The sequence below is a fragment of the Elgaria multicarinata genome, chromosome 1 (assembly GCF_023053635.1).
Source record: "Elgaria multicarinata webbii isolate HBS135686 ecotype San Diego chromosome 1, rElgMul1.1.pri, whole genome shotgun sequence".
NCBI classification, from domain to species: domain Eukaryota; kingdom Metazoa; phylum Chordata; class Lepidosauria; order Squamata; family Anguidae; genus Elgaria; species Elgaria multicarinata.
This window is the reverse complement of record NC_086171.1, coordinates 219,541,453-219,595,971: the sequence shown is the minus strand read 5'-3', so window position 1 is coordinate 219,595,971 and position 54,519 is coordinate 219,541,453. Positions and strand designations below refer to the sequence as shown.

Sequence of the window (54,519 nt, the reverse complement as noted above, 5' to 3'; positions counted from 1 at the left end):
ACACGAGTGCAACAGCACCTTCCCACCCATGTTCCCCAGTCTCTCGGATACTGGAGGTGGCACATGGCCATCAGAACCAGTAGCCACTGATATGGCCTTCTGAGGGATTTGTCCAATCCCCTCTTAAAGCCATCCAGATCTCGCAGAAGTGAATTCCATCATTTAATGCGATCCTCCTTCCTGATATCTGTCCTGAATCTCCCATCAATCAGCTTCGTGGAATGATCCCATTAGGTTTTATTAGGAGACAGGAAAGAAAACCAAAATGGGAAAAGTTGCAATGTCTGGGCGCGTCTGGTGGGAGACATGACAGAGGGGCATAAAACGATGCCTGGTGGAGAAAGAGCACGGAGGGGCTTTCCTCTTCCCCTCCCATCAAACTAGAGCGCAGCGGGGTCACCCCAGTGGACCAGGCCGCCCGGGGGGGGGGCATCGCCGGGGAAGCGCAGGCAGGCCCGAGGACCCCTCCGCTGGCCCCGAGGCGCAGTGAGGGACGCAGTTGCCCGGGGAGGGCGGGGGCGGCGGTTGGGACTCGGGAGGGAGGGGGCGGCTCTGCTGCTGCTGCTGCTGCTGCTGCCGCCCCCGCCGCGGCGCTCCGGGCAGTTCGCCGCTCTCTCCGCCAGAGGGCCCTCGCGCAAGCCCTCCAGCAGGAGGCGCCGCCGAGGCCCGCCAGCTGGATCGGGGCTTCGGCTCCACGGGGCTCCTTCGCCCTCCCGCCGCCGGCGGAGTGATCGTGAGGACTCGCGGCCGGGAAGGATTCGAACCTGCAGCCGAGGCGCCCTTTGCTGCTCGCTGTAGCGCAGTTGGCCTTCGCAGAATCGGGGTCCAGGACCCCCTCCCCCCCGCAACGCGTTTACCGACGGAGGGCCGGTGTTGCGGGGCCCTTCAGCTCCTTGTTCTATCTGCCCCCTCCTTCCCCCGCCACACGCACACACACACGCACATGCTGCAGACGACACCGCGGACCTTCCGGAGGCCAGACGCGGATCTGTGCCCACAAACAGCCCCCGCTCTTGCGTAGTCACGCGACTAGGGGGACACACACACACACACACACACACAAGAGCCAGCAGAGTGGCAAGGAAGGGGGCGGGGTGGAGCAGAGCTGAGTGTGCTAGAACCACGCCTTGGGCCGGCTGCGTGTGGGGGGGGGGGGGCTTGTGTGTCTGACGGGTGAGAGAGGGGGGGGCGCTGCTAGGCACTTACACGTTTCGAACCCAAGACCTGAGTCCATAAAAATTCTGTATGCTTATCAATTATAACAAGGATTTATTTAATTTTAACAAAAGGCAAAAGCCAGCCAATGAATTTCTCATCCAAATCATAAGAACATCAGAATGCTGGATCAGACCGAGGGTCCATCTAGTCCAGCATTCTGTCCACCCAGTGGCCAACCAGCTGTCAACCAGGGACCAACAAAGCAGGACATGGTGCAACAGCACCCTCCCACCCATGTTCCCCAGCAACTGGTGCACAGTCTTACTGCCTCAGATGCTGGAGGTAGCACATAACCATCAAGGCTAGCCGTTGACCGTCTTTGCCTCCAGGAATGTATCCAACCCCCCTTTAAAGCCATCCAAATTGTACCTGTCCTGAATCTCCCACCAATCAGCTTCATGGGATGACCCCACTGGGTTCTGGTATTTTGAGAGCGGGACAATAACATCTCCCTCTCCACATTCTCCACCCCGTGCATAATTGTGTCCACCTCTATCATGTCTCATTTATCCCTATTAAATTTCATTCTGTTGTTTTCAGCCCAGCACTCCAGCCTATCAAGATCACTTTGAAGTTTGTTTCTGTCTTCCAGGGTATTAGCTATCCCACCCAATGTTGTGTCATCTGCAAATTTGATAAGCGCTCCCTGCACCTCCTCGTCCAAATCATTAATAAAAATGTTGAAGAGCACTGGGCCCAGGACTGAGCCCTGCAGCACCCCACTCGTTGCCTCTCCCCAGTTTGAGAAGGTTCCATTGATAAGTACTCTTTGAGTCCGATTCTGTAGCCAGTTGTGAATCCACCTAATAGTTGTTCCATCTAGCCCACTTTTAGCTAGTTTGTTAATCAGAATATCATGGGGCACTTTGTCAAAAGCTTTGCTGAAGTCAAGATATATGACGTCCACAGCATTCCCACAGTCCACAATGGAGGTTACCCGATCAAAAAATGAGACCAAATTAGTCTGACAGGATTTGTTCCTGACAAATCCTTGTTGGCTTCTAGTAATCACTGCATTGATTTCAAGGCGTTTACAGATTGACTTCTTTATAATCTGCTCCAGAATTTTCCCAGGGATGGATGTCAGACTGACTGGTCTGTAGTTCCCAGGTTCCTCCTTTTTGCCCTTTTTGAAGATAGGGACAACGTTAGCCCTCCTCCAGTCATCTGGCACCTCACCCGTCTTCCATGATTCTGCAATGATAATAGACAAAGGTTCTGAGAGTTCTTCCGCTAGCTCCTTCATTGCTCTAGGATGCAGTTCATCAGGCCTAGGTACTCACCTAGAAAAGATGCAGAGCCTCTTATGCAGTCAGAATGCAGATATCACTCTGTTAAGGAAATTTCTGGTAGAGTGTAGGGATCTCATGGTTACTCTAACAGCTTTTGCACTAGGTAATCTGCATGATGGCACCCCCCAGAATAAGAAGGAATCCAAAGTTGAGTCAAATGATCAAAACTTTAAGGAGGCAGTTGGACCAAATTTGGACCTTCCCTTGCACTCTGAGCTGATTAATGGAACGCACCCTGAGGTAATTATATCTGGGGAAGCCCTCGACTATCTGTGGAAAGATAACAGGCATTAACAAGGATGCAGAAACATTCAAGCCCACCTCCATCCCCATCCTAAAGCTGCTGTTGCGGACAACAACAAAGCCGGTCTAAGCATAAGCCTAACCACATCTAAACCCAAGCTTAGATCAAGAAAGCTCCAAAGGTGTTCTACAAAAAAATTAAAAAAGCTAAAAGCTCCTACTAAACCTAAAACTGCTGGCAAAATGAACTTCAAACGGCTATTTAACAAACTGGAGGAAAAAGATAACATGATGAACCCTCTGGCCACAACTCCAGAGGCCAGCAGGATCCTCCCTTGCAAGGCAGTTGGCCAGACTCAAAAACCAAACATGACTTGTGCTGCATCTGATGGCGCTTCTCAGGATCCTTGGTCATTCCCACTAAAGCCCTCTGTTAGCCCACTTACCCAAGCTGATTCTGCACAATCTGTAGCTATCCTAATCAGCAGTACAGCAATGAATTTCTGGCAACTTCAACTCCAAACAAAGACTATAGTCTTATCCAATTACCCGAAACCAAGGGGCATTATGCCACAACCAGAACGTGTTAAACATCTAATAGAGATTATATTGACCCTTCCTCTGCTGCAGATTGAACAAACCTCAGTTGAAAGAGTGGAATATGTATTCTTTAACCATGCTACAGCTCGAGCTATTGTCACTTTCACATCTTCTAACACAGCCTCTTACATCTATAGAGCTTAAGCGGCATTTAGAAACATCGGCATGCCAATAAACAGGTTTTTTAAGGATTTGTCACCAGCCCACCCCCTAGTGACCAAGTCAGTACCTAGACCCTGCACTCCTCCCCCACGCACTGGGGAACTGATTGATCTGAATTCATATGAGAAACAAAATGCCTGCCTGAAACCCTGCACTGTCATCTCTGATCGTCCTGATATTTCTACTAATCTTGGCAGTCCCTCAATGAACATTTCAAACGCTCACCTAGCTTCCTTGCTGGATTTCTCTCCGGAGGAAATTAGTCTAATTGGCAACTTTGACATTCTTCCCGATCAGGAACAACAAAGGATTCTGCTGAGACTCAATTCGCTGAGAGAACTTCTACTGATCAGAATCCAACGGAACAGCAGTTCTTTAGCCGCCCCCTGTATACAGGCCTCTGCCATGCCTAACGGAAGGTGTCTCCCCTTAGACAAGACTAACAATCTTATCCAACTGGCTGTGAATGTACCTGTAGACTTGCACCAGCTTAGCCTTAAAAGGGATATAGCCCTCACTCCTAAAATTGTGGTTGCCAACCTTGAAAAAATCTCAAGCCAGCGGACCCTTCCATTCCAATTATTACGGACCAGATGCTGGATAACTCCAGAATTTCCTGGTCTGAATACAACCGCCGCTGCCCCGCCCCCCCATTGATCACTTTGCAAAACCCAATGAATCTGAACTGTTCTGACCAACCTATCATTCCCAAGACTACCCTAACCGAAGTCATACACAGAGACGCACCACGGATCTTCCCATTTTGCAAACAAAAGCACACAATGGATGTGTTCTGACAAATCCAGGGACATGCTTCGAGGCAATTACCGAGATGGACTGACTTAGACTGGACAAAGATAAAACAACTTTCCTAAAACTATTATCCTGGAACATGGCTGGATGGAGCTCTAAGAGCGGGAACAAGTGCTTTCTCGACTACTTGGCCACCTTTGATATTGTTCTACTGCAGGAAACCTGGTCTTGTAGCGATGTATGCATGAATGGTTTCAGTGCCTTCTCTCTTCCCGCGACATCCAACAATAAAAAGGGCAGACCCTCAAAAGGGCTATGCTGCCTTATTTCTACCTCGCTGGACACCAAAGTGAAGGATATTTACAACAGTGACAACACCATTCTTGCCCTGGCACTAGAGCTGAGGACCACTAAGCTGATTATCCTACTGATTAACGCCTATCTCCCCCCTACTACCAGCATGGAGGAAAGCATGGTCTCCTGGCTTAAGATTGAGTGCTTCTACTCACAGCTCATGGCTAAATATCCATACTCCTGTCCAGTTATCGCAGGTGATCTGAATGCAAGAACGGGAGCCTTTCTGGCAGATCCAACTATCTGTGGGTCCAGTTTAATAGCATGTAAGGAAAGCCTTAGACCCTGTAGATGAAGGTTGGAGTCAATCCAACCTTCCTGCAAGGTAGGCCCCGGACCAAACATCCTGTCTTCCCCGGCCACCCTTCGCCCTAGCCCTCTTCCCAACTAGGACGAGCCAGAGATTCCTGGAATAAAAACACACACACTCAGCTAAGGGCCAAAACAAGTTTAATACCATTCAGTTAAAACTAACACGTAAGGTTTTGACCAGAGGTAGCAGCAAATGGGGGAGGGGGAAAGAAGAGGAAGGGAAGGGAAGGGAATCAAAGGAAGGATGACAAAGGGATAATGTACAAGGAGCCATGGCTCCATCTAAAACCTTCAAACACAAAACCCACCCCCAGCCATAAAAGTGGCTAGCCTTGTCTCAGGAAATCCAGGCACTTAAAATAAACAAAAGACCCTAGCTTACTCCGAGCAGCCATTCCATGCTGACTTGGGTGTTCTTCCACCAAACCAGAACAGAAGATGATCATCCCAAACAGGATACCCTTTTTATCCCCTTTTGGAATTTAGGGCCCCATGACCTCCCTGAACCAACCCCAGCTCTGCCTGGCTCCTAACAACCCTCCCCTTCTAGGGAGGGCTTCACCCTCTTTCTCACAACTGAATTATCCTAACGACCAGGGAGATAACCTGCAGGTGAGAGCAAATAATCTCAGCTCATTTATTTATTTATTTATTTATTTATTACATTTTTATACCGCCCAATAGCCGAAGCTCTCTGGGCGGTTCACAAAAATTAAAACCACAAAAAACATCCAACAGGTTAAAAACACAATTACAAAATACAGTATAAAAAGCGCAACCAGGATAAAACCACACAGCAAAGTTGATTATAAGATTAAAATACAGAGTTAAAACAGTACAATTTAAATTTAAGTTAAAATTAAGTGTTAAAATACTGAGTGAATAAAAAGGTCTTCAGCTGGCGACGAAAGCAGTACAGTGTAGGCGCCAGGCGGACCTCTCTGGGGAGCTCGTTCCACAACCGGGGTGCCACAGCGGAGAAAGCCCTCCTCCTAGTAGCCACCTGCCTCACTTCCTTTGGCAGGGGCTCATGGAGAAGGGCCCCTGTAGATGATCTTAAGGTCCGGGTAGGTACATATGGGAGGAGGCGTTCCTTCAGATAACCTGGCTCCAAACCGTTTAGGGCTTTAAATGTCAATACCAGCACTTTGAATTGGGCCCGGACCTGGACTGGCAGCCAATGAAGCTGGAAAAGGACTGGCGTAATGTGATCTCGTTGGCCAGTCCCTGTTAGTAAACGGGCTGCCCTATTTTGTACCAGCTGAAGCTTCCAGACCGTTTTCAAAGGCAGCCCCACGTATAACGCATTGCAGTAATCCAAAAGAGAGGTTATCAGAGCATGGATAACTGTAGCTAGGCTATCTCTGTCCAGATAAGGGCGTAGTTGGTATATCAACCTAAGCTGATAAAAGGTGCTCTTTGCCACTAAGTTCACCTGTGCCTCAAGTGACAGTTCTGGATCCAAGAGCACCCCCAAACTACGGACCCGATCCTTTAGGGAGAGTGCAACCCCGTCCAGGACAGGGCAAACATCACCTCGCAGGACAGATGAACCACCCGCTAACAGTACCTCCGTCTTGTCTGGATTGAGTCTCAGTTTGTTAGCCCTCATCCAGTCCATTACCGTGCTCAGGCACTGGTTCAGAACAGTCACTGCCTCACCTGGGTTTGATGAAAAGGAAAGGTAGAGCTGGGTATCATCCGCATATTGATGACACCTCAGTCCACATCTCCGGATAACCTCCCCCAGCGGCTTCATGTATATGTTAAACAGCATAGGGGATAAGATAGAGCCCTGTGGAACCCCATGGCTTAGGAGCCACGGCACAGAGCAATAATCCCCCAGCACCACCTTCTGGAATCGGCCATCCAAGTAGGAGCGGAACCACTGCAACGCAGTACCTCCAACTCCCAGCTCAGACAACCTATCCAGAAGGATACCATGGTCGATGGTATCGAAGGCCGCTGAGAGGTCCAGGAGAATCAACAGGGTCGCACTCCCCCTGTCTCTCTCCCGACAGAGGTCATCCCACAGGGCGACCAAGGCAGTTTCCGTTCCAAAACCAGGCCTGAAACCCGATTGAAATGGATCATTCACAGCTTTAGCCTTCCTGATGCCATTTCGGCACTTCTGCGCCACTTGTCTGTACTCTTCTTTTGTAGCCTGGCCTTCCTTCCACTTCCTATATGAATCCCTTTTTGTTTTCAGGTCATCTCTAAGCTTTTTGTGGAGCCACATTGGTTTCCTCTGTTGTCTTCTATCTTTTCTCCTTGTTGGAATTGTTTGTAACTGTGCCTTTAAAATTTCTTTTTTTAAATACTCCCACCCATCCTGCACTCCTTTTCTCATTAGTCTCATTTGCCATGGGACCTTACTTATCATAGTTCTGAGTTTATTAAAATCAGCTTTCCTAAAATCCAGAGTACGTGTGTGGCTACACTCAACTTTTGTCTCCTTCATCAAGTATTCAGGTATGACATGGTCACTTTCCCCCAGAGTTCCTGTAACTGCCACTTTATTGACTAAGTCATTCCTATTGGTCAATATCAAGTCAAGGATTGCCGATCTTCTAGTTCCTTCCTCCACTTTCTGTAGGAGAAAGTTATCACCCACACATGTCAGGAATTTCTTGGAAGGGCTGCTTTTGGCAGCATTGGTCTCCCAATAATCAGGGTTATTGAAGTCCCCCATCACTACTACATCACACTTCCTTGAAACACTGGCAATTTGTTTCTCAAAAGTTTCATCCTCGTCTTCTCCTTGATTGGGTGGTCAGTAGTAGACTCCGATTATCATGTTCTTTTTATTCCTTGCCCCATTTATTTTAATGCAGATGCTCTCGATGGGGCTCCCAGTCTCATCCGCCTGTATTTCTGTGCAGGGATAGGTATTTTTAACATATAGTGCAACTCCACCTCCCTTTTTATTTCTTCTGTTCTTTTTGAACAAGTTATATCCTTCAATTGCTATATTCCAGTCATGGGAGTCATCCCACCAAGTTTCAGTTATACCTATCAAGTCATATTTGCCTTCATGTAATAAGAGTTCAAGTTCGTTCTGTTTGTTTCCCATGCTCTGGGCATTAGCATATAGACATCGAAGACCATGTGTTTTACAGTCTGGCTTTGTTCCTACATTGTTGCAGACACTATTTTGGGACACTATTGGAACTGTTCTCTGTACTGTGGTGCCTTGGCCTTCATCCATTGTTGCCTGGAGGTTTATATCTCCCGCCCCCGTAAGATTCAGTTTAAAGCCCTCCTGATGAAGTTCTTCATGCTGTGGCTGAACACATTCTTTCCAGCCCTTGTGAGGTGCAACCCATCCCTTGCCAGCAGTCCATGTTCCAAGTAGCGTAGCCCGTGGTCCCAGAATCCAAAACTTTCACGACGGCACCACCTCCGTAGCCAGTCGTTCAACCGGAGTATTTTTCTTTCCCTTTCTAATCCTCTTCCAAGAACCAGGAGGATGGATGAGAAAACTACCTGGGCCCAAAGTTCTTCAGTTTCCTTCCCAGAGCTTCATAGTCTGAAATGATTTCTTCGTAGCTCTGCTTGGCGACATCATTTGTTCCCACATGGATAAGAAGAAAGGGGTATGTGTCCGTGGACTTTATGAGTTTCGGTAATCCTTCAGTCACATCTCTAATCTGTGCTCCAGGGAGACAGCACACCTGGCGAGTCCATGGGTCTTCACGACATACTTGGGTTTCAATCCCACGCAGCAGGGAGTCTCCCGCAACGACTACTCTTCTCTACTTCTTGGTTGACCTACCTTCTGCCTCTTGTTCATTGTTGCACGGTGTCTCCTGTACTTCTTCCTCTGCAAACTGTCCTTCAGACTCATCCTCCAGAAGCTGAAAGCAGTTGCTTAACTCCAATGGCTCCACCGGTGCAAAATGCCTTCTAGTTCTTCTGCTCCTAACTGTCACTCTTTTCCAGGGAGTTTCCTCTTCATTGGCTTTCCTCCCCTCAGCATACTCCACTTCTGCTTCAGCTGGCTGTTGCTCTTCAATCTCGTGTGTTTCTTGTTGCTGTTGCAGTTCCACCGTTCGGTCTAAGAACTCCTCGACTTCTCTTATTCCTTGGAGGGTGGACACTCGCCGCTCAAGTTCTCTCACTTTTTCTTCCAAAAGTGCCACCAGCTTGCACTTGTTGCAGGTGTACGCCATATCGATCTCAGGCAGGAACATGAACATTGCACACCCTTCGCAGGTCACCACCTCAAGGGGCTCCTTTCCATCCATATTGTCTATTTCTGCTTTGTTTTTTCCTTTCTGATTATAGTGGAATTGCCTTTGCTTTGTCCTGTCGTCTCTGAAGGTACACAGCTATATGAGTATGTCTTAAGGGGAAATAAGGTTTTTTTGGGTTTTTTTTGGGGGGGGGTTTGTGGGTGGGTGGGTTTCTCTTTATGTTTTTCTTTGCTTCCCCCCCTCTTTTTTATTCTTAGAGGCCTCCCCCTTGGCCTCCCCTGACGAACTCCCCCTGTCAAACTCCTGTTTGCTCTTCCTGTTCGCTCGCTCTCTGGGAACTGGCTAACTTTTATAGCTTCTACTTGAGCTGGGCCAGCTGCTCTTCCCTGCTTCTGCTCAGCTCCAAGTCAGGAAACAGACTGAGGTCACTGGGAGGCCAACAACAATCAACAGCAATCAGGCCACTGATTGCTGAGTACAAAGTACAATCAGCAATCAGGCCACACCCCCTTCAGGCCCTGCAGCAACTCTCCACACCAACCCTCTTCACTCAGCACTCAGGAACACATGGCAAGCACACAGCCTCTTTGTTCCACCTTAGACCATTGCCTAGTGCTGTTACATCTGGTCCACAAATACATGACACCAAGGGGAGGCAAACTCTTTACTGCATTTATTGATCTAAGATCTGCCTTCGACTCAATCTCTCATGATCTTCTTTAGAACAAACTGAGGTCATTCGAGATTGAGCTGAGACTCCTTTTCCTGATCCAATCACTCTATTCTAGAACAGCCCAGATCCACTATAGCAATCTTGGCCATTTTACTAAAGAGATTGGCTCCTTGCATGGGGTCAGACAGGGATGCGTACTAGCTCCCACTCTTTTTAATTTATATTTAGCCGATCTTCCATCTATTCTTGTACCGATACAATCTCATCCACCAAAGATAGGCTTAACAAAGGTTTCAATTCTACTCTATGCAGACGATGCGGTACTTATATTGCAAACCCACCTGGGTCTAAAGCGTCTAATGAACAGCTTTGCGGCCTTTTGCCAAAACAACAGCCTTTCAATTAATTATCAGAAGTCGAATGTTCTGGTTTTTTCTAGGAGGAGGGTTACCTTTCCCTGGTCAATAGGGTGTGTGCGTGTAAAAATCAACCAGGCCCACTCGTACAAATATCTAGGCCTATGGTTTAATGAAACACTAAAATGGAACACTCATAATAAATATGCTAAAGCTAGGGCAGAGAACTTAATCGGGGCACTTTCTCATTTTTTTTTCTCCAGGGGCAGGCAATACATTCCAGCCGCCACTCAGGTCTATAAAGCAAAGGTGGTGTCCCAATTTCTATTTGGTGCCCCGATATGGCTTCCTCTTTATAAGAACTCACTGGAAGGTGTTCAGTCTTCCTTTCTAAGGCTCATATTTGGAGTTCCAAGATGTGTTGCTAGTGCAGTCTTAAATCTGGAAGTTGGGTGGAGTACCCTAAAATGTATAGGGTGGACACATACACTGTATTTCTGGCTCCGTTGCAATTTAAGTCCTATCCCTAATTCACTCACCTCAATGGTCTGGACGGACTCATATAAATCTCCATGGGTGAAAGCAGTTCAGCTAAAACTTACCACCATAGGGCTCTCCCATGACCATCTGTTATCCCTGGACCTGGGTAGCGCCAAAAGGATCATTAAGCAAAGACTCCTGGACATTGATACTCAGGAACTACAGCAAGCTTCACGGGGCCCATGTTCCCCGTATGCCTTGGGGCTATGGGATCACGACCAAAATAGTGTACCTCTGTATTTAAGCTGGTTATCTATACCCAAATATAGGAGGGCATTTTCCCTAGCAAGGCTTAATGCTATGCCTTCTAGGGTAATGGAGGGCAGATTTGGGAAAGTTCCACTATCAGATAGATACTGCCCCTGTAACAACGAGGAAGTGGAATCTATCTCCCACATATTATTCAACTGCAGCTTCTAGCTTAGCTACAGTTATCCATGCTCTGATAACCTCTCGTTTGGATTACTGCAATGCGTTATACGTGGGGCTGCATTTGAAAACGGTCCGGAAAATTCAACTGGTGCAAAACAGGGCAGCACGGTTACTAACAGGGACTGGCCGACGAGACCACATTACGCCAGTCCTTTTCCAGCTTCATTGGCTGCCAGTCCAGGTCCGGGCCCGATTCAAAGTGCTGGTATTAACATTTAAAGCCCTAAACGGCTTGGGGCCAGGTTATCTGAAGGAACGCCTCCTCCCATATGTACCTGCCCGGACCCTAAGGTCATCTTCAGGGGTCCTTCTCCATGAGCCCCTGCCAAAGGAAGTGAGGCAGGTGGCTACCAGGAGCAGGGCCTTCTCTGCTGTGGCACCCCGGCTGTGGAATGAGCTCCCTAAGGAGGTTCGCTTGGCACCTACATTATATGCTTTTAGACGCCAGGTGAAGACCTTTTTATTCTCCCAACATTTTAACAATCTATAAATTTTAAATAACATGGTTTTAAATTTGTAATTTTGCATTGCTGCTGTTTTTATCTGGTTGAGCTTTTATATTGTATTTTATATTATGGTTTTATACTGTTGTTTTATACTTTGAATGGTTTTAATTTTTGTGAACCGCCCAGAGAGCTCCGGCTATTGGGCGGTATAGAAATGTAATAAATAAATAAATAAATAAATAAATAAATAAATATCAGGAGGCAAGAAAAGCCCTTATCCATCCTTTCACACAACGATTACCTGGACGATCGTCCGTGACCCTTATGTCGGTCCTTTTACAGGCTCAAGATAAGCACACCACCGAACAAGTTGCTAAATTTCTTAATCAGGCAATTCTTACCTGATCAGTTACGGTGGCAGGACTTTCTTTTGCTTCTAGCACAGAACTTTAAGGAGGCTCATGCAATCATACTCTGTTTTAATTCCATGTATTTTAAATATTTATTATGTGCTTTCATATGTTTTATTGGTCTGTTGACTGTAATAAAAGCAATTGAATTGAGGGTGAGCCCTGCAGATACTTTGTGGCCCTTCCCACATCACCACTTTGGCTCTCCTGAGCTCTCCGGCATTCCTCAGGGTGGCAGGATGAAGGCCCAGTGTCTTCCTGCTCCTGGGCCTTTTCACCCCCCACCTGCAGGGCGGGGCCTCATCATCATCCCCCCCCCCCCAACACACTTGTCAGCGACGTCCCCATTCACTCCTGTGACTCACCTCTCAACACTTCCTGCGAGCCGCTTGGGCAGGGCCCTTCTTCTCACCGCAGACAGAAACCAGGACTGGCGAGAAGGAGACTCTTCAGCAGGAACTGTTGACAGCCGAAACGGCCTCCCTGCCAAAACGGCCTCCCAGCCCGAAAGCTGACCTCCTGGTGGCAGGCAAGCGGGAAGGCAGGCAGGCAGGCAGGCAGGCAAGCCCCAAGGGGGCGCCTGGTCCTGGGCAGAGAGGCTGAGGCCATGTTCACTGCCAAGTCCACAGGGCAACGAAGCACGGAAGGTGCAGTTGTCAAAGCACACTTGAAGTTCCACCTGCAAGTAATGCAACAGTCGTGATGTGAGCTGATGTAAAAAAGGGACAGATAATGCGAAAAGTGAAGTGAGTGGTCCGGGCGTTTACACATTTGGGCCTCTGCTTTTTTTTATTATTATTATTATGGTATTTAATATTAATTAATACTATTAATTAATATTATTAATTAATAATTAATATTATTAATTAATAATTAACAATATTAATAATATTAATTAATACTATTAATAATTATTAATTAATATAATTAATAATTTAATTATTATTATTCTGGTATATATCTGTGGCTCTCCCACCCTGGAGGCCTTCAAGAGGCAGCTGGACAAGCATCTGCCAGGGATGCTTTAGGGTGGATTCCTGCATTGAGCAGGGGGTTGGACTCGATGGCCTTGTAGGCCCCTTCCAACTCTGCTATTCTATGATTCTATTATTTAGGGAGCCTTTGGCTGCCAGTGTACCCATAGGTCATCAATACACTGCAAACATAGCGTACCCCACAAATTGTTCCGGGTGAATTCAGTTTTGGATTCTTCTTCCGCCAAGCTCTCCAACCCGGGTGGCTCTTTCGCCGGCAGCAGGAGGCCAGTGGGAGTTGGGCGACGGTGGCAAGGACTCATCAGCAAAGCCGCCGAGCCCTGGGAACGTTTCGCTGCCGCCGCCGCCGCCGCCGCCTCCGCCTCTTCTGGACAGGTATCTACACTAGGAGTTTCAGGGTGCCCTGAAACGCCTTCAGGGCGCCCTGACGACTCTGTGGAGATCCCCTCCAAATGCACAGTTACAAGATGGGGGATACTTGGCTCAGCAATACTACAAATGAGAAAGATCTTGGAATTGTTGTAGATCACAAGCTGAAAATGAGCCAACAGTGTGATGTGGATATAAAAAAGCAAATGCTAGTTTGGATGCATTAATAGTAGTATAGCCTCCAAATTGCATGAGGTACTGGTTCCCATCTATATGGCACTGGTTAGGCCTCACCTTGAGTATTGTGTCCAGTTCTGGGCACCACATTTCAAGAAGGATGCAGACAAGCTGGTGGGGGTTCAGAGGAGAGCAACAAGGCATGTTTAGCCCAGAGAAGAGAAGATTTAGAGGAGACATGATAGCACACTACAAATACTTGAAAGGTTGTCACACAGAGGAGGGCCAGGATCTCTTCTTGATCCTCCCAGAGTGCAGGACACGGAATAATGGGCTCAAGTTACAGGAAGCCAGATTCCAGCTGGGTATCAGGAAAAACTTCCTGACTGTTAGAGCAGTATGACAATGGAACCAGTTACCTAGGGAGGTTGTGGGCGCTCCCACCCTAGAGGCCTTCAAGAGGCAGCTGGACAACCATCTGTCAGGGATGCTTTAAGGTGGATTCCTGCATTGAGCAGGGGTTGGACTCGATGGCCTTAGAGGCCCCTTCCAACCCTACTATTCTAGGATTCTGTGACCTATATATCAAGCTTATTGATGTTTACATCTTACACTTTTTTTGCACATTAGTTGCTAAGGAAAAACTGTAACTCCACTTTTGACCTGGAATAATACAGTTCACTACTCAAATAACCCTGTAGCCAAGTGATAGGGCTTTAACTCAGCATTTTCTCTTTGGGTGCCATCCAGGTAATCTTGACCATACCCAGAATTCATTGTGAACCTAAGAACATAAGAAGGTCCATCTAGTCCAGCACTGTGTTCACACAGTGGCCAACCACCAGATGTGGTGAGCAGAACTGTGCACTGTATTCCAAGTGCGGTCATACCATAGGTTTGTATAAGGGCAGTATGATACTGGCAGTTTTATTCTCAATTCCTTTCCTCATAATGCCCAACGTAGGGGCTGCCTTCTTTCAACCTGCTTGTGCGTTTGCGTATTTTCACTTTAATACAATTCTGACTTTTTACTTATTTACATTTTCAAATTCTTAATGATTTTTCATTAACCATGTGGTATTTGCATTTTATAATAAGACAGATTATAGTGTTTTAAGAGAGGTGAGTTAGCATTTTCTCAGTGGTTTTCCCAGCAAGTCCAATAAAGCAAAATCAGCTATTCTCTAAAATCCAGGACAAAACTCCTCTATTTTATTCTTAGACCGAACGGTAGAACTGCAACAGCAACAAGAAACACACGAGATTGAAGAGCAACAGCCAGCTGTAGCAGAAGTGGAGTATGCTGAGGGGAGGAAAGCCAATGAAGAGGAAACTCCCTGGAAAAGAGTGACAGTTAGGAGCAGAAGAACTAGAAGGCATTTTGCACCGGTGGAGCCATTGGAGTTAAGCAACCGCTTTCAGCTTCTGGAGGATGAGTCTGAAGGACAGTTTGCAGAGGAAGAAGTACAGGAGACACCATGCAGCAGTGACCAAGAGGCAGAAGGTAGGTCAACCAAGAAGTAGAGAAGAGTAGTCGTTGCGGGAGACTCCCTGCTGCGTGGGATTGAAACCCAAGTATGTCGTGAAGACCCATGGACTCACCAGGTGTGCTGTCTCCCTGGAGCACAGATTAGAGATGTGACTGAAGGATTACCGAAACTCATAAAGTCCACGGACACATACCCCTTTCTTCTTATCCATTTGGGAACAAATGATGTCGCCAAGCAGAGCTACAAAGAAATCATTTCAGACTATGAAGCTCTGGGAAGGAAACTGAAGAACTTTGGGGCCCACGTAGTTTTCTCATCCATCCTCCGGGTTCTTGGAAAAGGATTAGAAAGGGAAAGAAAAACACTCCGGATGAACGACTGGCTTCGAAGGTGGTGCCGTCGTGAGAGTTTTGGATTCTGGGACCACGGGCTACGCTACTTGGAACATGGACTGCTGGCAAGGGATGGGTTGCACCTCACAAGGGCTGGAAAGAATGAGTTCGGCCACAGCATGAAGAACTTCATCAGGAGGGCTTTAAACTGAATCTTACGGGGGTGGGAGACGTAAATTTTGAGGCAACAATGGATGAAGGCCAATGCACCACAGTACAGAGAACAGCTCCAATAGTGTCCCAAAATAGTGTCTGCAACAATGTAGGAACAAAGCCAGACTATAAAACACATGGTCTTCGATGTCTATATACTAATGCCCAGAGCATGGGAAACAAACAGAACGAACTTGAACTCTTATTACATGAAGGCAAATACGACTTGATAGGTATAACTGAAACTTGGTGGGATGACTCCCATGACTGGAATATAGCAATTGAAGGATATAACTTGTTCAAAAAGAACAGAAAAAATAGAAAAGGAGGTGGAGTTGCACTATATGTTAAAAATACCTATCCCTGCACAGAAATACAGGCGGATGAGACTGGGAGCCCCGTCGAGAGCGTCTGGATTAAAATAAATGGGGCAAGAAATAAAAGGAATATGATAATCAGAGTCTACTACCGACCACCCAATCAAGGAGAAGACGAGGATGAAACTTTTGAGAAACAAATTGCCAGTGTTTCAAGGAAGTGTGATGTAGTAGTGATGGGGGACTTCAATTACCCTGATATCTGTTGGGAGACCATTACTGCCAAAAGCGGCCCTTCCAAGAAATTCCTGACATGTATGGGTGATAACTTTCTCCTACAGAAAGTGAAGGAAGGAACTAGAGGATCGGCAATCCTTGACTTGTTATTGACCAATAGGGATGACTTAGTGGATAAAGTGGCAGTTACGGGAACTCTGGGGGAAAGTGACCACGTCATACTTGAATTCCATAAAATGTTGCACCATGGGTGCTTCAACAAAGTTGTTCTAAAGCTAATTGCCAATTAAGCCATTGTTTTTCACTGATAAGGAGGACTGTTACAGACATAATTGCTCCCAGCTGCCATTCACATTTTTCCAGGGTTCAAACAGACCGGCTGGTGAGATAATGTGTGAGTTTGACTTCTCTCAAACATAATATTATGACTTTTTCTCAAAATGGCTATATGTATGGTTTTTCACAGTTTTTCATTTTGGAGGTGTCCACCCCATAATAATCTTTGGAGATGTCTATCACACAATAATTTATGGTTTTCAGCCGATTCGTCGTGGGTGAGTGATTACAAACTTGGTCGGAACTATGTGCTCATAAGTTAAGTTGATAGATTTCTATGTGGTGACAGTGTATCTTTTCCAACAAAATATGTTATCTTATCCTTTCAGCGTTTGTTCTGACGAAACTCTCGCGAAAGCAGGAGAAATAAACCGCGGAGACCTGTCAATAAAGTCTATAACGCTGCTAAGAAATAAAGTCTATAACGTTGATAAAAACAAGAAAATAATAAATATAAATTTCTATTATAAATATTACAAATATATATTAAAAAGGTGCCATTACCAGCGTTGTATTGTGTAAAAAAACTGTGACTGTGGTTTATGTATATCATACATTGGAAATTATTATTGTAAGTTGATGATTATATCAGGAGTACTTATTATTGTAAAATGATGATTATATCAGGAGTACTTTTCATGCACAGTTTTGTTAGGAACCAGTAGTGGGCTTATCTACTCTCTATCACTATATGTATATTGTGTAGTTGTGTGCCTTGGGTGCTTTGTATATATTAGATCATTTACACTACTGCCTTCCTTTTTTTGAATGTAATGACAGGTTAGACCACCATAAGTCCGCACTCATCCATGACCTAATCATGGATTTGAAGTCTGATCTGGTGTGTATTACTGAAGCTTGGATGGGTGGGATTGATCTGATATAGCTCTGCCCACCAAGGTTCTCGGCACAGCAACAACATAGGCTGAAGGGCTGGTGGGGGAGGGGAGATGTCACCGTGGTTTACAGAACTTCCATCTCCTCACCAGGTTGGGCCTTGAGGGATCGCACTGATGTTGGGCCATAGGGAAGCTGTACTTCCCATCCTGCTGCCTAACATTCTTCCTGACCAAGCTGGCAGAGGTGGTCTCAAGTGTGGTGTTAGAAAACCCAGGAGGATCCCATAACGGTGGATCTGGGTGACTTCAGCTTTCAGGCTGCGGCCATCTCTGGAGCTCCATGAGGCTGTCTCAGTTTGTCATCAGCCCAATCCATGACAACAGAGCACTCTCTTGATTTGGTTTGTACTCCAAGCTGTGAAATCAGTAAACTGAAAATTGGGGTGGTGGGAGAGGGTCCAAGTAACCCCATTGTCCTGGTAAGATCTGAATTAATGGCATTACTTTCCTCCTGCGGGGTGGGGGATGTTGGATCCTGGATTGGATTCAGTTTTACTTTTTCCACTGTTTTTCAAGTACCTGTAGACCTGAAGAAAAGAAGAAGTCAGCAGAAAATGTATTCTCTGAATGTTAAGGTCTCAGCTGGACAATTACTGAATTATTAGCTGGAGATGTTTTTCAATTAATCAATTAGTAGGGGTGTGCACGGACCCCCCACTCCGCCCTGCGGGCCGATCTGAAAATTTCGGATCGGCCCACTCCGCTCCACGCTGCTCCGCTCCTCTTTGCCGCGGAGCTCCGGCTCCAAATCGGAGCTCCACAGTGGAGGGGAGTGGCGCCAGGTAAGGCCGGGAGAGGAGGGAGGGAGGGTTACCGGGCCCTGCCACCATCGCCGCCCATGCAGCGACAGCAGCAGAGCCTGGTAAGGGACCAAGGGGGAGGGGGGCCTTACCTGCCTCCGTCCGCGGTCCCTCGGCTTCTTCAATTGAGCCCGTGGTGCGGCCCAGACTTCCTGGTTGAACCGCAGGCTCAATTGAAGAAGCCGAGGGACCACGGACGGACGCAGGTAATGGAGAGGAGGGGGGGTTTACCGGGCCCTGCTGCTATCGCCGCATGGGCAACAGCGACAGCAGCAGGGCCCGGTAAACCCCACTTACCTTTCTGGCGGAGCTCCGGATCGAGGCAAAAGATCCGCCTTCACCTCAATCCTCTTTGCCACGCTCCGCCGGCCCCCCAATCCTGTTCGCCTCCACCTTAAGGGCAGGTGAAGCCCCCCACTCCGCTCCTGCTTCTCCGGTTCGAGGAGAAGTGGAGCACATCCCTATCAATTAGTGGTTCCCTGACTGTACAGTTTTGCCTCCATATAAGTGCCTGTGTTTCTCACTCTGTATATCATCTCATTTTCTGTGTATGCTGCTGTATAACGATCGTCTGTGAGTATATATGTGTGTGCTGCTGTAACTAAATTATCCAACTGCCAGTGAAAGGATTTGTTTTTAACCAACAAAGAATCCTTTGCCTCTTTGAGTCTTTGCTGTGTCCTATACTGAGAGCCGCTGCTAATTCTGCTTAGATATAGAACAGAGTGTGATTTTCCAACAGGGGACCCATTTGGATTGTCCACCCCAGGAGATTGATGGAATCCAATGGAATTTTGAAAGCTCTTGGGGATTTTCCAGTGGAGAAAGCTGGTGATCCAGCAGAGGCCCTAGTCAGCCCAGGACCGGGCAAAGCTGGTAGTAGGCCTGGGCCAGATGGGAAATATAGGCCCCATTTCAAACTGCTCATTAAGTATTTTTAATCAGTTCTAATACATATGAACTAGAATGATTTATTAAAAAGGCAATGGCAAGCACTTTTATTCAAGATGTATATAAGACATCACATTCAGAAATGCTTTACGTGTTTTTCTTTGGGCAAATTCATCATCAACAACAGAAAAATCAAGCAACTTTGCCCAGGGGGACTTGGAGTAGGCCCCCTCAAAATCATAGGGCCATGCCAATTGCCCCCCCCCCCCCAGCCCTGAGTCAGCCAACCCATTTGACTGCACCTGAGCGCCCTCTCTGGAGCTATGCAGCCTGCTCTGCTTCCTGTTATACTAGAGAGCTACAGTCCATGAAATGGGCTGGACGTTGGCTAGAGTGCAAATGATGCTAGACCCGAAGTGAAGATGATTGAGCAACTCTCAGAGCACATAATAGTGCCTATTTCGTGGCAGTGCTGGTAGGGTTACTTTGCTGCCTCCATTGCATTCCCAAGTAGCTGTCCAGCAGAACTCTTTCAGATGATCTGGAGTCTGTTAACACTAAGAACATAAGAACGTAAGAAGAGCCCTGATGCTGGATCAGACCAAGGGGCCATCTAGTCCAGCACTGTGTTCACACAGTGGCCAACCAGCCATCGGCCAGGGACCCACAAGCAGGACATGGTGCAACAGCACCCTCCCACCCATGTTCCCCAGCAACTGGTGCACACAGGCTTACTGCCTCGAACACTTGAGATAGCACCCAACCATCAGGGCTAGTAGCCCTTGATAGCCTTCACCTCCAGGAATTTATCCAACCCCTCTTTAAAGCCATCCAAATTGGTGGCCATCACTACATCCTGTGGTAGTGAGTTCCATAATTTAGTTATGCGCTGTGTGACGAAGTACTTCCTTTTATTTGTCCTGAATCTCCCACCAATCAGCTTCATGGAATGTCCCCTGGTTCTGGTATTTTGAGAGAGGGAGAAAAATGTCTCCCTATCCACATTCTCCATGCCATGCATAATTTTGTACTCCTCTATTCTCCCCAATGAATGGTCCCCTCAATGACCCGCAGTGACCTTTTTGCATTGTAGTTTGAGGACAAAATTACTTGCGTCTGCAGAGAAGTTGATGCTGTTGTTAGTATATCCTGGACTGACTCCGTGGGACGAGCAGCAGAGGTCCTGTGTTACAATGAATTTATTCCTACCTATGGGGCAGATTTCAGGGATCAACACTGGGGAACCATTCCTCGGCCCTGTCAATTGAGCTTTGGGGTTCTACAGGGTCCCATCCTGTCCCCAATGCTGTGTAACGTCTATATGAAGCCCCTTGAGGTGGTCATTAGGGGATTTGGCACCAAGTGCCATCAGCATGCTGGTGACACACAGCTCTATCTCCCTGTGACATCTGAATCTGGAGAGGCTGTGCAGGTCCTGGTCCAGTGCCTAGACTCAGTCATGGACTGGATGAGGGCCAATAAACTGAACCTGAATCCTTGCAAGACGGAAGCCCTGTAGGTGAGTGGTTCTGGAAGAGAGGCCCAGTGCCTGTTCTGGATGGGGTCGCATTCCCTCTGAAAGATCAGGTTTGTCCTAGAATCATAGAATAGCAGAGTTGGAAGGGGCCTACAAGGCCATCGAGTCCAACCCTAGGGGTACTCCTAGATCCATCACTGTGACTGGAGGCCCAAGTGGCCATGACGGCTTGGAGTGCCTTTTGCCAGGATTGGCCAGTTTGCCAACTACGGCCTCTCCTGGACAGGGATAACTTGACCACAGTGCTACAGGCACTAGTAACCTCAAGGCTGGAACACAGCAGCTCAGCTGTTACCAGGAGCTGCCCCCTTTCAGCATAAAAGTGCTTTGCTGAGGGAACTGCACTGGCTCCCTAATCACCACCAGGCCAGGTTTCAGGTTTTGGTACTAGTGCACAAAGCCCTAAATAATTTGGGACCAGGATACTGAGAAAGTGGTTTCCCCCTTATTTATTTATTTATTACATTTTTATACTGCCCAATAGCCGAAGCTCTCTGGGCGGTTCACAAAAATTAAAACCGTAATAAAACAAACAACATGTTAAAAGCACAAATACAAAATACAGGATAAAAAGCACCAGGATAAAACCATGCAGAAAAATCGATATAAGATTAAAATACAGAGTTAGAACAGTAAAATTTAAATTTAAGTTAAAATTAAGTGTTAAAATACTGACAGAATAAAAAGGTCTTCAGCTGGCGACGAAAGGAGTACAGTGTAGGCGCCAGGCGGACCCTTACCAACCTGCCTGATCACTGAGGGCTTCCGAGGGCATGCTCCTAGTGGTTCCACATGGACCTATGGCTAGGGTGACCCTATGGAAAGGAGGACAGGGCTCCTGTATATTTAACAGTTATATTGAAAAGGAAATTTCAGCACGTGTCATTTGTATATATGGGGAACCTGGTGAAATTTCCTCTTCATCACAAAAGTTAAAGCTGCAGGTGCCCTGCCCTCTTTTAAATCTGGTCACTCTAGTATAGCTCCTGCACCTTTAACTGTTGTGATGAAGATGGAATTTCACCAGGTTCTCCATATATACAATTGACACCTGCTGAAATTCCCTTTTCTATGCAACTGTTAAAGACACAGGAGTCCTGTCCTCCTTTTCATATGGTCACCCTACCTATGGCCCAACTGAAATCCACTTGGAGAAGAGCCTTCAGTGTGGTGGCCCCCTTTCTATGGAACTGCCTGCCTCTGATGGTCAGGCAGGCACCATTACTTCATATTTTCGGCTTGGTTAACCAACAGTGTCAAGGAAGCTATTAGAAAGGAGGGCTTCATTCAGGAAATGGAAATCTTGCCCAAATGAGGAAAACAAGAGGGAGCACAAGCTTGGACAAAAGAGATACAAGCAGACACTAAGAGATGGAGGGAGAAAAAACATTTTGAGGAGCGTATCGCTAACACTGCCAAAGAATTCTTTAATTATATCAGAAGCAGGAAACCAGCTAGGGGGGCAGTTGGACTATTGGAAGACAACAGATATTAAAGGAGTACTACAGGAGAAGAAGGAGATGGTGGAGAAGATGAATGAATTCTTCTCATCTGCCTTCACTAAAGATGTAGGAGATGTTACCTGTGCCAAAACTGATGCTTTCAGGAAGGGAGCCTGAGGAACTGAGGCAAAGCTGTCTGTGCCCTATAACCTGGCCTGAAACCATATTGAAATGGATCCAGCATTTCCCAGGTGTTCCCCAGCCCCAGGTGCACATAGGCATATACCACCTCTGATGGGATTTTCTCCCACTCTACATAGTCTTCTAAATGTCACGGAACGTGCCTCTGAAACATCCAAGCATTGCACGCGCACCCCCCACAAAAACGCACTGGGGTGTGTGTTGTAGCAGTAGGTGTGTGGCAGGTGTGAGCAGGGCCGGCGCTACCATTAGGCCACCTAGGCAGCTGCCTTGGGGGGGGGCACAGACCTCAGAGGGGCACAGTGCTGCCCTTTAAGGGTCACCGTTTTATACAAATTAGCTGTTTTAAGAGAAAACATAATAAAAGGAAAATATAATAGTTCAGAAACTCTTCTTGAACAGCTGAATCGAAGTTGGCAATTTTTAGGGGGGGAGTAGCTCACCTTGCCTAGGGTGCACAATAGACTGGCACCGGACCTGGGTGTGAGGTGGGCCCAGCCAGATGGGCACAGGGTGAGGGTGGCACACCCGAGGCTGGGTTTTTTTTGGGGGGGGGGAGCAGAAGGGACAAGGAGAATTCTGGGGATGGACGGAGGTGGAACCGCCTCATCACTGCCAAAGGGAAGAAGGGATAGCACTCTTCAAAGACTTAAAAGGTTGTCACACAGAGGAGGGCCAGGATCTCTTCTCGATCCTCCCAGAGTGCAGGACACGGAATAACGGGCTCATTTTACAGGAAGCCAGATTCCAGCCGGACATCAGGAAAAACTTCCTGACTGTTAGAGCAGTACGACAATGGAACCAGTTACCTAGGGAGGTTGTGGGCTCTCCCACCCTAGAGGCCTTCCAGAGGCAGCTGGACAACCCTCTGTCAGGGATGCTTTAGGGTGGATTCCTGCATTGAGCAGGGGGCTGAACTCGATGGCCTTGTAGGCCCCTTCCGACTCTGCTGTTCTATGATTCTATGAAGGGCACAGGCCTGATGGTTAAAACAAGCCCCCCACCCCACCCGTAACCTCAGGGCTGCTGGTCTGGAGGGAACGCGCCAGTGGACGATGTCTGGGCCTTACCGCACCCTTGGCCTCCCCGGCAGGAGAGGAAGCCCTGGAAACAGGGAGGCAGCCAGGCCCAGCTGAGGCCCTCTGAGTCTGAGAGCAGAGGCAGGTGCAGGAGAGGTGGCCCGCACCCTCGAAGGAGAGAAATGCTCCCTAATCCTGCAGCTCAGACATTCTTGGCAGGGGAGAAGACAAGAGAGCAAGAAACCGCAGACAGAGGCCTTTTCTAAAGAGGAGGCTCCTCTGTCAGGCTGGTCCCGGCCTGCCCATCGCAGGGCACAATGGCTGCTCCCTGGAGGGGCCCCGTTCCTGCCAAGGGTGGCATGAGAGGACACATTCAATCCCGGCTGGCTCTCTCGGGTGGCTGAAGGCTGGTGGCTGGCCCGGCACAGCTGGCCCTGGAACGGGACCTGGGAGGCCTCCCTGCGAGCAGGCTCCCTGCGGGGGAGCAGGACCAAGGGAGGGCAGCAGCGGCAGCTGTGCTGGGGCCTGTGGGAGGGGAGAGACGCATAGGAGGTGGCGAAGAGGGAAGTGCGGGGAGGGCGATGTGGCTGGGGGGCGCCTCTCCCCCACAGGCCGCTGGCTGGTGCTCCTTGGCCACTGCTCTGCCTCCGTGTCTTCCTTCTCCAGTGAGGCACAAGGAGCTGCCCCTGGGGGGGACGGAGGCCTTTCCGCCGGTGGGGCTCCTCACGCTCCAGCTGGACAAAGAGCAGCGGGGGACTCGGTCCCCTCCGAAGGGCTCCCCTTCATTTCCCTCTGCTGCCAGCTGCAGCCTGAAACAGAAACAAGAGGGAGGGGACTTGGGGGAACAGTGTGGACGTGTCCCATGGGAAGCAGCAGCAGCAGCAGTGCTCCCTGTGGCTGGGCCGGTGGCGGCAGCCTGTTAGGCCCTGGGTAGGGAGGAAGGACCCACGGCTACACCCACGCACCGAAGATCACACACCGCCACTCTGTCCCTGCTCCCCCTGACCCTCCCGCCACTCCACAGGCAAACAGTGGCCACGTGCTTGGAGGTGGGGGGCACACACCCCTTAAGCCCATGCCCTGCTGGCAGAGGGCTTTCTGGGCTTCTGGTTTCTGCCCTGCCACAAGCAGGGTGGGGCTGGGGCTGTAGGGCAGCAGTGCGGTGGGGCTGCCTGCAGGACCGCTGGAATGAAATGCCCTTTCAGCAGCAGCCACCAACCGCCGCCGCCAGCGTGGGTTCCACCCACAGCAGTCCGGCTCTTGCGGCTGGTGGCTGTACCAGGAAAGTGGGAGCTGAGCAGGAAGGTGAATCGGTCATGGCGTGGCTGCCAGCAGCCACACCCCCGCCTCTCTGGCTCCTGTCAGCTAAAAGGGAGCAGAGGCAGCCTGCAGGCCTTCACAAGCCGCTGGGAGCAGCAACAGCAGCATGGCTGGAGGTGAGTCCTAGGGAGGGCAGCCGGGCGAGGCGTGGCAGCCCCGTGTGCTGCTGCGGAGGAGGAGGAGGAGGAGGAGGAGGAGGGTGAGCAAGGCCCAGTGTGTGCACGCGACCTGCGGAGAGCATGGGGCAGGTGTGCGCCACGGAGCAGGGCAGGAGCAGGTGGCAGGGCCCGGAGCCATGCTGGGGCCTGGGCCTTCCGAAGCAGCCCACCCAGGCCTGGCCTGCCCTTCCTGGGTCTTCCCTAGAACTGCAGCTGGCCGCCATCGACTGGCAGAGCCCCAGCAACAGCCTGCAGCACCACACGGCGGAGATGAGCGGCGAGCAGCTGGTTGTGAGGAGGGGGCAGCCCTTCACCGTCACCCTCCACTTCCACTCCCGCGGTTACCAGCCTGGGCTGGACTGCATGTACCTGATTGCAGAGACAGGTAAGGGGAGGGGGGTTTGGCTGCGCGTCACGCCCAACTCAGGGCCACCACCAGTGCCGGCCCTCCCCAGGGTCCAGAGAGCCATGCGGGCCACCTGCCCTGCACGCCCAGGGCTGTAGCAGCCCCTGCAGGCCTCTCCCTGGCTTGGTGGCTCCCTCGTCCCCAGGATAGCGGGAGCGTAGCTGTCGTTCAACGTGATGACTTCAGCGCATCAGGACGGAGCCGGGCAAGCGAGGGCCATCCGAGTCCTGCCCAGCAAGGGAAGGGCAGCTTCATCACCCACCACCCTCCTTTGCTCTTTGTCCACGCTCCAAGGGGCACCTGGGACCTGCCTGCAGGCTCCTACAGTGGGGGCAGAGGGTGTCTGGGGGCAGGGAATCTCCCCCTCACAAAAAAAGGAAGCTTGGGGGCTGCAAAGTCCAGCCTGGATGTTCAGAGGTGTGCAGTGCCCAGCGCCCTCCCCCAATGAAGTCTTGGGGGCGGTATAGGGTGTACAGCATCTTGGGGGGCATTCTCCAGAGCGGCAGCCACAGCACCAAGCAAGGGGTGGGGGTGGGGGCACGTGCCCAGGCGGCATTCATTTTAGGCCAGGGCTGGGAAACCCCTTTCAGCCCAGGGGGCAAATTCAGTTCTGGAGAAGCTCTCAGGGGCTGCATTTCAGGGGTGGGCGGGGCCATGGGCAAAAGGGGCGGGGCCAAAATAGCAAAAAAATCACACGTGCGCGTCCCGGTCCCCCCACCCCACCCCTTCAGCACAAAGCTCTTCCTGCTGGCAAGGAGAAGCCTCAGCAGAAGCTTCCAGCCTCTGGGGGGCGGGCAGGAGGGGGGAGGACATGCAGACCCCAGGAAACCCGCAGCTTTTCCAGCCCCACCTGCTGGAGATGCGCCTGAGATCGGACCTGAGGCCCCCTGCAGGCTGACCGGGCCTCCACCGCCACCGAGCTCCAGCCCTTCCTGGCGAGCGCAGCCCGATCCAGGGCTCCCCCGGCTCCCCCCTCTCACCGTGGGAAGGGGCAAGGGGCAAGGGGCAGCCGTCAACGTCACAGTCTTCCGGAATTTAAGAAAGCCGTAAAGACTGATCTCTTCCGGCGGGCCTGCCCAGTGGAATTTTAAGATGCCTTTTTAATGGTGTGCTGCTTTTAATAATGTGTTAGTTTTATATGTTTTAATCAATCATATGTATTTTATGGTGTTTGCATTTGTGTTGTACCCTGCCTCGATCCAGAGGGAGAGGCGGGTAACAAATAAAGTTGTTGTTGTTGTTGTTGTTGTTGTTATTGGGCCACAGGTTGAGCCAGCCCCTGAGAGGCGGGGGGGGGGGGGGGGACGGCTGCCTTTCCCAAGAGCTGCCTGCCTGTGGGAGGGTTTCAGCAGGGCCTTGGGCAGCTCAGCCCTCCCACTGACCAATGTCACAAGGCAACGCCCATCATTCGCCTCCGGCCGCCCCTTCCAAAGGGAACCACCGGAGCGGAGCTCAACCCCGCCGCCCTGGAGCATCTCACCGCTTCGGGGAAGTGGGCTGAGCATCGCGGTACCCGGGGGTCGCGCAGGGCCAGCTGCTCCTCCTGCCTGCCCCTTCGCTGCAAGCACCCTGCCCACGACGTGGTCCTGCCCAGGCCCGGCTTGGCCCGGCCCCATAGAGAGGGGAGCTCCCCCCTCTCCGCTTCCTGGACTCACTTCTCTCTCCCACCCCCTCAGGGCCACAGCCAGAGCCGCAGTTGGGCACGCAGTCCGTCTTCCTCGTGGGTCAGGGCCAGCAGGACGCGAGGCCCGTCTGGAGAGCCTCCTGCGTCGCCAGTGGGCCCCGATCCACAGACATCACCTTGTGGGCTCCAGCCGAGGTCCCCATTGGGCGTTACCAGCTGAAGTCCCGCATTGACTCTGGCCAGGCCTCGTCCTCCTACCTCCTGGGGGAGTTCATCCTGCTCTTCAATGCTTGGTGCCCAGGTACAGGAGCGGTCCCTGCCTTGGAGCAGCAGGGCCGGGGTGGGGTGGATGGGACACGCCGTTCCTCTTACCCTCTATCTGCCATGCCAGCAGTCTTGAGGGGAACACACCCAGGGCAGGGGAGGAGGGCTTCTGCCAAATGCCACGTGGGGGAGCTATGGGTAGATAAGCCCCACTCCAGGAACCCCACATCGGCCAAGAACTCGCAGTTGGGGCCTTAGGCAAGCCCACCTTCTCCCACCCTCCATCTGCAGCACAGGGATGATCATACTGGCCTGCTTTCCAGGGCTGTTGTGAGGGTTCCCAGAAGGCGCTGATGGCCCAGGAGGTGCTTTACAGCTGCCACCGGCACTCCATGGGGTCCCCGCCTTGTGCTGCCGCCCTCCTCCCTGGTCGCCTGGCTCTCACTGGCCAGAGAATCCCAGCACTGGGACTGGGCAGGCCAGCAAGGTTGCGGGGGGGGGGGGGCACTCCCCCAGCCCACCGCCATCCCAGGGGCAGTTATGGTTGCTGGTGTGGGTGACTCTGGCTCCTCAGAAGGGCGAGTGCAGCAGCAGCTGTTCTGGGGCACGAGGGGCGTGAGGAGAATCCTGGTAGACTCAGGGAGCGGAGCACAGGGAGCTCTCTGCCCGCCAGCGCACGTGGCAGGGGGTGAGCCTGCTGGCAGGGCCCCCAGCAACTGTGTTGCGCCAGGCACGCTTTCTGGGCTACCTGCCCTTGCCTTGGCCGTGCCAGAGGGAGCATTGCTGGGGAGCACGGCTGGGAAGTGCACCTCGCTTCACTGGGCTCCCCAAAACAATCACCCCACCAGGGGAAGCGACCCCTTGTGCAGTCGGGGAGGGCAGGACTGGAATGTCCCTGGGAGTGGGAGGGGGGGCGCTGCAGCCCAGGAAAGGGTGAGGGGTCCCTGGGGCTTGGACGGGCGGGTGGGTGGTCCTGGTCGCCCCTCAAATGCGGAGGCCCTTGGAGGGAGGGGTGGCGAGGCTACTCCAGAAGGCGGGCCTGGCAGGGGGATGGTGCCCAGGGCGCATCCGGTGGTAACCCTTTCCCCCCTGCCCTGCCTCAGATGACGACGTGTATCTGCAGAGCGAAGAGGAGAGGCAGGAGCACGTCCTGAACGAACACGGCCTCATCTACCAGGGGAACAAGGAGTGGATCCATCCAGCTCCCTGGAACTATGGACAGGTATCTGCTCGGCAGCCTCCAGAGCGGCTGCTGCTGCTGCTGCTGCTGGCAGTACCACCTGCTGCAGGCAGGCAGGCAGGCAGGCAGGGGTGCAACGGCTGCCGGCCCGGCCTCTCCCCCCACCCGCCACCCACTTCCTATTCTGCTGCCCCTTTCCTTCCCCCCCCCCGCGTTTCTTGTGCCTTTATTTTATTTTTTTAACACTTCCACTTTAATTTTTTATTAAACACTAAATAAAAAATACATCAACATAAACATCACACACATAAACAAATCATAATACATGACAGATTACTTGATTATTTAAGTGTTAGTATATATATTTTTATCCATAAACATAATCAAAAAAGAAAACAAAGTGCTCCCCCTTCCCTTCGGGATCATTCCTGATTCCAAAACCTTAAGACCACTTCTGGAGGCGGTTTCCCACTTCCCTTAAAAAACACATCTTCCAGGAACTGTCTCCAAATCCCCTCAAATTCATTCGTTTTTGCTATACCTCTTCTTGCTTTCGCTGCCCCTTTCCTGGCCTCATCTCTGTCCATGGCGGGAGGCGTTGTGGCCATCCTTGCTGGGCCTGGCCAGGGAGGCTCTCCTTCTTCCCCAGGAGGAAAGACTGGAAACAGCCTTGCTGAGTCCCTGAGGAGGAAACTGCAGGGCGCTGCCTCGCCCAGCCTGCCCTCCTCCCTCCCAGCAGGCTGTTCTATCTTGGGGCGATCTCACCGTGGCCCTTGCCCTCCCCCCCCCCCCCGCCCCAGGAAGGGCCCTGCTGCTGCTGCTGCTGCTGCTGCTGCTGCTGGACCAGCCAGGCCAAGGGCCGGCCTTCTCTTCCCTTTCTGACAGCAGCCAATCAGAGCCTCACAAGCAGGGCTGGAAGGCAACAGCCCTCCCGCCCTCCTGCCTTCACCACCGGGGGGGGGGGGGGGGGCAGGCAGGAGGAATGCAAGCACCTGAGCATCCTCCTTCCTCGTTCTCCTCCTCTGCAGCTTGAGGAGGACGTTGTGGACATCTGCTTGAACCTGCTGGATAGAAGCTTGAACTTTCGGCACAACCCTGCCAGGGACTGTGCCTTGCGCGGCAGCCCCGTTTACGTCAGCCGGGTGCTGAGCGCCATGGTAAGAGCTGCTGGTGCCGTCCGGCGCTGCGGACGCACAGGGAGCCTTCCAGGGGCTCAGGCAGGGACATGCCCCGGGGATGGGGGGTCGGGGTGAGCCTGAAGGGGCCGGGCTTGCTGGCTGCTGGGAGCCTGAGGCCATGCCAGGAGGTGGAGGCTGTGCCAGGCCATGCCCCCTCGGCCCCACCCCCACAGTGCCCCCCTACCTCCAGGGCTGTGGCTGGCAGCTCTGCTCCATCAGCAGCCTCCTCGGGGCTCTGCAGCCACGGGGTTCCCTCTCCTCCTCTCCTTTTCGTTCCAGATCAACAGCAATGACGACAGCGGAGTCCTAGTGGGGAACTGGACCGAAGATTATTCGGATGGCATCCGGCCCAACGACTGGAGCGGCAGCACGGCCATCCTGAGGCAGTGGGACCGTGCAGGGGGCCGGCCGGTCAAGTACGGCCAATGCTGGGTCTTTGCAGCCGTGATGTGCACAGGTAGGGCTGTGAGCGAGCAGGGGCAGCAGGGGCCCAGGCAGCGCCACTGCCTGGCGCGCTCCACACCCCGTGGGTTGCCTCTGAAGGAGAGGGAGGGGGTCTCTCTGCTGGGCCACTTCTACTCTGAAATCATGTGCAACTGCTAGAAGCTTCATGGGTTTTGAACAGAGTAGTGATGGCGTGTTTGTGTGCGCGCACATAGAATCATAGAATAGCAGAGTTGGAAGGGGCCTACAAGGCCATCTAGTCCAACCCCCTGCTCAAGGCAGGAATCCACCCTAAAGCATCCCTGACAGAGGGTTGTCCAGCTGCCTCTGGAAGGCCTCTAGTGTGGGAGAACCCACAACCTCCCTAGGGAACTGATTCCATTGTCGTACTGCTCTAACAGTCAGGAAGTTTTTCCTGATGTCCAGCTGGAATCTGGGGACCTGGGGACCTGTGGGACTGTGAACACCTCGCCACGCATGGAACTTTTGCACTGCAATTTTTCCTGATTACCGACTGGTAGAGAGGCTGGTACGGTGGAGGGCTTGGTTGGGCTAGATGTCCTCAAGGAACCCTTTGAACTCTAGACCTATTTAGCAGGCTCTGTCCACACAGCAATTCAGAGCACAACATAGGTGCTGGCAGTGGCTGAGCTGGGCCAACTGAAGAGGCACAGGGCTGGTCCCAGGGAAGGACGGATCGCCTGCTTTTGCCTAAAGAAAGAAGGGAGGAGCGCTGCTATGTGGGATCTGGGAATGGTGCTCAGCTCCCCAATCACCAAATGCCCACCACTTACACACACACACACACACACACACTGAAATGGACTGAAGGGGGAGGGGTGTGTGTGTGTGCCTGCCAGCCCATCCGCCCAGCGCTAGCCTGCTCCGACACCAGTTGGGATCAGGAGCCTGGCCTGGCAGAGGGGGCCCAGGGGAGGGCTGCTGCACCTCTCCAGAGAGCGGCCTCCGACTCCCACACAAGCCAAAGGGGGGAGGGAGCTTTCCCAGGGACTTAGCGGGGGCTCTGCCAGCAGCACCCCATTGCTCCCTCCCCAGTGATGCGGTGCCTTGGGATCCCCACCCGTGTGGTGACAAACTTTGAGTCGGGACACGAGAAGGACGGCAACTTGGTTATTGACATATTCCTTGACCAGACCGGCCGGCTCCTGCCCACGGAGACCAACGACAGCATCTGGTGAGACGGGCGGTGGCGGTGGCGGCCTCCTCCTCCTTGCAGCCCATGGAGGGAGGGTCTCCTGAGCCCACTCTCATCCGGTCCACCAAAGCCCCAGGGACCCTGGAGCTCAGAGACACTGGGTCGGCTGAGCCCAGAGACCCATGGGGTGGGTCTTCCTCGTTCCCACCCTGGCCCCGGAGAGGGCCAGGAGTCAGCCTGGGCTCTGCTCTCTGCCCTGGGCTCACGGGGTCCCCCATCCCGTGGGAGGCTGTAGGGCTCAGCCAACGGGCTGCCTCCCCCTGGCCCTTCTCTCTGAGGGGGAGGCGCTCATTCCCTGCAAGGGCGCGTGCGAGAGAGAGGCAGACCGTCTCTTTGGGCACCTTTCTGTTGCAGGAACTTCCACGTGTGGAATGAGAGCTGGATGGCGCGGAGGGACCTCCCCCCGGGGTACGGGGGCTGGCAGGTGGTGGATGCAACGCCCCAGGAGCTCAGCCAAGGTAACCCTTCACTGCCGCCGCCCCCACCCCTCTTTCCGGTCTGGCTTGGCTTGGAGGCTTTAATGCGTGTGTCCCTCCGCCTGTTGTCCTGTTCCCCTCCCGGCAGGGCTGTCCCGCTGCGGCCCGGCCTCTGTCCGAGCCATCCGGGAAGGAGACCTGAGCCTCGGCTACGACGCCTCCTTTGTGTTCTCCATGGTGAACGCCGATCGTGTGGTCTGGCTGGTCCACGGGACGGCGAAGGAGGTGCTCCAGTGGGACTCGTGCGCCGTCGGAAACCGTATCAGCACCAAGCGTGTCGGCAGCAACGAGCGGGAAGACCTCACCCACAGCTACAAGCACAAGGAAGGTACGGAGCCAGCCGGGCCTCCCCTGAAGGCGCTGGTGCCGCCCTCCCAGCGAGTCGGTCTGCCTCAGAGGCGCCCTCTGGGACCCACCCCTTTCGCTTTCGGAGGCAGGGCCAAGGCATCCCAAAGGACTGTCCCAGAGGCTGGGGAGGCCGGAGTGCCGCCCACAGCCCCCCCTTCAGTCCCCCCCGAATTGTGAGATGCCACGACCTCTCCCGCGATAGCGCAGTGCTCGGGCGACAGGCCTGATCCTGCATGCAGCAGTGACGGCACCGCACCCTTTGAGGCTGATGTCCTTGGCCTGCCCCAGGTGTCTCCCAGCTGGCCCCGAGGGCTTGCTCTCTGCCCCCACCCCACCCGGCTCCCTGCTTCTCTGCCTCCGTTGACTGCTGCAGCAGGGGGAAACACCCCCAAGGTGGTGCTGGGCAGGGGCTTGGCAGCCAGGGGTCCTGGGCTGATGGTGACGCCACCTGGGACAAAGGGGCGCAATGCCACCGAGCGGCCACCCCAGGGAAGGGGCCGCAACAGCAGCAGGGGATGCAGGCCCAGCCCTCACGTGGGGCAATGGTCTGGCACTCCTTGGGCCAGCCCGAAAGCCCTTTTCAAAGCGCCCAGCAGCCCACCCGGCACCTCTGCGGACTCCCCCCGGCTGCCGGCTGAGCCAGGGTGGCCCATGCCCGTCCTCCTCTCTCCGAGGGCTGAGCCGCGCGTTGCCAGGTCTCTCTCTCCAACAGGGTCCCCGGAGGAGCGCCGCGTGTTCATGAAGGCCTTGGCCCAGAGGCAGCCGCTCGGCGCTGCTCAGCCTGGGGCTGGACTCCCTCCGGCGGGGCTCAGCGCCTTGTCCAGACATTCTTCTCCCCAAGCAGGGGCCCAAACCTTCCTCAAGCTGAAGCTGGTGGAGAGCCCAGAGGTCGGCCAGGACATCCAGCTGATGCTGGTGGGCCGCAACCTGGAGCCTTCCCCCAAGGAGCTGCAGCTGAGCCTCAGCGCCCAGGGCGTGCTGCACACCAGCCGGCCCCAGCCCCCCTTCTGGCAGGACAAGATCTACCTCTCCTTCGGCCCCCAGGAAGGTGAGGCCACGAGCGGTGTGTGTGTGGGGGGGTGCCACCTCCCCCTGCCTCCCTCCCTCCCAGCCCAGAGGGGGCGGCTGGCAGGCCTGACCTGGGGCCTCTCTTTGCAGAGAAGCAGCTGCGCTGGCGGCTCGCCTACAGGCAGTACGGCAAGCACCTCGGCGAGGACAGGCAGCTCCACGTCATCGCCATCGGGGAGGAGAACACCTCCTGGCAGAAGGTGCTGGCGGAGAAGACCGTCACCGTCGCCAGCCCCGCCCTGGGGATCCAGGTACGCAAAGGCACAACCGCCGGGCGGCCCCGGCCCGGCTCAGGGCTGCGCGAGGGCGGGGGGCTGTGCAGGAGGGCCGCGGCCCTCCCTCCGTTCTTAGCCGCTGGCTCCTTCGACGCAGGTCTTGGCTCCCGTGGTGCTGAACCAGGCCTTCCCCCTCCAAGTGGACTTCGCCAACCCCCTGCCCGAGCCCGTGCAGCACTGTGTCTTGACTGTGGAGGGCAGTGGGCTGGTGAGGGGCCAAGCCCAGATCGCGTGAGTAACGGGGCCCTGGGAAAGGGGTGCTCTCCTGGCACAGCTAATGGCCAGCACCGGGGCGGGGCAGGGAGACTGGGGGGCGGCAGCAGCAGAAGCAGCAGAAGCCCTGGCAAAAGGCCTTAAGCGCAGGACAGGCGCTGGAACAACGCCTGCGCACAGGTGACAGAGGGGCAGCCCATCCCAATCCTGACAGACTGGGGCGTTTGCCGTTGGGGGGGTGGGGCTCTGTCACTGTGCTCCTCTGCCTTCTCTGTCAGATCAGGAGTCATTTCTGAGGTGGAGCTCCCCTGAACGCCCGGGGATTGTGTCCGCCTTCTCCTGGCTCCTGCTGTGTCCTTGGACAAGGCCTCTCTTCCATGGAACGAGGGAGGGGACGTCGCTTTTAGCAGCATGTGGTCATGGGTGGGGTGGGACGGGGGTGGGACATGGAAGATCTCCTGCTTGTGAGCGGGGGTTGGAGCCTCCCCACCCCAGCCAAGACCTTCTGCTCCTGCCTAGATTTTCTGGTGTCGCCACTGACAATTTCCCATGGGACATGGGACATGGCAAACTGCTTTATATGGAGTCAGATGTCCGCCTCGCCCAGCCCTGTCCACCACCCTGACTGGCAGCACTTGGATCTCCAGGCTTTCAAGCATAGAATCGTAGAATAGTAGAGCTGGAAGGGACCGATTAGGCCATCGAGTCCATGCGTGTTCCATGCGTGTTCACCCTGTTGTGGCTGTGCAGCAGTGCGGCGTTGTTTATACAACACAGCCGCCATCTCGCAGCCACTGTGGGCTTTCTCTCCCCCACCCCCCGGCCCCAAACTGCGCTTTTTGAAAGTGTTGATTTACCACGACTTCCCCCTCTGCTCCAAGGTCACCATGTGGTCTCTTCACATGTCAGTGGTGGCCTTGGTTTGGGTTATCCGAGTGGGCGTAGCTCTGGGCCGATCGGGTAAGCATGGGGACGCAGGGCAGGCAGCCGGACTGACGAGGTGAATGGCTACCGGCGCTGCAGCTTTCCTGGGCAGGTAGCCCGTGCTCCCTCCGGCTGCCTAACTATGCCGATTCCACCTGGCAGTACTGAGGGGATCAGATTGAGACGCCCCCTTTGCTAGCCCTCCCTGGAGATGCAGCCAGAGATCGAACTGAGGACCTTTTGCAGCAGAGCCACTGCCAGCTCCCAATATCTTTGGGGACAGGGGAGCATGTGGGGAGCATCACCTCTTGGAAGTGCTTGACGCAGAGACACCATCTCGGATTTGGAGGGTGACGTTTGGCAAATGGGTTCATTTCAAACTGCAAACAATCCCCGAAATGCCAGTCCGTGGGCTGTGATTAATTAGTCCACAAGAACTATGAGAAAAGGTCCACAGCATGGGGCGATGCAACAGCCGCCCACCCCACCCCTGTTCCTTTTCCTTAAAAAATGGGGGGGGGTTTGTGCCTTTTGGGCATGGGTATGTAAGCCCACAGACCTGGTTTGAGGCGTCCGTAACATTTCCCCATGGTTGGGCAACGTGGCAAGTCCCAGAGTATGCAGCGGCTGAGCTATCCCCAGGTCAGCTCCTGCCACTGGGGAGGCCTCGTGAACAAGGGTGGGTGGGGGCCAAGGGCCCAAGAAGGGGCTCCAGGGGTGGCCAGGGGGGCATCTTGCACTGAGTCACCTGTTTTCAACTCCCGCAGGTTGGGGCCTCTGGAAGCGCAGAGCCAGACCAGGGTCAAGCTGCAGCTGACTCCCTACAAGAGCGGGCTGAGGCAGCTGCACGCCAGCCTCACCAGCAGCCAGTTCCCACCCATCAAGGGGCACAAGCAGCTGCAGGTAGCCCCCGGCCCAGGCGGAGGATGGAGGAGGAGCAGGAGGCCTTAGCTGCCGCAGCCACAACAACAGCGGAAGAGCCCAGGTGGCAGTGGTGGTGCCTGGCACGCTGGCACTAGCAGAATGCGTTGTGCCACAAGGACAAGGACTGCTTTGCACTCCCCCCCAGGCCCCGCTAATAAATCTTGGAAGCCTCGCCCCCCCCCTTACTTGGTCTGTATCACTGGTTATTTCTGCAGCAGAAGTAAGATCTCCCCAGGAGCGTCCTCACCCAGATGTGTCCCTAGTCCAGAAAGTGGTGTGTCACGTGTGTTGTGTTTTGTTAATCTACTTTGAATGTGTTTTCATTCTGTTTTCACTCTATGTTATCTTGTTCATTGCTCTGAAATTTTGAATGGGGAGTGGTATATAAATAATGTAAATAAATAAATAATGTGTGCACTCACACACCTCCTGGAGGACTCCCCCCCGCCCCCGCCCTGTACACGCACAAACACACACACACACACTGCAGTCCCATGTGCTGGATCGTTCCCTCCCGGCCTGGGCAGGGCCCGCCACCGCCGCCTCCCAGGCCACCCCCTCACAGATAAGGGCGGCCCGTGACTCCAGCCCAGCTGGCAGCCAGATAAGGCAGGGCTCGGAAGGCGACTGACACCCAAAGGCAGAGGCTGCACTGGGCGCCAGCCAGAGTCAGCAGGCACTGGCTGGCCAGCCAGCCCCGAGCAGGCAAGAAGAGCCGAGGCCAACAGAAGGGTGACATGGGGCAAGGTGAGGCAGGCAGGAGACCACCAGGATGGGCCCAGGCAAGCCAAACCCTTGGCAGAGCAGGAGGAGGAGAGAAGTCGGCCTGGGCAGCCAGGCCAAGGGAGCCTGGGCCTGGCACACGCGCCCCTGCCTGGGCCCAGCACTGCCTCCGTACGGGGCCTGGGCTGCTTCCCTGGCACTGCTCGCAGCCGCAGCCACCGCGTCAGGAAGCCTCGGCTCTGGGGTGGCCCTGGGCAGCAGCTCCAGATGAGGAGCATTAGGCTGGACCAAGAGCCTCGTGGCAGTGCAGGCAGGAGGCCCCCCTGGAGAGGGTGGGGTGGTGATGGGGGTCCCTGACAAGGCAGGGGGCAGGGAAGGAGGGGCAGCTGGAGAGGAGAGGGGGTGTGACCGGGAGGGAGAGGTGGATGGCCCCCCACTCCCTAGCTGAGCCCAAGTGCAGTTGTGGGGGCCCTTCCCTGGGGGTGGAGCGAGGCAGGGGTGGTGGGCAGCCATCCAGGGCTTTGGGAGCCACGTTTGCTGAAATGGGTTGAGCACAGCTGCTATGAGGGGTTGGGGTTGGGGGGTTGGACCAACTCCCGACATATGGCCTGTGCAGGGGCCCCTCCCTTGCCCTGTTCTACTTCTCCTCCTGGGGGTTATTAAGGGCGACAGTGGATGCTTTTGGAACCGAGGAGAGTGACTCCGAATCAAGGGCTGGCCCAGGCGGTCTGTTAAAGCAGCTGCTATATGGTGGCCCGTCAAAGTGGCCTTGCCTGGGCTGCTGCTGGAGCCACGTGGCTTCTGCAGTCTGCCGTTGCCTGCACCACCACCAGCTCTACCTCTCCGGCCCCGATTCCTGGGACGGGCTGTCTGCAGGTGGCTGCAGCAGCATCCTTTCCGCACCCTTGGAGGGCTTGACCCATCCGTCGCTCTCTTGCCTCAAGCCCTGCAGGTCAAGAGCTGCGACTTCCAGGCTGCCAGGAACAACCGGGCTCATCGCACGGTGGCCATCAGCATGGAGCGCCTGGTGGTGCGTCGGGGGCAGGACTTCACCCTGGTCTTGCGCTTCTCCAGCCCGGTGCCCGGGGGTCTGCGGCAGGTGCGCAAAACCACACTGGTCGCCCAGACAGGTGAGCCTGGCAGGGAGCCAGCGGAAGGACGGCAGGAAAGAAGGAGCCATCAGGGCCACCTAGGGCTGAAGAGTGGCACCGTCCCAGGCAGAAACACGGCCGGAGACTCCAGGAGCTCCTGCTCAACACTCAGCCGGCCCCCAGAGTGCACCAGGTGCTGCACAGAAGCCAAAGGAGGCCACGCCTTCCTGCCCACAGCCAGTGTACAAGGAGAGCCACAGCAGCCGAGGCTCAGTGGAGGGAGAGGGACAGGGGGCCGGGTGCGAGAGACACGGGTGTCCAGGAAGGGCTGTATTGCGATGGGGGAGGGGAGGCAGGAGCTGGGGGAAAGGGGGGCACCAAAGACAAGCGGGCAGAAAGGGGCAACTGGGCCCCAACAGAAAGGACAGTTCATTCTGCACGGGCTGGAAGGGGGGAAAAGACCTCCGGCCGAGGAGGCCTCCCAAGCCGAACACGGAGAAAACGAAGAGGGGGCCGCCAAAGGGCTTTTGGCCCAAGCATTTGCACCTGGGGGTAGGGGGTGGCAGGAAGAGGTGGGCTGAGGAGAGGAGGAGGAGGCCACCAGGACACAGCTGAGGGTGGCACAGCAGGCAGCCGGGGTCGGGGCTCCTTGGGGATGTGGCGCCAGACATGGGGAAATAAAGGCTGGACTGCCAGACGGGCCCCAGCTGGTGCTCCTGGAGGAGGCAGGGAAAATGAGGCAAAAACAGCGTCATTATTCGGCTTACTGCTGTTGCCCTTTCACAGTGAACAGTAAGAACAGCCTTCTTAGCGTTCCTGCTTAGCTTTTCCAGGGCTCTAGTGGGGCTTGTCGAAGGCGGGGTGCAGAACCTCAAGTCCCGGGGCCAAACCCCAAGGAGGCCCCCTGCCCCCTTCTCTGGCTGGGTGGCTTCCCGCGGCCTCCATGAGGAGTGCTTTCCCACCCTAACAGGCTGCCCACGCCCCTCCTCAGGCTCTGCAGGAAGCGCTGTCACCCCAAATATGCTGGTTTCTGGGGTGGGGGGTTGCCCCTGCCCCTTTTGCCTTTGGCCCCGCCCACCATGGGATTCCCCCCCCCCCACGCTCCCCAAGAGCGTCTTGGAAATGGGACCCTGGATCCCTGGCCTATGGCTGAGATGGACCACCTCCCAACAGCAGCCAGCCAGACGCAATGCCCCCCCCCGCCCCTCTCTGCCACCTGAGGTAGAGCAACACATGCCCTCGCGCCCCGCACGTCCACCCCCAAGTCAAGTCGCCTCGTTCCCAAAGCCAAGCATGTTCTTTTGAACCACGGGAGGCTCTTCCCCATCACAGGTAGGGAAAAGGCAGGAACCAGAAACTGCATCACTATCGACCTGCTTCCCTCTTGGGGGACCCCCAAACTGCTGCCTGAGGGAGAGGAGGCCGCCTCGCTCCTCCCCACAGGAGGGCTGGCCCTGGGGAGGCCGCCTGCCTCGCGGTGCCCCTCTTGCCCGAGCCCACTGGGCTGGAAACACCCGCCTTGCCTGCCTGCCCTTCAGCTGCCCTGCTTTCCTCTCTCCAGGTCAGCGGCCGTCCAAGGCGGACGGGAGCCTGGTGCGGTTCCCCATCTCCCGGCTGGGCAGCCTGTCCGGGTGGCAAGCCACTGTGCAAGCCCAAGACGCCCTTTCCTGGACGCTGGTGGTGACCCCCCCAGCCAACGCCGCCATCGGTCACTACACCCTGCTGCTGCAGGACTCAGGCCAGGGCCAAGGGGCTCAGCACCCCCTGGGCACTTTCACGCTGCTCTTCAACCCCTGGTGCCGTGGTAGGTGACCAAGCCAGGGATTGGGCTGGGGGTGGGGGGAGAGAGAGACTCCCTCCCCTGCCTTGTCAGTGTAAAGGCTGGGAGGGAGAAGCCCCACCCACCCCGAACTGAGAAAGAGCAGCTGGCAATAGGGGAGCCCAGCGGAAGCCTCCCCCACCCCAGGCCATGCCCTGAGACTGCTGTCTCTCTGCCTTCTCTGCCAGACGACGGCGTGTTCCTGGCCAATGAGGCCCAGCGGCAGGAGTACGTCCTCAATCAGGAGGGCACCATCTACTGGGGGCTGCAGGACGCTCCCCAGCAGCAGCCGTGGGACTTTGGCCAGGTGAGAAAGTTCTGACAGCTCCAGGGGGGGCGGGGGGGGCGCACACACCCAGCTGGCATCCTAGAGCATCCCCCTGGCATTGGGGGCATCGGCAGGCTGAGGTGTGTGGGGGATTCCTGTTCTGGCTTAGAACGTGGGTTCTTTCTTCTCAGTTGGAAGAGGATCTTGTCCACATCAGCTTGGCCCTGCTTGAGATGAGCCTGCTCTGGCTGCAGGATGCGACCTGTGCTCAGCGCAGCAGCCCCCTCCATGTCTGCCGCCTGGCCAATGCCATGGTAAGGCGCAGCACAAGGCAGGCACGCCTGCCCGGGGAATCCCCCCCCCCCCGAATGCAGGTCGGGCTCCCTTGGTGCCAGCTGCACATGCCCAGGAACCCTCAGCCCCCGGGATTGGGCGCTAGCAGCCCTCCCCAGCACTGGGGACTGGGCTTGACAGGGCAAAGGGGTGGGGGCGGGGGGTGGGGTGGAGTGAGCCAGCTGGCCTGTCCTCTAAGCACGGCCCCTTCTCCACTCGCTGCAGATAAACAGCAAGACACACCGAGCCATCCTGGAGGGACGTTGGACGGGGCAGTACAGTGATGGGACCCCCCCTTTCAAGTGGCCAGGCAGCGCCCCCATCCTGCGCCAGTGGCTGGCAGCCCAGGGCCAGCCTGTTCGCTACGGGCAGTGCTGGGTGTTTGCCGCCGTCCTGTGCTCAGGTACAGCATCCGACACCCATTCAAGGCCACAGGACAGCCGGAGCCGAACCCCACGGGCCCCGCCACTGGCAAAGAGCCAACCACGGGGCTCCCAAAAGAGGACTGAGGAGAACAGTGGCAGGAGCAGGGCGAGGAACAGCCGAGCAAGGGCAGTGTGTGCAGGGGGGGGGGGTTGAAATTCAGCAGCAGGCATCTCAGTTCGGGAATGGTTGGTTGCAGGCACACGCAGGGTCTGGTGCTGCCCTGCCTGACATGCAGCAGTGGCAGCTCCTGCTCCTTAGCACCAGAGAGGGGACTGCAGGACCATCAGGCCAAGGCTGGGGTGGAGGCGGTGGCAGCAGCCACGCCTGAGATATCCACCCTCTACGACCCTGCTGGAAAAAGTGTTTCCAGACCCCTGATCATCCTGGTTGCCCTCCTCTGAACACGCTCCAGCTTGTCTGCGTCCTTCTTGAATTGTGGAGCCCAGAACTGGATGCAATACTCTAGATGAGGCCTGACCAGGGCCGAATAGAGAGGAACCAGGACCTCACGTGATTTCCCCCCCAACCCCTAATGAAATAAAACACTCAGAGAGACTGAAAGATCTGGGCATGTTTAGCCTGGAGAGGAGAAGATTGAGGGGAGACATGATAGCGCTCTTCAAATACTTAAAAGGTTGTCACCCAGAGGAGGGCCAGGATCTCTTCTCGATCCTCCCAGAGTGCAGGACACGGAATAACGGGCTCAAGTTAAAGGAAGCCAGATTCCAGCTGGACATCAGGAAAAACTTCCTGACTGTTAGAGCAGTATGACAATGGAACCAGTTGCCTGGTGAGGTTGTGGGCTCTCCCACCCTAGAAGCCTTCAAGAGGCAGCTGGACAACCATCTGTCAGGGATGCTTTAGGGTGGATTCCTGCATTGAGCAGGGGGTTGGACTGTATGGCCTTGTAGGTCCCTTCCAACTCTGCTATTCTATGATTCTGTGGTTCTATGATTCTAGCTGGGTCTCTCTCCGCAATGGAGGCAGCGCTGGTGGAGTGAGGATAGAATCATAGAATCATAGAATAGCAGAGCTGGAAGGGGCCTACAAGGCCATCGAGTCCTTGTTCTTGACAAATCCATGTTGGCTTCTAGTGATCACCGTATTGATTTCAAGGTGTTTACAGATTGACTTCTTTATAATCTGCTCCAGAATTTTCCCAGGGATGGATGCCAGACTGACTGGTCTGTAGTTCCCAAGTTCCTCCTTTTTGCCCTTTTTGAAGATAGGGACAACGTTAGCCCTCCTCCAGTCGTCCGGCACCTCACCCGTCTTCCATGATTTTGCAAAGATAATAGACAAAGGTTTTGAGAGTTCTTCCGCTAGCTCCTTCATTACTCTAGAATAGGGTGGCAGCAGCAGCAGGGATCCCTTGCAAGCCTGGATAGGTTCTTTTGCCCAGTTTGACAGGAAGCACCTGAGCACATGTCGGGCAGCCCACTCTACAGGCCCACCCATTTGCCCTGGAGCGTGGCGTGGCCCATCCATGGGACACTGCTGCAAAGGGCCCTGGGCGGAGCCAATGGCAGGGCGGGCAGGTCCTGAGCCTTCCGAGGAGGGGCTATGGCTCAATGGCCCCTGCTGGGCTTGCAGGAGGTCCCAGTGACAATCCCCCGTGGTTGCAGCATCTCCAGGTAGGACGAGGAAAGCTTCTACTGCCAGTCAGTGTTGACCATGCTGGGCTAGATGGACCAAGGGCTGGGCTTGAGGGGTGGGGTAGTGGGGAGAGGAGGTGGAGATGACCCCCAGTTTGCGTCTACAGAGAGGATCACAGAGCCTAGCCTGGCATCTCCTTGCCTCCATTCCCAAGGCGCACGGATCCTCCTTGCACGGCGCCTGGCCTTCCTCTGCAGTGGGTTTCATTCCGAGGCCCTTTTTGCCTGCTGGATTGTGCACACTTCACCCTTTCTTTTGTGAACTGCCCAGAACGCTCCAGCTACCAACAGGGGTGGGGTGGGGTGGGGGTGTCTAGCGATGCAGGAAAGACTCCTCCCTCCTGCTCTTGCCTTCCCTGGATCCTTGCCCAGCCTCTCAACACCCTCCCCCCCCCCGTGCCTCTCTCCCAACAGTGCTGAGGAGCCTGGGCATCCCTACACGGGTGGTCAGCGGCTTTGCCTGGGCCCAGGACACGGCCGGCAACCTGCAAGTGGACGAGTACTTTGATGAAAGCGGCGCGCTGATCCCTGGCCACACCGAGGCCACCATCTGGTGAGGCACTGGAGCCCCCAGTTGGGCTGTGTGTGCAGGGGGGGGGGGGACAGCCGCCGATGATACTCAATTATATCTTTCATCTCCGGAACTTTCTCCTTATGTTCACGATCGTATCTCGGCATGTCTTTCAGATATCTCAGCTTGGCTGCTTCATCGTCGTTTGAAACTTAATATGGCAAAGACTGAATTGCTTGTTTTTCCTCCTAAACCTTCTCCTCATCTCTCATTCTCTCTTACTGTCAATGATGTTACGCTTACTCCGGTCAAGGAAGCTCGTAGTCTTGGCTTTATATTTGATTCCTCGCTCTCCTTTATTCCTCATATTGAGGCAGTAGCTAAATCCTGTCATTTTTTCCTGTATAATATTGCCAAGATTCGATCATTTTTGTCTGTCTCTTCTGCCAAGACGCTTGTTCATGCACTGGTTATCTCTCGGCTGGACTACTGCAACCTTCTTCTCTCTGGCCTTCCTTCTTCTCACATCAGTCCGTTGGTCTCGGTCCACCACTCTGCTGCTAAGATCATCTTCTTGGCTCGCCACTCTGACCATGTTACTCCACTTCTGAAATCTCTTCATTGGCTTCCAATTCACTTCAGAATCCAATATAAACTTCTCCTGTTGACCTTCAAAGCTTTTCACTGTCTAGCTCCTTCCTATCTCTCCTCTCTCATCTCACACTATTGCCCCACTCGTGCTCTTCGCTCCTCTAATGCCATGTTTCTCGCCTGCCCAAGGGCCTCTACTTCCCTTGCTCGGCTTCGTCCATTTTCTTCTGCTGCCCCTTACGCCTGGAATGCTCTGCCAGAACATTTGAGAACTACAAGTTCAATCGCAGCTTTTAAAGCTCAGCTAAAAACTTTTCTTTTTCCTAAAGCTTTTAAAACTTGATTTTGTTCTGACTTTATACTGTTAGTTTTACCCTACCCAGTGCCTGTTTACCCTACCCTGTACCTGTTTGCATTCTCTTCCCCTCCTTATTGTTCTACTATGATTTTATTAGATTGTAAGCCTATGCGGCAGGGTCTTGCTATTTACTGTTTTACTTTGTACAGCACCATGTACATTGATGGTGCTATATAAATAAATAATAATAATAATAATAATAATAATAATAATAATAATAATAATAATAATAATTCATGCCACCCCTTCCTCCACCCACCCACCCTTTCCCTTCCGCAGGCCTTTCCACGCCTGGAATGAATGCTGGATGGCCCGTGGCGACCTGCCGCCGGGCTATGGTGGATGGCAAGCTCTGGACCCCACCCCTCAAGTAGGGGGCAGTGGTATGTACCACGGGGAGAGGAGGGAGCGGTAGCCCTCACCCGTGGCAGGTGGCGTGGGGGGCTGAGGGAGCAGATAATGGCCTTTTGGCCGTCTCCTGCCTTGAGCCGGTGCCGGGATCTGAACTTGGTGGTGAACTCGGTGGACCAACCAGCCAGGTCCAGTGCCTGGCCGTTGCCCCTGTGGAGTCTGCCTGGTCAGTGGCACGCTGAGCTAGGTGGGCCTTCTGCCCTTGCTGCTGAGCCAGGTGGGCCTTCTGCCCTCCGGCAGGGCAGGGCAGGGCAGGGCAGGGCCAGGCACAGCCACAGCCACGCCCTGCTCCGAAGGGGCTGAGAAATGTCTGTGCATGGGGGTGGGAGGCAGGGGCGGGAATCGGCTTCTCCCTGAACGGGCCCCTGGGCTCCTCCCCACAGGGCCCCGCTGCTGTGGGCCAGCCCCAGTCCGGGCCATCAAAGAGGGTCGTGTGGACCTGCTCTACGATGTGGCCACCTTCTTTGCGGCCACCAATGCCAGGGCCACAGCTTGGACACGCCGGGAAAACGGAGACTTGGAACGAGCCTTTTGTGCCTTTAAGTATGTCGGCAACAACCTGAGCACCAAGGGAGTGGGCACGGAGCGCTGCGAGGACGTCACTCGCGACTACAAGCACCCTGAAGGTAAAAGGGCTGCAAGGACAAGCGCTTGCTCCCACCCCCCACCACACACTGGCCAGGAGGCCAACGGCTGGGGCCTAGAGTTTGGGCAGGGGAGCCCTCCTCGGGTGGGGTGGGGTGGAGGTCCTTCCCCTGGAATCCTCCAGCCACACAGGGCAGGGCAGAATCATGTTGACCAGGCGGACGCAGGGGCTACCTTGGCAGGAGCCAGTGCTGAAGCATGGCCCTCCCTCGCCCTCCCTTGGCCCACAGGTTCCGCCAAGGAGGCAGCCGTGCTCAGGAAAGCGTGCCCAGAGTTGGAGCAGCTCAGCGGACGGAGCGCCTGCGACGGTGGTGGTGGTAACTCGACCCCCCCTCTGGCCCAGGAAGAGAAGGAGCCGCTGTTCTTTGCCCGCCTCCAGGCCCGGAGCCCCCTGCCGTTGGGGCAGGATGCGCAGGTGGCTGTGGCCGTGGCGAACCGGGCTGGCCAGGAGAAGTGCCTGCAGCTGGTGCTGGGGGCTCAGCCCTTGCAATACGACGGAAAACCCCTGGCCCAGTTCTGGAAGGAGGAGTTCCAGTTCTCCCTCCCAGGCGGCCACGGTAAGCGGAGGCAGTGGCACGGCCCACGGGGACGCCACGCCAGCTCCACTGCTCTTGGGGGGGGGCCCTCTGCCAGGGCTGCCACGGGAGGCGGTTCTGTCTCCCCCCCCCCCTACACACACATGCAAGAAAGCACAACCAACCCACCCAACCTCACCTGGCCTCCAGCTAGAGGTACACTGGCTGTCCAGACCCGCCTGGCACAGGGAGCAGCGCCCTGAATTCACAACCCACAGGGCTCAGTGAGAAACCCCGGGCACAGGAGTGGTAGTCCAACACCTTGGGAGGGCAGGATGGGCGCTGTTGGCCTGGGCCGACCTCCAAAGACCAGGCAGGCAGGCCGCCCTGGCTGCCGTCTCTCCCAGCCTCTGGCGTAGATGAATGCTTTAGTATTCAAAGGCCCAAGAAGCCCAGCCTCTGCAAGGAGCTGAGATACAGAAATGAACGCCAAGAGACAAACAGGCCGTGGCCTTCCTCCTGCTCCGGGCAAGACGGACGAGGTTGGGCAAAAATGGGCCACGGTGGTGAAATGTGGAAACAGATTGGAGGGGGGAACTAGTTTAATACAGACTCAAAGGATTATTAATTATGACCCCAAACTTCTATTCCTCCAACAGCAAGCAGGATTCCCTGCCCTCACAGGTGACAGGGCCAGATCAAAAGGCGTGGGGCGTGGGGGGGGCGTAGCTGAGTGGGAAAGCCCCCGCCTTGCATACAGGAGGTCTCCGGTTTGATCGCCTTCTGCATCTCCAGGAAGAGCAGGGAAAGACTTCCCACCGGAAAGCCCGGAGAGGCACGGCTGCCAGTCCCCGTTGGCAACACTGGGCTGGATGGGCCTAAGGCAGCTCCTGACGTTCCCATCGTCGCTCCTATAATTGCCCCAGGCCCACTGCCTCCTTATACTTCTGGTGAGGAGAAAGGGCTGCAAAGCCGGAGGCAAAGCAAAGCCCCCTCGCCTTGCTTGCTTGCTCTCCCTGCCCCCCAACCCGGTCCCTCCACCCTTGCTCAGCCCTTGCTCAGCTCAGCCCTTGCTCGGCTGCCTGCGTCACGGCCCTCCCCGGCGTTGTCTTCCAGAGCAAGTGTTGAGCACCACGCTGCCTTACGCAGAGTACGGCCCGGCGCTGACCAGCGGGCTCTTGCTGCAGCTCACGGCCTTGCTGAGAGAGGCGGCCGTGCCTGGCCCAGCCCGCCTGGCCTGCCAGGAGATCCACCTCAGTGCTCCAGAACTCACGCTCCAGGTCAGCTGGGACCCAGAGACCCACTGGGAGGGAGGGAGGGAGGGAGGGAGGGAGGGGAGGGGAGCGGAGCAGGGGCGCCCTCTCCCCAAATGAGCCTCATGCCAGCAGCCCAGCCAAGGTGGGGCCTTGCTCGACAGACGAGGGGCTGGATGTGGAGCAGGGAAGCCCCCCCTCACACGCGCATACACACACTCACACGCACCAGCCCAAAAGGTCCAACGAGGCCTGCACCCGCCCCCCACACTGGACCCCAAGAGGCCCTGGCTGTGCTCAGCACCAGCAAGAGCTGCTCTGTTTTCCCCACAAAGGTCCCAGGCCGCGTGGTCCAGTTCCACCAGGCGGAAGCCGAGATGCGGCTGAGCAACCCGCTGCCCGAGGCCCTGGTGGGCTGCATCGTCTCCGTGTCGGGCCGGGGGCTTGTGTACAAGGAGAGGCGATACAGGTGAGAGGGAGGGAGGGGGACGGCTCTGCTCTGGAGTTGGTCTGCTCCCTCCAGTGTGCGCGTTGTCCTCTTAGAATCACGGAATAGCAGAGTTGGAAGGGGCCTGCAAGGCCATCGAGTCCAACCCCCTGCTCAATGCAGGAATCCACCCTAAAGCATCCCTGACAGGAGATGCTTCCTTGGACCCTTTGGGTTGTCAGCATTGGGGGCAGAGGAAAGGCACTCGGGGGGGGGGGGGGGCTCCGCTGAACTGCAAAGCGCTGGCCAAGGCTGCGCTCACAGAGCGGCCCAGGGGCAGGGGGCGGGATGCGAAGGGCCCTGCTGGGAGTACAGCCGCTCCCGGTCCTCCTGGGCCTCCCCCCCCCTCCATTCGACCACTGGTTCCTGACTAGGCGGCCTCCTTTAGCACATAACCCCTCCCCCCCACCCCTCTTGTGCTTCCAGGCCGGGGCCCATCCCAGCTGGCGGCACCTTGCACCTCCGCATCCCCTTCACACCCACCCAGGAGGGTTCCCGGAGGCTCACGGTGCGCCTGGAGAGCCGCCTGCTGCAGCCCCTCACGGCTCACACCACCATGGAGGTCACGACAGCTTAGAGCTCCGCCCGTCGCCCCCCCCTCCCAGGAAGGCAGAAGCGGCACCACAGGCGCGCCATTAAAAGCATGTGCCGGCACCCTCGGCTGGGGCTCATCTCTGTTCACCTGCCCAATGCTGGCGGGGGGGGGGGGTGTTGGGGGGGGCAAAGCCGAGGGGGACATGTGCTTCGGGTGAGCTCTCTGGTGGCTGGGAGGTGGGTGCAGGGGCCGAGAGGCAGGACGTGGCCTCCAGTCACTCAGTTGAAGCCCGTGCCACCGGAAGCGCGGCCTCTTGCCCACCTGTCGCTTCCCATGCCGGACGCTGCCTGAGGCAGGGCCAGACCGGCCTTGGCCCAACTCACCCACGTATTCCCAGCACTGACTGGCAGCAACTGCAGGGATCCAAGGGGGGGTGTCTGTCTCTGCCAGCCCTACCTGGAGACGCTGGCATGCGAGAAGCGCGGACCTTGTGCAGGCAAAGCAGGGCTTCCACCCGCTGAGCGGCAGCCCCCATTTCCCCCACTGCACACTCCTTGGGGCAGGGACTTTGCCTCCCCAGAGGAACGACACAGAAGCCTTCATCTTGCGCCGAATCAAGGCCAACGAGGTGCTTTATTGCCTTCCCTCCCCAGTGGGCAAGAGCCCAGCAGCCACTTCTCCGCACGGGAGTGCTGTCATCGTCCCCTCCCCCCTGTGCTTCTGGAGAGGCCCCTCCCTCTTCCACAGGCAGCCCGGCAGCCCCAGAAGCCAGCGTGACCAGCTGGTCCAGCAGAGCCGGCCCGTGGGCCTTCCTCCCCGTCACCAGCCGCGTCCCTCAAAGCAGCCGCTGGGTGAAGCCCTTGATCTTGTCCATGTTGTGGTTGACTGCCCCGTCCAGGAACTGCACCCAGCTCTCTTCCGACGGAGGACAGGCGTGGCTGGCCCTGTGCAGGAGGGAGGGAGGGAGGGTCTTCAGAACGGCAACGAGGGGGCTGGCGGGGGGCCCTCCCCAGCAGTTGAGGACGCCGGGCCCTGGCCAAAGGGATGTTCCGCTCCCCCACCCCTGCAAAGCAACCCTGGGCCGAGAGGAAGCCCCTTGCAGCCAGGCCTGCCAGTAGCGTGGGTCCTGGCTGAACCCCCGGGCAGGGCAAGCCCCCTCCCCACCCCCCCACCCCCAAGGCAAGGCCTCCCGCTCATTCCCTCACTCACCGGGTGATTTCCAGCATCTTCTTCAACACGGAAGCCAGCTTTGCGGCCTAGAGAGAAACCAGGGTGGCTGAGCGCAGAGCCCAAAGCGCCCTTCCCCAAACCCACAGCAGCAGCAGCAGCTACGCACGCGCTCCCTCCGGGCATCTCCCCTCTGGGCTTCAACCGGGTGGCACAGAACAGCTGCCGCCACCATCCGTGGACCCTCGCTTGCTCCCGTGAAGAGGAACCGTAACTGCTTTTGCAGGGGGAGGCGGGGAGGGAGGGACGTGGCGCCCAGGCCCTTGAGGAGCTGGCAGGCGGCTGGCAGGGGGCAGCTCCATCCTCCCTGGGGCCCTCTCTGCGGAGCCAGGACTCCCCCCACCCCGCTTCTTACCACAGCCCAGCGAGGCAGTGGCAGTGGCAATGGCCGCAGGAGAAATGCCACCCGCTGCCTCCCACTCGCCGGGGGTAGGCGGGCCGATCTCTCAGTGTCCCAGCACGTCCCCTCCACGTTCCTCTGGCCTGCATCACCCTGCCAGAACCAGGAGCGAGGAGGCCGTTCTTCCGCTGCCACGGCCCGGGTGGGAACGTCTCTCCGACCTCCGCTCCTTCTGTCCCACAGGGTGCCTCAACAGCCGGGGGTGAAGGGCGGGGAGCAGCCTCGGAGCGAGCAGGGAGCTCAAAGGGCCCCCGGATCTCCTGTGGCAAGCGGGGTACTCACGTTCAGCCGCAGAGCCAGCTGGTTCACAGGGGGGTAGGTGCTCAGCACCAACTCATCCACGCTACAGAACGAGAAAACACAGGCAGAGGGTCAGGGGGGCCGGGCGACCTGCTGGAAGCACCAAAAGGGGCCACGTGGGGGAGCAGAGAGCAAATCCCGGCAGCCCCCAAAACACTGGCTGGTTCAGGGAAGCGCGTGGGGGGGGAGGGGCATGTGCCCCGCCCTGAAGCCCTCGAGGAGGGAGGCAAGATTTCTCACGCTTGTGACTTTCCTTGCTCCACTACCTAGGAGCAGAGCAGGCAGGGGTCTCAAAGGCCATCTAGTCCACCCTCTGCTGCCAATGCAGGAAACCCACCACTGCAGCTCCCCCCCTCCCCTTAAAACCTCCAACAAAAGGGAGCCCCACCACTTTCCACCGTGGAACAACAGGTCCCATCGGGACGTTCTCCCAAATGTTGAGGAGGCTTTCCCCTCCCTCCGAGTGGGAGCCGCCCTCCTCCTCCAGTCCTTGGGAGCTCTCCCCACTCCCTTCCCGCCAACTCCTCCAAAGGGCTCAGGCGGCGGCGGCACCTTGGGCTGACATCCCCAGCGAGGTCGGCGAGGTCGTCCAGCTGAGCCACCTGCTCCGCCGTGTCCACCTTGCCGTGGGCTCTCACCGCCCCCAGCAGCTTCTTCAGGCAAGCTTTAGCAGCCTTCACCAGGCCCAGGCAAGGGCCCAGCAGCTGCCGGTCAGCCTCCGACCAGTAGACGTCCTGGTTTCCCCGGGAGCCCAAGTCTTCGTCCTCGAGCACGTCGCCGTAGGGGTCGCCCCCTTCCGCTTGCGCCTGTGCACAAAGAGACACGCTGTCAGGCCCGGCCCAGAGAGTGAAGGCAGGAGCAGAGCACCCAGAAGGGCCGGAGGGGGGGGGGGAAGGGGCTGAGGAACGGCGGGGGGGCTCACGCAATGAAGGCTGGACCGGGAGTCCCAGCTGCCAGGCTCAGCAGCAGGGCTCTATGCGGGTGGGTGGGTGGGTGGAGGGGATGCCGGGAGGGAGGGGGCACGAAAGGGCCTGATGGCCACATCACACCACACTGGACACCCTAAGAAATGGTGCGTGCAGCTCTAGCCGCACGTGGGCCCCCCGTAGCCCTCCAGATGGCTCCAGCACAGCCAAGGGAGAGGGCTGAGGGGAGCTGGAGGCCCGAACGTCTGCAGGGCCACGAATTGCCCCCCCCCCGACCGAGGAACTGGCGTTCCTATCCCCAGGGAGGGCCCAGCCCGAGATCTGCCCCTGCAGGACCTACCCAAGGATCTCTCTGGCCAGCAGACACCCTGCCTGCCTGCCTGCCAGCTGCACAACTGATAGCGGGGGAAGACAGGCGGGGGGGGGGGGGAGCGAGCAGAAGGGGCCGGGCCCAGGCTGCAGCTGGGGAGCGCCGGAGGGAGCTCTGGGCAGGAATCGGTGTCTTTCTGGATCCCTTCTCAGGCCGTTGAAAGATAAAGCCCCGCAGCAGAAGGGCCTGGGCCTCGTGCATCCAAGAGCGGGTGAGGGGGTGGGGTGGGGACAGAGCAGGGCCCCTTGCGACCAGCTCCCCCCACCCACACCTCAGATCCATCTACGTCTAACACAGCCCCCGCAGAGGAAGCTCCTGGTCATAAATACAACATTTGCAATGCAACCGTCACACAGGAAAACTCAACTGAAGGTCAGGAACTAGGGTGGATTCCTGCATTGAGCAGGGGGCTGGACTCAATGGCCTTGTAGGCCCCTTCCAACTCCGCTATTCTATGATTCTATGAAAACACAACTTAACACAAATGGTAGGGTGACCATAAGGGAAGGAGAACACGGCCCTCGTATCTTTCACAGTTGCACGGAAAAGGGGATTTCAGATATCATTCACATGCAGGCAACACCTGCTGAAATCCCTTCATCATCACAACAGCGAAAGCTCTTCACCCACTCTAGTATAGCTAGAGTGACCAGATACAAAAGAGAGCAGGGCTCCTGCAGCTTTCACAGTTGCATGGAAAAGGGGATTTCAGCGGATGTCATTTGCATGCTGGCAGCAACGGATGAAATTCCCTCTTCGTCACAACAGTTAAAGCTGCAGGAGCCCTGCCCTCCTTTCCTTAAGGTCACCCTACCATTTGGGTTAAGTCGTGTTTCCTCCAATCCTTCGCTCCCCTCTCTGGCCCCCATTTGGCAAACATCTGGTCTACTGAACTACTCCAAGCGCAGAAGCCGGATTTTTCGGGGAGCCCTGGGCTAATGCCCCCGCTCTCCTGCAATGGGCCCAGGCGTAGGGCGCCCCACCCCCGCCCCCGCCCCCGCCCTCAGCAAGCAGCTCCCGCCTTGCCCCACCTGTTCCATCTCCTCCAGCGCATCTCTGACGACCCCCAGGCAGGAGGAAATGGCCAAAGCAGCCGCCGCCTGGTTATCTGTGCGGAAAGAAGACGAGCAGAGGCCATGGACTCGATGGCCTTGTAGGCCCCTTCCAACTCTACTATTCTATGATTCTATGCCGGCGGGGGCAGCAACAACAGCCCTGCCCTGCCCTGCCCTGCCAGCCCCCACCCTGTGCCCGTTCCTCGGCCTGCACTCAGGGCCTGCTCAGAGGTACCTGCCTCCTTCTGGCCTTTGGGGACGGCCCCCGCCTCCATCCTGCCTGCAAACATCACTCACCTCGCGGCAGGCAAGGGACTCGGTCACACGCCTCCCACACGCCTCCGGTTGAGATGAGCTGCTCCTGAGATAGGCTGCAAGGGAAAGAGCAGCGGATCCTCAGCCAGCAAGCGCACCCCTGACGGGGCCAGGCTCCCCCAGACCCCTCACCTGCCAGGCCTCCCCCAGACCCTTCATCATCGGAGGGGGAAGGGCATGCTCCAGCAGATGGGACTAGCAGCAAGGTAGGATGAGGGCCCTTACTCTCAGGGGACAGGCAAGACCCGGCTGAAGCCCCTGCAGCAGTGAGGACGGGGACCGCAAGGCTCCTCCTCCAGCCCCAGCGGAGCACAGGCTCAGGAGAGCGAGGGATCAGCATGGGCAGGCAGCCAGAGCTCTGCAGCTACGGGGCTGATGGCCAGCACCTGGCGTCAGGCTGCTCAGGGTGAAAAGGCCCTGAGCAGCCCAGGGAAGGCGCTGCAATCAGCCTGCCCTCCCCAGGGCTCAGCCCATCACGCTCTCCGTAGGTCTAGACTCTCTGCTGAACCGAGGCCCCTTGGACTGCGACCCCCACTCTGCCTGTATCGAGAAGCCCGACCCGGTGGTCCAGGGCTGGGCAACTCAACTCTGCCGGCGTCCCAGGCAACTGAGGGATCTCAGCTGCAGTCTCTCTGGCTCAGGCCCCACGCTTGACATGGGGCAGCCATAAACCTCCGCCCTCAGTCGGCAAACGCTGACAGACGGTGGGGCTGACGGAGCCCTCTGTGTGTATGCGTCCATCCCGGCCCCCACGGTTCACTGGAATCTACCCAATCTACCCAGTTGGCGTCCTTTGCTGTAGAAACCGCAGCCGCGGACCCTCACCTCTGCTGCGGGGTGCGAAGGACCACCTCTGTAAGCTGGATCATGCCCTCCACCACTTCGACCGTGGCGTCCCGCACGGCTTTGCGCAGGGTGGTCCCTAGGAGAGGCAAAGGGGCCAGCGTCAGCCCTCCCTCCGTCAGCCCCTCCTCTGGCCCCACATACAGCCTCACCCCATTCTAGAATAATCCGGACAGGCCCAGAGGAGGGCAGCCTCCCCGGAAAGGACAGCGCTTGCTTGGCAGAAGGCGGAGGAGCTCGGCCCAGCGCTCTTCTGCTCACACGCTCGCTCCGGGCTGCAGCACCTGAGAGGGCTCCTCCTCCTCCTCCTCCTCCTCCTCCTCACCTTGACCTTTGGGGAGCTGATAATACAGCGAGGCAGCCGCCAGCACCGCGCCGTGGACTCCTCCCGCCAGCCGTTCGTGCTCCTGTGGAGGAACCCCGCCCACGGTCAGGTCTGGCTTCTGCCGGGGCGGCCACAGCCACGACTGGCCCTTTCTGGGCAGCAGGACGTCCGCTTCGTGGCACGGCGGGGTCCAAGCAGAGGCCGGCAGAAACTCGGCCGGCCAGTGGCAACGGGGCAGCGCTTGGCACGAATCAGAGGACCACCAGCGAGGCTCATGTGGGCAGCCAGCTCCTCATTTGCCCCAATCAATGGGGACCCCAAGAGTTGAACGGGGGGCCCAATCAGGAAAGCCGACAAGGCCTGAGAAGGCAGTAGCAGCTTTGAGCCGGGACGCTTCTGGGATGCCCTCGGTACGAGAGGAGAGCAGACCCTAACCCTAACCCCTATTAACTTAAATTTAAACTTTGCTGTTTTCATTCCATATTTTAACCTATATCAATTTTTGCTGTGTGGTTTTGTCCTGGTTGTGCTTTTTATATTGTATTTTGTATTTGTGATTTTAGATTGTTGGTTGTTTCTATGCTCTTCATGATTTTAATTTTTGAGAACTGCCCAGAGAGCTTCAGCTATTGGGCGGTCTAAAAATGAAATAAATAATTAAATAAATGCCTACGCCTGCCGTGCCCCTGAACCCCAAAAGGAGGCGGGCCTCCAAGTTCACCACCCGGCAGCATTAATGGTGCTATATAAATAAATAATAATAATAATAATAACAACAGGAACACACGTGCGCACGCACCCACGGCTCTCGGCCTCCCTTCCCACAGATGCCACAAGCACGCGCACACACACACACCCGGGTGCCCTCCCAGGTATTGTTCAGAGAAAACCAGAAAGGGCAAAGGCCCGGCACTTGGGGGGAGGGGTTGAGGGCAGCAGGGGGCCCCTGAGGCTTCCTGGAAGACCCACACCCACGGTCTCCTCACCCACCTCTAGAGTCGGCGGCGGCGGCCTGGAGAAGGCCAGGCTCAGCTTCGTGGCTTCCTGGGAGACGGCCTTGGATGCCTGTGCTGCAGGGAAAGAAGCAGGGCCGGCGGAGGGGTGAGCCGGGGCCACGCTGGAGGAGGCCCTCTCTGCTGGGGGGTGCACGCGTGGGAGGAAGGGAAGGGGCAGCTCAGCCCCAGATCCTGCTGGTGGGTCCAGGGCCAGGCGGTGGGTGGCCCAGTAGAGCGGCGGGGGGGGGGAGGCGCGCAGCAGGATCCCCCCACCAGAGCCCCCCCTTAAGCCAAGCAGAGAGGGGGCGCGCGCGGGCCGCCGCTTTCCCCGCGGCGGAGGACGGGGGTCCTCGGAGTGTTCAGCCCCCTCCCCAGCGCCTTAGTCGGGGCGAGGGCGGGGAGGGCCTGGGTCTGCTCGCCTCACGTACCGAGGGCGTCCCAGAAGCGTCCCGGCTCGAAGCCGCCGCCGCCTTCTCGTGCCTCGCCGCCTGCAAGAGAAACGTGTCCCTGAGCACGTGCAGAGCGCCAGCCTCCGGCCTTGGCCCCGCCCGCCGCGAAGGCCGCGCGCACCTCGCAGGTCGGACAGCGCCGCGCCCAGCCGCTCCCGCAGACCCCGCAGCACCGACGCCCCAGCCGGGTCCGGAGCCGCCATCGCCGCCCGCGGAGGGGGGAAGCCCGGGCCAGCCGCGGAGACCCCGGGCGCAGCCACAGCCGCACTTCCGGCGCCCAAGCGGCAGCGGCGGCGGACACGCCCAGGGGCGGGGAGAGGGGCGGGGAGGGAGAGGGGGCGGCTGGAGCCTCCTGCTGCGGCGGCGGCGGGGGCGGCGCTCACCGGACCCTTCGGGGTCTTCTAGAGCCTGTGAGCAGAGGAGACGCGCCACG

General features: G+C 56.0%; 3 protein-coding genes across 3 annotated transcripts; 2 read left to right on the top strand and 1 right to left on the bottom strand.

Moving 5' to 3' along the window:
• The first annotated feature begins 24,668 nt into the window (after nt 1-24,668).
• Nucleotides 24,669-35,429, top strand: LOC134412128 (protein-glutamine gamma-glutamyltransferase 5-like). Its single transcript, XM_063145972.1, has 13 exons — nt 24,669-24,678; nt 24,926-25,105; nt 26,803-27,051; nt 28,118-28,236; nt 29,223-29,351; nt 29,652-29,829; nt 30,873-31,011; nt 31,387-31,490; nt 31,597-31,836; nt 32,569-32,904; nt 33,015-33,175; nt 33,297-33,430; nt 35,104-35,429. Exons 1-13 carry the CDS (start codon nt 24,669-24,671, stop codon nt 35,285-35,287), a joined length of 2,163 nt encoding a protein of 720 aa, XP_063002042.1. The 3' UTR covers nt 35,288-35,429.
• Nucleotides 35,430-35,863: 434 nt separating this feature from the next.
• Nucleotides 35,864-47,000, top strand: LOC134413342 (protein 4.2-like). The gene is made up of 13 exons (XM_063147526.1): nt 35,864-36,007; nt 36,928-37,113; nt 38,636-38,878; nt 39,082-39,200; nt 39,353-39,475; nt 39,720-39,897; nt 41,990-42,128; nt 43,315-43,418; nt 43,830-44,072; nt 44,322-44,648; nt 45,723-45,886; nt 46,195-46,328; nt 46,773-47,000. Exons 1-13 carry the CDS (start codon nt 35,998-36,000, stop codon nt 46,921-46,923), a joined length of 2,121 nt encoding a protein of 706 aa, XP_063003596.1. The 5' UTR covers nt 35,864-35,997; the 3' UTR covers nt 46,924-47,000.
• Nucleotides 47,001-47,485: 485 nt separating this feature from the next.
• CCNDBP1 (cyclin D1 binding protein 1) lies at nt 47,486-54,304 on the bottom strand. Its single transcript, XM_063147533.1, has 11 exons — nt 54,208-54,304; nt 54,066-54,125; nt 53,633-53,712; nt 52,643-52,724; nt 52,300-52,396; nt 51,457-51,530; nt 51,136-51,212; nt 49,361-49,614; nt 48,791-48,851; nt 48,091-48,137; nt 47,486-47,825 (listed from the first exon to the last, which is right to left on the bottom strand). Exons 1-11 carry the CDS (start codon nt 54,287-54,289, stop codon nt 47,717-47,719), a joined length of 1,023 nt encoding a protein of 340 aa, XP_063003603.1. The 5' UTR covers nt 54,290-54,304; the 3' UTR covers nt 47,486-47,716.
• Between the last annotated feature and the right edge of the window lie 215 nt (nt 54,305-54,519).

What these genes read in the sequence shown, in the direction of transcription:
- LOC134412128 (XM_063145972.1), top strand. An exon ending in GCCGGGTGCTGAGCGCCATG is followed by an intron (nt 29,352 to 29,651) that starts GTAAGAGCTGCT and finishes TTTTCGTTCCAG; the next exon opens with ATCAACAGCAATGACGACAG. An exon ending in TGCAGCCGTGATGTGCACAG is followed by an intron (nt 29,830 to 30,872) that starts GTAGGGCTGTGA and finishes CTCCCTCCCCAG; the next exon opens with TGATGCGGTGCCTTGGGATC.
- LOC134413342 (XM_063147526.1), top strand. An exon ending in AGCCGTGGGACTTTGGCCAG is followed by an intron (nt 39,201 to 39,352) that starts GTGAGAAAGTTC and finishes CTTTCTTCTCAG; the next exon opens with TTGGAAGAGGATCTTGTCCA. An exon ending in CGACTACAAGCACCCTGAAG is followed by an intron (nt 44,073 to 44,321) that starts GTAAAAGGGCTG and finishes CTTGGCCCACAG; the next exon opens with GTTCCGCCAAGGAGGCAGCC.
- CCNDBP1 (XM_063147533.1), bottom strand. Translation starts at nt 54,289, where the DNA reads ATGGCGGCTCCGGACCCGGCTGGGGCGTCGGTGCTGCGGGGTCTGCGG. An exon ending in TCAGCTCCCCAAAGGTCAAG is followed by an intron (nt 52,397 to 52,642) that starts GTGAGGAGGAGG and finishes TGCCTCTCCTAG; the next exon opens with GGACCACCCTGCGCAAAGCC. An exon ending in AGCTGGCTCTGCGGCTGAAC is followed by an intron (nt 48,138 to 48,790) that starts GTGAGTACCCCG and finishes GTTTCTCTCTAG; the next exon opens with GCCGCAAAGCTGGCTTCCGT.